At 34.9% G+C, this 70,014-nt stretch overlaps 8 protein-coding genes across 11 annotated transcripts; 3 read left to right on the plus strand and 5 right to left on the minus strand.

Moving 5' to 3' along the window:
- Positions 1-3,527: 3,527 nt before the first annotated feature.
- SRF5 (STRUBBELIG-receptor family 5) lies at positions 3,528-10,929 on the minus strand. Its single transcript, XM_081629256.1, has 16 exons — positions 10,842-10,929; positions 10,518-10,650; positions 10,351-10,422; positions 10,169-10,234; positions 9,772-9,843; positions 9,596-9,667; positions 8,569-8,640; positions 8,436-8,501; positions 7,670-7,735; positions 7,152-7,450; positions 6,686-6,933; positions 5,964-6,235; positions 5,537-5,651; positions 4,920-5,056; positions 4,670-4,826; positions 3,528-3,858 (listed from the first exon to the last, which is right to left on the minus strand). The coding sequence occupies exons 1-16, from the start codon at positions 10,927-10,929 to the stop codon at positions 3,751-3,753; spliced, it is 2,043 nt and encodes a 680-aa protein (XP_081485382.1). The 3' UTR covers positions 3,528-3,750.
- Positions 10,930-11,746: 817 nt separating this feature from the next.
- LOC145570232 (uncharacterized) lies at positions 11,747-19,141 on the minus strand. 2 transcript variants are annotated; one of them, XM_081629260.1, is made up of 6 exons: positions 18,378-18,862; positions 16,952-17,102; positions 15,808-16,068; positions 14,661-14,742; positions 14,215-14,411; positions 11,747-12,492 (listed from the first exon to the last, which is right to left on the minus strand). In XM_081629260.1, exons 1-6 carry the CDS (start codon positions 18,608-18,610, stop codon positions 12,217-12,219), a joined length of 1,200 nt encoding a protein of 399 aa, XP_081485386.1. In that variant the 5' UTR covers positions 18,611-18,862; the 3' UTR covers positions 11,747-12,216. The 2 variants fall into 2 exon arrangements, with proteins under 2 accessions (XP_081485386.1, XP_081485387.1); XM_081629261.1 differs by lacking the exon at positions 11,747-12,492 and adding an exon at positions 12,499-13,807 and having other exon boundaries at positions 18,378-19,141.
- Positions 19,142-19,781: 640 nt separating this feature from the next.
- On the minus strand, positions 19,782-25,396 carry LOC145570231 (organic cation/carnitine transporter 7-like). Of its 2 annotated transcripts, XM_081629259.1 has the most exons (6): positions 24,954-25,396; positions 23,759-24,027; positions 22,765-23,002; positions 21,595-22,132; positions 21,301-21,503; positions 19,782-20,408 (listed from the first exon to the last, which is right to left on the minus strand). In XM_081629259.1, the coding sequence occupies exons 2-6, from the start codon at positions 24,025-24,027 to the stop codon at positions 20,160-20,162; spliced, it is 1,497 nt and encodes a 498-aa protein (XP_081485385.1). In that variant the 5' UTR covers positions 24,954-25,396; the 3' UTR covers positions 19,782-20,159. The 2 variants fall into 2 exon arrangements, with proteins under 2 accessions (XP_081485385.1, XP_081485383.1); XM_081629257.1 differs by lacking the exon at positions 24,954-25,396 and having other exon boundaries at positions 23,759-24,045.
- A 5,968-nt stretch (positions 25,397-31,364) lies between these two features.
- On the plus strand, positions 31,365-35,881 carry LOC145571864 (myb family transcription factor PHL6-like). Of its 2 annotated transcripts, none has more exons than XM_081630898.1 (8): positions 31,365-31,558; positions 32,338-33,432; positions 33,603-33,810; positions 33,958-34,034; positions 34,114-34,153; positions 34,545-34,617; positions 34,712-34,775; positions 35,052-35,881. In XM_081630898.1, exons 2-8 carry the CDS (start codon positions 32,875-32,877, stop codon positions 35,394-35,396), a joined length of 1,365 nt encoding a protein of 454 aa, XP_081487024.1. In that variant the 5' UTR covers positions 31,365-31,558; positions 32,338-32,874; the 3' UTR covers positions 35,397-35,881. The 2 variants fall into 2 exon arrangements, with proteins under 2 accessions (XP_081487024.1, XP_081487023.1); XM_081630897.1 differs by having other exon boundaries at positions 31,368-31,558; positions 34,542-34,617.
- Positions 35,882-41,834: 5,953 nt separating this feature from the next.
- Positions 41,835-48,227, plus strand: LOC145570233 (uncharacterized). The gene is made up of 11 exons (XM_081629262.1): positions 41,835-42,417; positions 42,684-42,780; positions 43,452-43,538; positions 44,684-44,797; positions 45,409-45,579; positions 45,797-46,263; positions 46,605-46,704; positions 46,798-46,857; positions 47,303-47,395; positions 47,494-47,613; positions 47,716-48,227. Exons 1-11 carry the CDS (start codon positions 42,383-42,385, stop codon positions 48,031-48,033), a joined length of 1,662 nt encoding a protein of 553 aa, XP_081485388.1. The 5' UTR covers positions 41,835-42,382; the 3' UTR covers positions 48,034-48,227.
- Positions 48,228-48,313: 86 nt separating this feature from the next.
- LOC145570234 (uncharacterized) lies at positions 48,314-49,397 on the minus strand. Its single transcript, XM_081629263.1, has 3 exons — positions 48,907-49,397; positions 48,743-48,787; positions 48,314-48,556 (listed from the first exon to the last, which is right to left on the minus strand). The coding sequence occupies exons 1-3, from the start codon at positions 49,302-49,304 to the stop codon at positions 48,499-48,501; spliced, it is 501 nt and encodes a 166-aa protein (XP_081485389.1). The 5' UTR covers positions 49,305-49,397; the 3' UTR covers positions 48,314-48,498.
- Positions 49,398-50,257: 860 nt separating this feature from the next.
- Positions 50,258-55,017, minus strand: LOC145570235 (protein HIGH CHLOROPHYLL FLUORESCENCE PHENOTYPE 173, chloroplastic-like). The gene is made up of 13 exons (XM_081629264.1): positions 54,170-55,017; positions 53,448-53,660; positions 52,807-53,011; positions 52,434-52,509; positions 52,177-52,312; positions 51,963-52,067; positions 51,728-51,808; positions 51,529-51,618; positions 51,222-51,287; positions 51,048-51,104; positions 50,882-50,959; positions 50,754-50,801; positions 50,258-50,639 (listed from the first exon to the last, which is right to left on the minus strand). Exons 1-13 carry the CDS (start codon positions 54,737-54,739, stop codon positions 50,568-50,570), a joined length of 1,797 nt encoding a protein of 598 aa, XP_081485390.1. The 5' UTR covers positions 54,740-55,017; the 3' UTR covers positions 50,258-50,567.
- A 1,137-nt stretch (positions 55,018-56,154) lies between these two features.
- On the plus strand, positions 56,155-58,930 carry LOC145570776 (putative auxin efflux carrier component 1b). Its single transcript, XM_081629917.1, has 6 exons — positions 56,155-56,836; positions 57,305-57,515; positions 57,651-57,736; positions 58,357-58,514; positions 58,644-58,720; positions 58,816-58,930. Exons 1-6 carry the CDS (start codon positions 56,155-56,157, stop codon positions 58,889-58,891), a joined length of 1,290 nt encoding a protein of 429 aa, XP_081486043.1. The 3' UTR covers positions 58,892-58,930.
- Positions 58,931-70,014: the final 11,084 nt, after the last annotated feature.

Consider the following 70,014-nt stretch of genomic DNA (forward strand, 5'->3'; position numbering starts at 1 on the left):
AAGCTAAGCAAACAAGCCAACAGCCAACCGCCGATTGCCAAACAACCCCTAAATTATTATAGCTTAATGCTACTATAATGCTAAACCATCAATACTAATATACTAAAATAATCCACATCCCTATCCCCAAAGTACACGTGTCGCGTTTGTATTAAAAAAATTCCTGCCAAAAACCTTTTCTTTTTCTTTTTCTCTTTTTTGTTCATGAAAATTAATAACATAGCTGATAAAAAAAAAATTTAAAAAAAAGAATATGCAACCTAAAAAATAGAGCAACAATAACAACTTAAATAGATAAAATATTTTTTGTATATTCCCTTGAATCTTTAATCGTTAATATATAAAATGTATTGTTCGTTTTCTACTCTAATAAAGGATTTTAACTCAATTTTAAATTCATAAGATGTTAGGAAACTAAAATTAGAGATAAGTACTCTACATTACCGTATCTAATCTATAATAATTTGATAACATAAATAGATACTTCTCAAACTTATAGTAATTTATAAAAATAATTTGTTTTCTTGTGAATAGGGGTGAGCAAAAATTCAGGGTACCCTGATATGGAACCGGAACCTGTTCGGAACCGCAGGTTCCAAACCCGGAACCTGTTGATCAGGTTCCGGTTCCGGGTAATAAAATTAGGAACCTGTTGCAACAGGTTCCGGTTCCGGGTAATAAAATTTTGGATCTAGAACCTGTAGAGTACCCTGTTAGTACAGGTTCCCTATAGGGTACATGAAACCGGAACCTATATGGTATTAAAAATTCTAGACAATTGGTGTTGGTTTGTTATATTTGAAGTACTATACTAAAGTTGTAAGCTTTTATTGTGATCATCTATTTTTAAAAAAAATAAATTTGTCACAATTTATCAAGTAACTATTAAACTTACTTTGACAAACAGGGTACCCTGTTTAGGAACCGGAACCTGCAGGTTCCGGTTCCGGTTCTCAATTCTTAGGAACCTGTTGCAACAGGTTCCGGTCCCGGTTCCTATTTTTAGGAACCTGTTGCAACAGGTTCCGGTTCCGGGTCCTGAAATTTTTACAGGGTACCCTGCTACGCTCACCCCTACTTGTGAATATCCGAGCATTGCTTGGGCAAAGAACTAGTTTAATTATAAAGTAAACATAATTAATAAACAAAATTCTAACACCCAAAAGTTTAGGATTAGAATGATCGACAAAGTTCAATTTTTTATGTAAAGTACTAAAAGTGAGTCAGTGTGTGGGCATGATTTTGATTTGATAAGTCAATGATATGTGCATTTGCTAGAGGATTAGGGTATTTTATGCATTTATTTACAAACCTTAGGAATCATGGTGTATTTGAAAGTTTTTAAGGATAGACGGTGCAATTTTTAAAACTTTAAGGGTACACAGAATAATTCCAAAAAAATAAAAAAATAAAAAATGTGTTGGTGCAAAACTGCAAATTGTGGGTGCGCGTAATAAGACAAAAAATAAAACAAAAAGTTGCATAATTTGACTGGTAGGGTAAGAGAGTAGGCATTACCAAAAATTTAAATAATTAAGTGAAAATACCCTGAAAAAAATACTCCATATTAACACAATAAAACTAAAATGAATTGAGTATTTAAAAAAAAAAAAAAAAAAAAAAAAAATTCTCAGAGAACAGTGTTAGACACCTTTTTTTTTTTTTTTTTTTTTTGAGGTAAATAATTTAATATGGAGGAACCAATTTTTTATGAGGCAATTTTGTTTTTATTGAATTCGGAATAATAAATACTCCTTTTGTTAAAAAATACTCCATATTAACACAATAAAACTAAAATGAATTGAGTATTTAAAAAAAAAAAATCAAAATAGATTTTTTTTTTCTCATAGAACAGTGTTAGACATCATTTTTTTTAAGGTAAATAATTTAATATGGAGGAACCAATTTAAATATGAGGCAATTTTGTTTTTATTGAATTCGGAATAATAAATATTCCTTCCATTTTTAAATACTTGTTCCACTTTCCTTGTTCAGCCGTTTTTAAATACTTGCTCCATTTCCTTATTTGGAAAGATTTTACAATATTTAATCCATTTCTCTCACATAGTGGACCCAACATAAATCATATTTTATTAATTTTATATTCTCTCTCCTCCAATTCTCTTCACTACTTTTGTTTTTCACAATTTTTTATTCTTCCACCTACCCCACTACCTCCATATTTTATTACTTTATCCAATTTCTCCTAAAACACCGCGCATGAATAAATGGAGCAAGTATTTAAAAATGAAGGGAGTAGCAAAGTCCAGGCAGTCATGAAAATTTGATATAATGGTGAAAAAAAACCTTACTACAACTTAAAGGTGTCAAAATTACACCTGACCTGATCCGATGTGAAACCAATACGAAAGATATCCAATTTAAATTTGAATTTATGTGGACATAATAAATTAACACGACTCAACTTTAAAAATTGAGTCAACCTGACCCGACCTCCTCATATCCGATCCGATCATCTAAATTGACACCTTATTTACAAGTTAATGTACTAAAATACTCGGAAACAAGATAAAATGGGCCTGTTTTGATTGACTAAATTGAGCTGAGCTGAGCTGAACCGAACTGAATATTTTATGAGAAAAGGAAATTAAGAACTAAAATGAAGTGAAGTGAAATGAAAATAATGTGAAAAGAAGAGACCCTAATATTCGTATAATATAATAGCACCTCAGCAACCCCACCGGATATTGGAGATACGAGACGACACCCTCGTTTACCTCGAGCGCCAATGTTTGACATAAAGAATTTTCATTTAATTATTTTGCTGCGACGCTCCCATCAATTATCAGTGTTTACTCTACATGATTTCTTCTCTTTCTATTTAGATCTCTTCACTTATCTCCAGGTGTTCAAAGTGTGCAACTTGTAAGCTAATTATTCATTTCTTTTATTATTATTCAACGTAACCTATTTCAAAGGGTTTTGTTCATTTTTTCAATTCCTTTTAAAGGTGCAACCTTTAAAGTTTATGTTTGTCAATCCATCACTAAAATTATTAATAATTTTATATATCAATAAATAAATCAATAAATAAATTCATGTTAATAGCCGTCATTTACTGATTTACCACATTTTAAATAAATAAATAAAGTAAACTAAATAAGTTCATTGGTAATGTGAAAATGTAATATGAAGTATGTTATTCCGTAATAACTTAATATATTATTTTAAAAAAAAAAATTAAAAATAGATGGTTGTAAAGGTGGTCATGACCAATGAACTCAAGGGCTGCAAGCCTACAATAATGTTACTACTCTCTCTACGAGTATTTCATATCGTTTTTCCTACTTTAACCAATTATGTCTCGCTAAAAAAATTTAAGTTGGAATGACAATACAATAACAGAGTACAATATATACGTAGTATATGAACTTCACCAATGATCCAGCCAACAACATCAGATATTCAGATAACATAACACGAGGGTGATGTCTTAAAAAAAAAAAAAAAAAAAAAAAAAAAAAAAAAAAAAAAAAAAACACGAGGGATACATATATATAGTGCAAGTGACCTTTACATTCAATTCACTACCAAAACAAGGCCTAAACGCATAATCATCGTGTGAAGAAGAAATTAAGACAATATTCAGAAAAATCCAATGTACTAGCATCTTAAATCTTAAATCAAAAGCAGAAACTAAAATAAAAACAGATCAAGGAAAAAAAAAGAACAATTTGTACACTTGATATAGTCTAAAACTGTTAATAAAAAAGAAAAAAAAAAGAGCAGCTAGTAATCAAAGTCATCTATCCCTCGATTGCTCATGCTGGGGCGTCTAACTAACCGGTGTAACGATTGCACCACCTCTGACATTGGTGGCCGAAATTCTGGCTCCGTCTACAAAATACCAAGATAAATTATGAAGTTAATGGAAGTTGGCTATGATTTATGTTACATGGACTCGGGTACTCATGTCCGACACGGGTATGTGTCCAAGCATCCGACTCGGCCATTTTTTGGAGGAAAAAAAAAACATGTTTTTAAACAAGTGTGGTGTACAAGTGTCATATCCACGTCCGAGTGTCAAGGGTCCGACATGGGTACTTGAGGTGAAATGAAGAGTCCATGTAAACTATGAATGCAATGCCACTGCAATTAAAGCTTTAAGTTAGGAGGCACAGGTAGGGACAAGTATAAATTGAGATTGTATCTGCCCCAATGCCCCATACCCAATCACCTCGCCTCATACTTAAATTTCTTAACATTATTTGGAGTGCATTATTATGTCAATTAAATATTGGTCTATCGATATTAAACAAGTTTATTATGATTTTGATGGTGGCAAATTGATTTAGGTTATTGAGGCAGGTAGCAGAGGTGGGTAATGGATTTTCAAATATTTGGTAGGAATGTATGGTTAAGGCATGTATGGTGGTTGAGTTTTAATTCGTTCCTACTGCGGGTTAGTGGGTATGGAGGTATTAGGCGGGTATGGGGGCATAAGGGAATGGTCTCGTGCCCACATTGCCCCTAAACTTGTCAATTATCGGATAATACACAAAAGTTAATTATTAATTACGCATAGTTATTAGTGCAGGTATGATCGCACCTAGGTATAGGGTATGGGTGTATGGCCGCCTAGGTATTGGTTTTAGTAATAGGCCTTACCCACAATTGTTAAATTTTGAAAAGGACATATAGTGCTCACCTGTACACAGAGCGCGACAATATCAGCAAACCGAGAAATTGACTTGGGAGGGTAGAGGCCACGTAGTGCTGGATCAACCATGCTTTCAAGAGCGTCGATATCATGAAGCTGTGATAAGGCCCATTGGACAAGATATTGTTCTGCTTTTGGCTTTGTACTGTGAAGAAATGAAAATAAAAATCAGCAAAGAGGATACAGTCTGTGAAATCGAGGGTGGTATGGTTGAAGTACAATAACAAAAACAGCAAACCTGTCACAAGGCATTCGACCAGTTAACAGCTCAAGCATGACAACTCCAAAGCTATAAACATCGCTCTTAAATGTATAAGCTGCACCATTTGTGCATTCTGGAGCACACCAGCCACCTCCAAGGTTTCCAGTTGCATCCTGGAGTAATCAATTAAGAGGAAAAGGATCAAAGGATTTTCAGAAAGGATATTAACAAAGAAAAGGAGAAAACATGGAAACAAATGGACCTAAAAACTTGAACTTTATCACGGCTGTATTCAGTTTAAAGGTTACAAAAGTTGCTTGATAAATGCTCACACCTATACAAGTTAACTGAAAACTCACAACTCGCAATAATAACGAACAAATCACAGATGAAACAAATCCGACACCTAAAAATTTTGAATTCTCTTACAAGAAAACCCACTTTGTGCAACTACAATATCAGCCACAGATCAGAAATAATGAAAAATATCAGTTATATCTACAGAGCAGATCAAGGTTCATCAATGATGGAAACAATGCAATCCTAGCAGAAAAACCTAGAAGCAACGACTAATATGAACATATATAGTTGAAAAACATTAGACTAGAATATAGCACCACCACCACAATTGCCAACCAGTAGCTGCTTCTGACCTGATAAAAAATTGCCAAACCACACTCCGTTAAACGAGGATTCAAATCCATATCAAGTAAAATGTTGGATGACTTGATACTCCTGTGAACCAGGGAGCAAGTTTCATGCAGGTACCTGTAGACAAAGAGGTGTGAAATAACTTGAAAAAATACACATTACACGAGGATGTACATGGCAACAGTGGAATGAATCTCCCTTTATAAGAATGTCAAATTTAAATAATTAGAAGGAATAAAGAATTGCATGCAACTCCCTCAACAGTGTAATAATGAATCAATTAGCATTCACTATTTAATTTATCACAAAATTTTGAACTACTGTAATCAGTAAGCATTTATCAAATACGAGCATGCATGTATATTAACAATACTTCGTATATTTCCAACTAAATATTCATTCCAAGTAGCATGCAGCGAAGTAACATACTCAACAGCTCGTGCAGTTCCTAAAGCAATCTTCACCCTAGTATTCCAAGTAAGCGGTTTGCTGAATTCATCAGACAAGTGGAGATACTCATGAATCGAACCATTTCTAAAATACTCATACACCAGCATGTTATGTTTCTGCTCTGAACAATGTCCGGCAAGCTCGACAATATTTGGATGGTAAATCTTGGAGAGGCTTGAAATAATATCAGAAAACTTTTCATCTTGGCCATCTTGAAAGAATGCAGAGCTAATTTTTTTCACAACTATTACCTGGAAAACAAATCAAGACATAATCTGTAAGTCAACACACAGTATGATCCTATAATGCTCATGATCATATAATGCTGAAGTCAAAGCACCATAAAAAATACTACAGATAAGTAAAAAAAATGTTGTTTAAAGTTTAAACATCAACACAAAAGAAAACTTAGCACCAAGTACTATACAGGGGCTCAATTATCATCAACAATGGAAAATTATTATGAGAACATTGAGATGTCTTATCCTTTGTAAATACTACCTCCGTTTCATATTATTTGCAACGATTAGACATTTTCCCTCTCTACTTTATGTCAAATCGTTGCAAATAATATGAAACGGATGTAGTAAATGAAATAATATTAGTAGGATTTCAGGCTATCTGATTGACAAGCATTAAACGCATGCTGAATTCTATGAGACATATTTACAGTGAGTATAAAGTATTCAAGCGACCGATACCTTGCCATCTGGACGTTTGGCTTTATAAACACGTCCAATGGATCCTTCTCCAAGCAATCGACTCATAGCAAAGTTGCTAGTAGCAGTCTGCAACTCTGACAATGCATAAGGGGTGATTTCAAAAGACACCTTTCTTTGAGAAGCAGCATTATTCGCAGGCTCATTGTTTCTAAACGACTTCATGCGATATGAAAGTGAAGGCTTAAGACCAATTGGACCAGAAGATTGTAAAGCCTTTATGTCGTGGTCTGCCAAGTATGAAACAAAAGATGAGCAAAGAAGTGATCAGAACAAGGGAGGAAGTATCAACAGAAACACTATGACTGCTCACACAGAATAATAAGGCTGTAGGCATTGAACAACAAATTATAAGGTAAAAACAATTCAAAATGACAGGACCAGCATCGAGAATTTCACGACAACTATGAAAATCTTTCAAAACAAACTGTAAAGAACAAGGGATTACCTTTATAGCCTTTATCTTTATCTATTACCAGTTCAGTTGAGTATCTATTGGACCCAAAGTAATTAAATGATTTGCGACCACTTTGAATATCTTGTTCATCATACAAACTTGAAGAGAAAGAAGATCTTTTTCTTGAAAGTATTGCTAGAAATGTTGCAATTACCACCAAAACACCCATAATAATCGCAGCAATCATTGCCCCGCTTAACCCACCTTTGCTCATATGGGTAGACTTAATATTGCCACTCGAAGTCATTCCAGGAGGAGGTTGCCCAGAAGACCAAGAATTTCCTTCAATGCTTCAAAATTATTACTAAATGTTAGTGATGTTACTATGACAAGCTCAAGAAACTTAGATTGATTTGTTAGTTCCCAGTAATCTAAGGCAACATCAACAATAATATCCCAATGAACCCAAAGAGGCTCTTAAGAAGGCGAGGAAAGCTTTGATGAGAGAGGTCCAATAATCTAAAGCGAGACAAAACTAGACAAGAGTTTATGCATATGCAGATACTTACTCTATTTTTTTCACTTTCGTCAACTCATTAGGGATCCACCCACTGAATTTGTTGTTCGCTATATTGCTGCAAGCATGACATATATACTATTATCATATATCTCCAGAGAACAGTAGGCATGCCAATCTTCAACATTATAATAATGCTTAACATAAGCATATTAGAAGAGATAAAATAACATTTATTAATCAAAAATGAAACTAGGGAAACTATAGAACTTGAGCTCTGTTGAGATAGAACTTATTTTGTTTCTGAATCATTCACTATAACATATTTCTGCAAACTCTGCATGCAACCTCACCTCACCATAACTATAGTCCTCCTTTTCCTTTGTTATGTGTTCCCATCCATTATGTAATAAACGCACTCTCAAAATTGTCTTTCCCTCTTCCAACATAAGTAGCCAACATTACATTCGATTTCATTAATAATTGTATTGGTTCTCTTTAAATACAGGAGATATGGGAGCAGTATGCAGTGCATATTCTCACCTATATTTGCAAAAAGACTTAAAGAGGGTCCTTGATTCAAATGCAAGAATAGAGTGTAGCAATATATGTATTCAGAGAAGAAAAATATATCGAATCAAGACTCAATAAGAGCTGTTTTTGAGTAAGAAAAGTTGATGAGAAGATTGTATAGCAGAAATTATGCATGTTATGTAGGATATATAGTAGAATGAGGTAAATGCATAGCATAGCTCCATCAGAAAAATAAATAAAATTCTAGTCAATATCATACAAAGTACTACAAGTAACCAACTTACAGCTCGTCAAGTTTTATCTTTCCAAGCACATTTATCTGGCCATTAAGTTGATTGTTCTGAAGATACCTGTGATACAAACAGGTTCAGCTTCATGAATTCTTAAGGCACAAAGGTATATGCAATTATTTCTTACAGTGTAGAGAGGCTTGAAAGAGATTCAAAACTCAGAGGCAAGCTGCCAGATAGTTTGTTAAATGAAAGATCCCTGCATCATTCAGCAATTTGAACACTGATCAACACATCCACCAGAGTGACAGAATTAAACAAAAACAGGCTGTATCCATCTGATAACAATGCATGGTAAACAAGTCTCTACATAACCTAAGAAAGATGCAAATATCACAATCCATCCTTCATCAAACCATGCTCCGTCCAAAAAGGCTATAAATTCAGATGTGCATTATTTGGATGGAATATAAAATCCATACAGAGCCACATCAAGTTATTATTTAAGATTAGAAATTTTCAAAATTAGAATGGAGTTCCAGGCTTAACTGTTTTCATATTGTCGAATTATGGTTAAATGGCTTGAATTTGAACTCATATCTTCTAAAAAATTGTATTTGAGATTTGGGACTAGCAAATTTATAAGGAAAATTAGCTCAGAGCCCAAAATCCAATAATGGTTCAGGTGTGGACCATTTCATATAAGTTATCAAACAAGAATGTACAGTCTTCATATATTGCAAGTTTGCAACAAATAAACTTCTGACCCCACTGAGCCACCTCCCTTTGCTCTGTAGGTACAAATTTTTTTTTATCAGTTTAAAACATTAAAGAGCATCATATGTCCAGCCTCCAATATACTTTGCATCCAATAATTCATGAACTTAAGTTCAAAAGTCCTATCATCTGCGGTGTTATATTATCATTAGCTCTAGCTGTCTTATGCTTACCATTATAACTAAATGAGATTCCATTCATTTATAAAGCACTTGCAACTTCAGTCCCTTTAACTTTTATTTTCTCAACCTGAACTTTCAAAATTAAAAGAGAGGATACCAAAAGCTCAACTCACTGCGTTTCTGCTTCAACTTTCTTATAATGCACCGCTAATCTATATTATGTATCATGAGATGTAACAAAGAAAAGGAAGCACCGGTTGAAAGGTATGAACCAACAAAAGTTCAGAGTTAAACAAGTTTGACGAAAGCACTTACAAGAGATCAAGATTTGAAAGTGAGCTAAACATGTCGGTTATCTGACCATTCAGCTGATTATGACTTAGGTCACTGCAGTGCACAAAAATACACAAACTTAATAATGAAGCAAATGTCTCAACCAGGGCACAGATATGTTTCTGAGAAGAATAAATAATATGTCAAACATCACTTACAGGTCCTTAAGGCTTTTCATTAGCGAAACAGAATAAGGAACAGTACCGGTAAAGCCGTTGTTGGACAGATCACTGATAATCACAGCAGTATTAAGAAGTCAGTCGACTAATAGAATCAAGTTCGGAACAAAAAATCTGGCGAACCGTGCAATAAACACATTGAATAATGATTAATTGATGCCTTTCAAGACTAGATTAGTAAGCCAAAGCAACCAAAATGAATAGGATAATTATACACCAAAATCTTGAAAAACAGCAATAATCTTTACAGCCTCGCTATGAATACCTCTCTCAAAAGATATGGGGTGACAATCACGTTTATGCAACTAAAAATTAATATCATAAGCAACTCAGGCAGCACACTGAAATAGAAAGTTCGAAAATGTCTCACACTCACAGATGTTTCACATTGGGAGGAAGTTGATAAGGTATGTCACCACTGAGTTTGTTGTTGCTCACATCGCTGTTCCATGACAAACAGATGCATAATTAATAGCTTAACAGGTTAATTCCTTAATATCGTGAATAGTAAATCAATTACGAAACTAAGACCAAGCAAATACGAGTAAATAAGCTCACAAGTAGGTGACTGATGCAAGGTTTGATAACTGATAACCCAGTGATCCTGTCAATCCTAAACCAGATAAATTTCTACAAAAATTGATCAAAGAAAAACAAAACTGTCAAAATTGATTCAGTAATTAAGGAAAATATTGCCAAAAACTGCAAAAATTTAGAGAATATACATTTCAGTGACTGATGATTTAGAACATTCAATGCCTTTCCATCCATCACCACAAGGATCACCACCATCTGATTCCCAATCTTTCAACTTTTTAGGAGAATTCAAGCTTGTGAACATCACATTAAGAGCAGTGACTATATACAACAAATAAAAACAAAGATTCCATCAAAATATAATCATATAATAACAAAAAATTCCTGAAAGTTATGTTAATATCCGACATTGATCAATCTCACACACACGAACAGTAAAACAGCTAACACAGACTTCCTTGAATAACCCACATCATAAAGGGAAGAAATAAGAAAATCTAAGAAAGAATTACCATCTTTAGAATCAGTTTTGGAGTGCACTAATGTAAGAACCCCACAAAAGAAGAACCATAATGATAATCCTATGAAATTGGGGGACATTTCTGAAAACCCAATTCCCAAAAAGGACAGATAGGATCAAAGACAGACATACAAATCAAAGCAGCAAATTCTTCAACAAAAATTAGGGATTTTGCAGATGAACACCATGAATGTTGCAGGAAAAAAATTGAGAAAATGGAGAATTTCCCAGAACTACCCAGAAATTCTATGTTTCTAAATTTGGATTGTTGAGGCATCATTTCTGCACTCTCTTTCAATCTACCAGGGTGCAAATTTGATGCATGCCAAATTTAGGAAAATCCTAATATGTTGGGTGAGAGAAAATAAAGGAATTGAAACTGATGACAGATAAACCGTTGAGTTCGCCCCATCTCTTGGAAAATTTAACATCTTGTTTAAATCTTCTTCTTCATTGCCCCTTTTCATTTGATCTATTCCCGCTCTCTTCGACTACTCCCTCCGTTTTCAAAAGATTGTCGTTCATTTTCAAAAGATTGTCGTTTATTTTATTTTTATGGTATGACCAGGGTTGTGTAGCATTCCTAAATTGATACAGTATTAATATAGACATGTATGTCAATATCATACAGTTATCAACGTAATTATTGTTATATGCAGCGCTAAAGGCTTTTAGAATTCTTTCACGAAATTTTTGCATATATAAAAGTAAGGATACTAATAGTACTAACATATGAGTCTTCTCTTCGGAAGGAAGAAATGATACAAGCAATCTTGAACAACACTAGTATGAAGAATTCTACAACAACTAAGCTGAATATCACACATATAAACATATGATGAAAACTTTAGGCACCGCCACCGGAGAGCTTGAGAAGACGAGAACTTCCCAAGAAAATAAATCAGAAGTGTAATTCTATTCAATTGATTCAGAATTATTCAGAGCCAGCTTTGTTAGAAATATTACATCAATTTCAATTAACAAAAACAACAATATATCAACTTGTGTATCATCTCTCTTACATATCTAAAAGAAACAATGACAGAAGACACTCTGTATGCCATCGGATCTATAATCAACAGTTAAGACTTTTAAGGATTTTGTGGTTTTTGCTCATAAATTAAGCACAAGGAAAGTGCAATTATACACAAGTCACATGTGAGTCGATTTGCAATCGATAAACTTGTATAATATACGTACTCACATATATACAATTCCAAGCTTAGAATGAGCACTATCTTTCTGCTATCTTCTTCCAATTCCCTCAGGAATATGAGGTACAGCCGAGATATGAGTCAATGAGGAGCCAACAGCTGCATATCTGGATTCCCGACAGATGAAATGATGTATAAACTTTTTTATTAGCCCTACTGCTTCTGACCAGATGATGAGCCCCGCTTACTTAACTTCTTCAAAACACAAGCGATGGCAACTTTGGCACCTAGACCCGGATTGCCGTGGGATAAACAGATTAAGCCTCCAAGAAGAAGCAAGCCATTAGCTATCAATTTCTTTGAAGGCTTCCTCTTACACTTTTGAGAATTAGGTCTATTTTCCTGACCACTGACGCCATTGCTAGAACCAGAACCAGAAGCTATATCCGAAGGTGCTGCTCTGATAATGACATCTAGTTCACGGGGAACCTACATCCAAGATAAATCACCACTACAATCATGCTGTATTATAGATGAAATCCAAGTAGATAAAGCATCTGTAAAATCTTACATCACCACTAAACTAGCACACAGTAGAGATTGTGGTCTACAACCAGAAGTTCCAGAGTATCCAGTTATCCCTACCACCACAAATGCAGAGGAATGCTTCCTACTTATATAAACAACTTTACTAGAATGTTTTTACAGAGGTCCCACACAGGGTGGAGCAAGCATCGATCAAATGTATGCAGTCTAAGTCTCAACCCTGCAAATACAGAGGAAGTCTCCTGTTGACCTATGATCTAGATCACCATTTACAATAATACGACAAATTAGGCGCATGGCTGCATAGATAGTAAATGAGCCCTTAGCTGATTTATATAAACCAAAAGCCAGCAAAATGTAAACCTTCACATTTTTAAGCTTTGATTGCTGTATTAATTACACTTAATTCTTTGAGAAATTACATCCTAAATTTCAGTTCAATGAAAATTAGTTTATTGACCCTGCAACTTGGAAACTTCAATGTAATAGTAATATAGTATTGCTTTAAGCAACCTTGCTAATCATATAGATTACCACTCCAAGTTTTAATTGCTGCATTAATCACTTCTTCATTCTGTGCTAAAAAACATCTTAAATTTCAGTGCAATGAACATGTGAAGGCAAACGACAGAACACTACCACAACAGGCAGCACAGCTGCCTATACTCTGTCAGTGTTGTATGCGATTAAAATAAATACACTTAATGTTAAGTCTTTGTTGATTATGATCTGGCTTTTAAAAATACTTTAGATAACCTTTTTTAATAATTCAAGCGTGCAACCGCAAATCATATAACATTCCTAGGCAGCATGCAGCAAAAGTCGATACTTCTGCCCAAAGTGCCCATAAAAATAATGTTACTGCAGCATAAGACATCAGAAATTGCCCATGATCACAGTATAAGCAACATCCAAATTTGCGTATCTTATGAAAGAATTACCAACATAACAAGATGCCTATGAAACCAAAATATTATTCACAGGTCACTACAGCATCAAAGAGTCAAACACCCAACAGACTTCTCCAACTTTCTCAAAAGAGTAAGGTACTCATTCCGCCCTGTCCCAAATTACATACCCACTTTCTTTATACAATGTTCCAAAAAGAGGTACCCAATTCTTTCCCATCAAGCTCTCTCAATTTCAATACTTTCTCTGACTACTTATTTTCTAGCTATCCAATTTTTCATTATACAATAAAGCCCCCACTGTAGTAGCTTTAGGACAGCATTAGTTCTAGTCTCCATGCCCTGATTCCCTACATAAGTGGGAACTGCAAAGTTAAAAAAAAAAAAAAAAAAAAAAAAGGGATGGGGGTAATAGGGTAATTCACATCTTCACATGACTAACAGTCATCAGAATGCTGACCTACTCTATGTACAGAAACAATTGTTACTTTGAGCCAACCCTTCATAAAACGATAAGAAGGTGGCAACAAGGTTTCCCTACAGACCCGCTATAATAGTTATATCATTCCACACATTCCTTATCACTCATTCTAAGTTGGGATTTTTTTTTTTTAACATTCAATGTAAAAAACATGACAATTTTTGCGGATATCCCAAATAGTAAACATGGCAGATATTTCCAAAGGAAGCTTTAGCTTGCTGACACGGTTTAAAGTGGTTACAAGGAAAAACAGGACAAAAAATAACAGAGCCTAACCTTCTGAATGACAGAAACAGCAGTCATCGTTGAACTTGACTGCCGGTGAGAGATTGAAGAATACTTGCGTAAAGCATCATCCATTTTACAAACATAACCCCATATCCCTTTTGCAAATGCCAACTTTGCAAATTCCACATTCAAACCAGCATCTTCTTGATGCACCATTCTGATTTCACTTGCATTTCTTCCAGGTACTGAAGCAATACAAACTCACCATCAACTCATCAAGTTTGTGATATACAACCACTCCTAGTTTCTTCATCATAATAGCAGTTCTACATCCTCAATTACTAAACAAGAGAGCACTAATACCTCAGATGATTTTTCACAGAAGACAATGCATTTTAGAAATACTAAAAAGAATCACCATCAGAAAGATGAAATATACATTTAGCAAATGTAGGCACTCAAAGCACAAGAAAACAATATATATATTTACTTGCCTTGCCGTATTCTCCACCCAGATCTGAAAAATGCAACACGTACATACTTCTTTTGAATAGGTGCCAAAGGATGCTCACACTCCTAACGAAGGTCATCAGCAATAGGCAAAACGTCTCAGGAAAAACACAATCGCAAAATAGCTAGAAAAGTATAACTCAAAAGCTCAAAACACTCGGGCCAGTAAAAAAATTTAATATTGACAAAGAAGCTCTGTGTTTAATACAATGACTCGGTAAAAAAAAGCATGCAACATATGAAATTATTAGAGCCACTTGTGAGGATTTGAAGATAACCTAGCCTGCAAAAAGGGGGGAAAGGACAAGTTGATGAAATGAATATCTAGCTAAAATAATTTGAAATCCTTAACATGATTTCTCAAAAATCTCTTGCATAAAACCTCCTAATGTTTTTGCAACAACAGCATTCATTGCCCCTTCTCTAACAAGAAAAAAAAAAAACAACCAAGCCAAGCACCAGTATACTATATAAGGAATGTAAACAGAACAGGAACCAAACATCCTAAACAACTCTTAAGTAGTTAATGATAACAAAATCCCTCCGAAGTCATAACAACCACTAGCCACCAAAATGCAGCCCCAACGACTCTTTTTTTCTAATATTAATTATAATAAATTGATCAAGAAGATTTGAATTCACTAACGAAAACTAAATAAAATAATTGTCCCAGCTGACATGTTACTTGTCGAACATTAAGCTGTTATGATGTACTCATGTACAGCAAGGTAAATCAAGCATATCAACAAATACAGATTATGATACCTCAGAATTTTAACTTCCACATCGCAAACAGTATGTCAACCCAGACTTTCTACAATGTTTCAGGAATCAGGAAAATCAGTTGACCTGCTCTTTGAATATTTATTCCAGTCTATTTTGTTTTGTGAAGTAGTTAATCATAATTCACATCAATCAAATTTTTTGTAAGAAAAAGAGCATAATAGAACTTCAAAATTCAACATTGTTGATAGAAATTCTATAAGGCCACAAGGACTATGCAATATCTTTTTTCTGAATGTGGAGTATACAATACTATATGTCACACACCAAACTTTGTCAAACAAAACTTTGAAGAAGCTCTGGTAATATTTTAGGTTAAGATGAAAGGTTAAAAGTCTAAGAACTCGCCTTTGAATAGCAATAATACGTCTTATTGTTGCCTTCCCAAATCTTCCATGCCAAAACATATTCTCTGGGCGTCAAAAGAGGAAACTTCTTAATGGTCCTCCCAATCTCAGTTCCATTTTCTTTGTCAATCTGCAATTGCTCATGAGCAACCACTGTTTTGTCCCACTGCGTCCTATAGTCACAATCCATATAGAAGTCTCTTAGGGCTTCAGGGGTGCAATTCTCAAAAACAGTCACACTCAAGTATTTGATAGGCCCATCCTACATAAAATAACAAAGAAACATACATCAGTAACACTATCGCTGATTATCAAAGCAACCTAAGTCTTGCTTTAAAACAAGAATAGGGATCGAGAAATGACAGAGGTGTCAGTTAGGGATGAGCAATGGGGCTAAACGTTGAGCAGAAGATGCACAAAAAAAGTGGTTCTACAACCTACTCATTCATACAGGCCCATTATACAGGAAAGCCTTATATAACTCAAATCTCTTTCAAAGGTTGATGTATCACAAGATGCAAATTCAAATGGTCACTCTGAAATAGAGGTGCAAAAACCATTGCATTAATCTCTGCTTCATAAACTAGCTAGAAGAAAGACAAACAGTCACCCGCCAGAAAGCAATTTAACATCTACACCATAAGGCAGTCAAACACACTTTACTAGGAAAAGAGTTCCACAACTAAAACTCAATTGGAACGTAATGATTGTGTCCTTTGCAAGTAATGAAGGGATTGATGAGCCATTAGCATATTCTCCAAAAGTGTTCAGACTCTACTCACAAGGTATTTGACATATCCAAAGCCTAAAAGAAAGAGAGAAAGGAGCAATTGGAAAGTAAATTATTCAACTCTATATCCATGCACAATATATAAACAATTTGATAAAGATGGTTACCAGTGTACCAGTAGTGAAACTCTATGTCAACAAGCAAAGAACATCAGTAGAAACTGGCTAGAAAGAAAATTTAACCAGATGCCAACATAAGCTAAAAAAGTACACAGAAATGTCTAATAATTTCATCACTTGGTCAAAATAGACAAATACGCGCACGAAATAGAGACTAAAGATCTAAGGAAACACCTACGTGGTAACATCCCTCCAATTAAATCAGTAACCAGAAATGGTGCAATGTTAATAATTACCTTTGGTTTACAGCATTTTGCCTGGTAGGACATAGAAGTCCTGCTTTTGGCAATGACGTTTTCCCATCTTACATTTTCAGTCTCATCGTCTTTCTCATCCAAATTGTCAATCAAACTTTTCAAATCACCATCTGATACTAGCTCTGATATTCTGCAGATGAAGCGCAGAATTTTTAATATGAGAAGTTGAAAAGGATATATAATTATATATAAGTATGTATAATATAAATATAAAAACTTTGCACTCATAGCACACAATCAGCCCATGAAGATCAAAAAGTTCAGTACAATAAACATCTATGCTATTTGGTGCAGATCAAATCCAGCGCAAATTAAAAATCAGAATATAAAGGCAATAGAAAGATATTGATATTTGGAAATGACAATTGTATAGCAGATCAACATATACAGTAAGTCTGATAGTAATATAGTACTGCACTGTGATTCACGATGCCCAAGCATATACTCAAGAGAGGCAAACTATTTCTACGAGTACAAGCTACACTTGATAAAAATATATAATGATACATGTAACAACCATCACCCCCCAAAGAATGGGGTTTGCTATGCGAACCAAAGGTAATACCTCCGGTGATCATCAAAGTGTCTTACCTGTTTTACTGGTGTCCAAAAATGTATTCCATTTATGAAGGATAATTACAACACATATGAAGTACAGTACTATCTTGAGATGCTTCCAAAAGATTTTCCGGTTTATAAGAGTTATTCGTGATTAGAATTTCATATACACCCCAACTAAAATGAAAGGCAAAGCTAGCAGACCCACAATTGTAAAGAATCTTTCAGTGAATTCATATCGACTCTTTAGTAATATGAGGTTAGTTTAATGCAGAAACTATTACAAAACGGAGAAAGGGCATTGGAAGTACCTGTAAGTCAGTAACTGACTGTAACTCAATTCTTAAAAATGATTCATTCAACACAAGTACACATCATTACCTATTTCGAGCATAGCACTTCATTCATTTAACTTCGAAAACTACACATAGCTTATTGCGTTTTCAGTTTCGAGCTTTATTTCTTTTTCTTTTTTTACAGCTTTAGATTTAGTTTGCCCATTACAAGTAACACACTCCATAATAATAGTTCTAGTGTAACTCATACCTTCGAACTTCTATATTTTTATTATCTTTAAACTATATACGAGTATGTTCGTAAATCGTAACCTTTAAGCTATATGTTCGTTATGTTTAAACTATTTTGTTCATTCGGGACCACGATGCAACATACTCATATAAATATGAAGTATTCAATTTATACAACAAATCATCAAATCACGTTTTTAAAATTATCAAAAACTGGAAATTCAAACTAAAAAATAGAAACAATTACAAAATTCCAATAAAAACTACAGGATTAACAAAACAAAATATCCAATCAAAAATAGCATAGAATGAGAGATTACCGAAGAGAGGAGACAGAAGCATCATCAGAGGAGAGAGAAAGAGGAGGAGACGAATTGCGTCTAAATCGAGCGATTAAATCTCGAAAAACTGGGAAAATAAACTTGAAAATTTGCCATACAAAGATGAAAGAGATAGCAGCAATTGCAGCCCGACCTCCTCCTTTGTTTTCCTTCCATAATTCTCTGACTTCTGAAAATGTTGACGAAGATGACGATACCAAAACTTCCGCCATTTTTGATGTTCCTGATTACTTTGCTGAAACCCTAATTTGATTGCAAGCATCAATCAATGAAAAAGAAAGATGATTTTGATGGTTTATAGTGGTAAGAATGAAGAAATTTGATTGAATTTAGGGAAGCTAATTTGAATTGAATTGATTCGAAATTGATGGAAACTGAAAATCCGCCATTGATGAGGTTTTGGGAAGTGAGGAAAGAGAAGAAAAAGGATAGAGTGTTTTATAACGACTGTCGAATAAGTATAAACCAATCTCTCTTCTAGTGATGTTGACCTGTCTTGGATTGACAAATGGGCAATTCTTCCATCTTTAATTAGAGGGTACTACATCGTTGAAAATAATATGAAGCGGAGTTAGTAATTACATCATTAGAATTTTACGAATACCAAAATATACTCGCCCAGTTTTGTAGGTCGACGCTTGAGAATAGAGGAGAAGGTAAGAAAATCCGTCTTCTTCCAAGCATTTTGTAGTTAGTGAGGCTCGAACTTGTAACCACAAAATCTTAGCTTAGTGTGTATCTTGCTCTAATATTCATTTAATTTAGTTAGAGTATGTACCAAGAAACCCCAACTCTAATGTGAAAACTTATTGAACATTTTGTTGCCTATTTGAAAAGTCCTCCAAATATTGCCATCAAAGAAAAACTAATTGTCCAACATATGAACAAAACTAGAAAAGGGAAAATTAGCTAAAATAAAAATAAAAAAATAAAAAATGGGAAAATTAGAACAAGATATGTGTACACAGATGCACATTAGAGGTAATCGACAAATCAAATTCAATTGGATTACAACCAAAACAAAGAAAAATCAAAAGAGATTATTTTACTTTTTGTATTATCATGTGTTTTTATTAACACCTCAAAATTTGTGTGTTTTTTTGCAACCAAATAATAATTCTCTCTTTTTTGCAACCAAAAAAAATTTGTGGTTTCCTTCTAATTGGGGTAGGAAGTATATGTCAGCATGTATTGTGACAAAAGTTTACTGATAAACTCCAAAAATTATTTATTAAATTGGGCTTTTTGCCTTTCATAATGGATTTATCATCACTAATACATTATCCATGATACTTATTTAGGAATTACTCACCCTTAAAAATATAAGCTTTCAATTTTCTCTTTCCTGTCAAATTCCATACAATTTATGAAATAAAACAAATTGAAATGAAGGTTTAATCAACTTCTACTCTTGCCACTCAATGACTCAGATTTTATCAAAAAAAGGTAAGCAAAATTGTATAAGTGTTCTATCAATCCTATAACGAAATTTTATGGTACATCTCAAATCAACTGATCAGTTACAAGTTACAAAGCTAGATATGCAAGAACTTCTAGGCCCCAACTAACCCAAATTCTAAACCCCAAAGCTAATATGAACGCTGATCAATCTAGCTAGCTCTCAGATCATTTACAAGAAAGTAACAATTATAGTTGGGTTATTGCCTGTAGTTATGAATTCTTCGAATTTGCTTCTATCTGCAATAGCTGTTCTGATCCACAGCATGTCAAGCCTACAAGTGTATGAATTACTGCTGGTGTTCAGGTTAATTCAACTTCCTGATTTATGTCAGATACTTCATCACTTAAGTCACGACCTGATGTTTCGATAGGGAACAACAAGACAGATACCCCAGAAACAAAGATAATGACCTCAAACAGAAGAATGGCTGCGGTTCGGTGACAACCATGAATAAGACTCACTGCCACAAGGGGGCAGGTCATTCCACCAATTCTTCCCATAGAGCTGGCAACTCCTACTCCCGTTGTTCGAACTGAGGTTGGGTATATCTAGACAAACATTTATAGACAGAAGATTAATATTGCAAATTAGAAAGTCCAAAAAAATACTACCTCCGATTTTTTTTAGTTGCAATTTTGGGGTATTATTTGAGAGAGATAAAATATTCCAAATTGCAACTAAAAAAAATCAGAGGTAGTAGATAAAATGAATAATATGCATCTGTTAGTAGATCAGTAAGCTCCTGTTAGTCCTGTAGAATGGCATAGTACAGATGCTAATTGTCAACATCATGGACATTTACAGATTCCACACATTCCACGTAAATTCAAATACAAACTCGTTAACACGCCTTCAATTAATGTCTTTGATCAAAAGAGCTTTATGAGTAAGTTATACGCAGCAACTCATATTGACATACTCATTTTACATTAGTCAGCAAACAGCTGAACATGAATTTGGGACATCAATGTCGTCAAGGCATTAAAAGTAATTAAGAAAAAGTTGTGTTTCTTATCTTATGAAATTGCTCTTATAAACTGACAAATATCACTTTATTCAATTCTCATTCCTCGATCATCCAAAAGACAGATAAAACCTCAAATGCTTGGTTCCTCGCAGTTTAGAAACTATGCTCTAAATAGAATATATATAGCATTTATGAGATGTTCTAGACTATCTCAATCACATTGGCTACAACTACCACCAAAGGTAGTATAGAATGGTAAAATATACAGAAATTATTGATTTTTGAGGTTTTGCATTCACAATTCACAGCAACAGATAAGGAATACAGGGATACTAAAATGCATTGAAGTTTGAAAGCCACAAGTCAACCAATATATAGATTACTGATAATGGGATATGTCCAGCCTTTTGGAATTTTTTTACAGTATGAAGATATAAAAGTTCAAATTTGGCAAATTTAGTACTGTAAGTTACCTCTGGGGCATATATGTATATAATGTTGAATGTTGATGTGATACATATGCGGGCACCAAATAGAAGGGGTGTTACTAAGCCCCCGGACTGATAGAAGGCCAATGGTAGTAGGAAAAGGCAGCAAAGGAAAAACATAGATGCCATAGAAACCTTGCGACCAACATTGTCCACCATTGCTGCAGACAGAAGCAGCCCCGGAAACTCTAGAATATAGCAAATCAGCTGACATTAATTAGTCCCTATTACAAGAAGTAACAGGATAGTCATTCCTAATCTGAAGTACAAAAGTAATACCTGCAAAACTGGTTATGAAAACATTTTTGTAGTTTACATCCACAGATTTTCCCGACTCTGATGGAGAACGATTTGGAGTACACTTATTATCACTGCTGCTCAGAGCAGTCGTCAACAACACAAGTCCATAATATGCAAATGCATTTCCAATGAACACTACCCATAAGAGCAGGGTTGACCTTAGTAATTGTGGTGAAAGAAGGGTGAAGACAGAAGTTCCTTTTTGTGGACTACTTGTAGAATCCAAGCTATCAACTATTTCAGTTTCTCCTTTATTTGGTGATAGCAAACGTGCATCTTCTGAAGGAAGATCAACTACTTTGGCAACTTGGTGTTCAGAAACAAGAATACCAGGTGGAAGTTCTGCTTGGTTCAATCTTGCTATCCTCTCTAAAATTTCTACTGCTTCATCTGTCCTACCTGTCCTGCACAGATATCTGGGTGATTCGGGTGCGGTTCGGTAGAAGACGAGAAGTACTGCAGAGGGGACTGCAGAAAATGCCAGTAGCCATCTCCAACCCAATGAAGGCATAACAATCTACAAAAAGGCGATTTTTAACTGAGTAAACAAATGGCAATTCCATAGCTGAAGCAGCTAACCATAACAAATTAAATCATAACCCCAAGTCCTAAGTCCTAACACAACCCCCCCCCCCCCCGGCGCGCGGCCACCCTTTGATAATCAAACCATGGAAACATACCCCTTCTAATTCCTGTTCCTACATGACAAACATGGGATATATACTCCCGTGTCCCAAATCCCACTGAAAAGAAGCCCAAAACAGAATTAAAAACATAAAATGGGTTACTGCTATTGTTTTATTGCTACTGTAAGCGTGCATTGACTGATGCAGGCCACAATCAAAGAAAACAATTCATCAAATGGTACAAATGTGTTCCAAGAAAGAACAAAAGGCAAACATTATAGGATGGAGGGAGTATCTATGATCATTTTCTAAACTTTGACGCTCAAGTATCAATGATGGCATAGTCTTATCAATGAATTTTTCTATTTAAAATTACATCTGCACATATTTCCTTCTAAAGTCTGCTTTTCATTTGCTAATGGCAGATTGATGTATTCTTTTTGAAGACAGTACCATCACAACACACAAATTCGTAAAGACTAATAACGATATAGGAGGGATAATGCCGTTTATAGAATAATACCCAAGCTAGTGAAGCCTCCAACAAAGTCCCAACAGTCCAAAAGGCTGAAAACAGAGACATCCAGGTACCTCTTCTGGGAGCAGGAATAAATTCCAAAAGCCAGGATGACAGTACCGGCCCTCCTCCCAAACCAAGACCAACAAAGAAACGAAAGAAGATCAATGTTGCATAGTTTGGAGCAAGAGCACTAGAAATTCCAGCTGTTGATGTAAAAATTGCAGTTATGAAAAATCCATTCCTGGGAGATAAGATAGATGTGATAAAAGTGACAAGCCTGTGTGAATATAGGATAAAAGGTATGGGAGCAGCTTTATTTTTATCAGACCATTATCATATTTTACATGAAACACAAGCTAAACTATACAGGCAAATCATTAGCATCGGAGCAAGGAGTCAAAGACTCAATGAAGTAGAACAGAAACTGGCAAAAATGACAAATAGGAGAAATGCAAATAATTGATAATCTTATTCCTGTGGAAAAACACAAGCCTGTCTACCCTAAATCTTATGATACATGCGTATAAATAGAACGAGGCATGACTACTTTATACAGACAGAATAATTTTTAAACCATTAAATGATTCTGCTAGAGCATGACATCAGATTACATTACAGTTTTTTAAAAAGTTCTTACACAAACAAGTTCTTTAAGAGGCATAGAGAAAGTCTACATAATTTCTGCTTCAGGCAATATGGCCTCTCCATAGTTTTAAACATAACTTCAAGATTAAGGCTAAATAAACACTAAGAGAAAAGGGGTGGAGGGGTCCAATGTCGATTTGTAAAAGTCAAGAGAAGTAAATTGTAAATATGCAGAGATAATTGTTATGAGATATTTGCAAATGATGATAACAATACAAATGGATGAGAAAGGCTAAATCAAAAAGATATCTGCACTCACTATACATTTTAGCTTGTACGAGATAGCATCATTAACTACATCAAATACTTCCTAGCTTCCAAGAATATGGAATCAACTGACAGAAAAGCTCACCTCCGTCCATACTTATCTGAAACAATGCCCCATGAATATGAACCAATCAGCATGCCAGCAAAAACCACACTGGTTATCATACTTTCTTTATTTGGAGAAAGGCCCCATTCTGCCTGAACAGCTGGTCCAACAAAGGAGAGAAGCATCATCTCCATTGCTTCTGCAATCCATCCCATTCCAGCATATGCAAGGAGATAAATCTGAAATTTTCCAGAGCCCATGGCAATGAGGGCATCATCAACCGTGTACTTTTGCACTTCTTCTTCCATCTGCAAAACATTAAACATTAGAGTTATTCTGCTCACGATGTAACAATTGTAAAGCTCAATAAGCAGCACAACACCCACTCCATCAGCCTGTATAAAATCACTAACATTGTAAATGATTTAAGAAAACTAGATGAACAACTAAAGAGTCTGCCACAGAGATTCGGCTAGTCAGCTTCCCTCCTCAAACATAGAATTAGCAGTTTCACTATATAATAGCCGATGTTTCCAAGGAAAAAAAAAAAAAAAAAAAAGTCAAATTCTCATCATCAGCAACCACTTTTTTTCAACCATTTCTCAGAAAAAGAAAAATATGTTTAAACAACTCCATTAAAAGGAGTACTTTCTATTACTCATGTCAAGACTCAAGAGTCAAGACCATAATCTACAATGCATTGAGTACTCAACACACACACATAATCTACAATGCATTAAGTAGTCAACACACACACACTTACTCATAATACACACACATCATACATTTACTAATTAGAGAAACTGATACATAACACCCAAAATTTAACCCTTTACTGAACCTACACAATGGCATTATACCAAAAACCAAAATCAGCAATCAGAAACTGGAACTCGACTCGAACCGATGAATGTTCCCTGAATCACCAACATTTAACCTTAATCATTTGCAATTTTCAAGCTCCCACATTCTTAAAATATACCATAACATTGCACATTACCCATATCAACTAACCATTGTCTCAAAATGCAGATCTCTATATTTCCACTGACTTACAAACTTACACTAACACAAATAATAGGTTAAATCTACAAACAATTCTAACAGCAACCCAGATTATCTAGTCAACAATCATATAAACTACAAATCAAATCTACCCATTATACCATCAATCAACAATAACACTAAATCACCCAATTAACAAATAATTATACAAACAAAAACTCAAACTAACCTCAATGTATCAGCTCGAATCCCAAAACTAAGAAAAGGGAAACCAATCAAAGATGGGTAAAACAGAAATTTGTCCTAGAAACTGCCATAAACAATAAATTAATTTCTGTTTCGTCCCCAACAACAATGGCGGAATTGAAATTGAAATTCTTTCTCTTTTGATTCAGATTCAGGGTTGAAGATGACGAAGATAGTAATAAGAAGATGAAGAATTGACTGACGCATTTTTGACTTTTCGACGTTTTATATTTTTCGTCAAACAATAAAACAGTGTAATGTCATCGACTTCGCCAAGTTTGCACATGCCGGATTTAAAATTCAGAGAATATTACAACTTGCGACATTTTTTTAAGCACAATCTCTGAATTCGACGCTTTAGTTGAGTAATGTGTAAAGACGATTTTGCCCTTTGGCACTTTCTGTCTCCAAACTCCAACACCATAGTTCTTACATTCTTAGCAACAAGCCTACTATGTCTATGTTCTATAGTACTCTGTACTATTATGGGATGGATGAATGGATCCATCATGGCACGTGAGGCCCGCTAGTGGGGTGCAATATAGATTATGGAGCTATTGGAAAAGACAATTTTGCCCTTTTATATATTTTGGTTCGTTTCCAAGTTTGACATAAGCGCTAGTGTACCACGAGCGAATTTTTTTTTTTCGTTTTTTCGGTACAAGCAAACAAATAGTCTTAAAACTTTTATGAAGCTATGGGGCATGGGCACGATACGTTAAGTTGAGTTTTTGTCCACCGATACCATCATTTTCAACACCTTTCGTCCCCACCAACAAGTTCACCTCCATTCCTAGCTATTTCGCCACCAAATCAAACGAAAATTCTAAGATCAAAGAAATGAATGGCATGGTTGACCCTAAAGGGTAATTATGTTATGTTCCTCCATTGAAGCATCCCTTGAACCTATAAAATCTCTATATTCTTCTTTTATTTGTATTTTCTCTACAAACTCAAGGTTCCCAATCTCAACTTCCTATTTCTTCTTTATAACAATCAATCAATAATCAATTATCAATCAATAACTATATACTAAAAGACAAACCAGCAATGATACGTGTCATTTACTGGTGTGTCCTTAGTATATAATTTTATTATTTTTTTTTAAAAAAAAAAAACACTATTAAAAAATTGATAGAGAATATAAGCAAAATATTTTCTTCCAAATTTTAGAAAAAGAAGTCGTAACATAATATATTTACCAATTTAGATATCTAACCATATCTTTATATAAATTCCTATATAAGTAATTAATTTTTTTAATGTATAATTATTATTTTTTATAGTAAAAAAATCAATAACTATATACTAAAAGACAAACCAGCAATGATACGTGTCATTTACTGGTGTGTCCTTAGTATATAATTTTATTATTTTTTTTTAAAAAAAAAAAACACTATTAAAAAATTGATAGAGAATATAAGCAAAATATTTTCTTCCAAATTTTAGAAAAAGAAGTCGTAACATAATATATTTACCAATTTAGATATCTAACCATATCTTTATATAAATTCCTATATAAGTAATTAATTTTTTTAATGTATAATTATTATTTTTTATAGTAAAAAAATCATGAATATATATATTTCAACCTAACATAATTGGTGAATGAAAAATGATCAAATGTAAAAAAAGAAAAAAAAAAGAAAAAAAAAATGTCATCGGCAAAATTGACCGCAACACCCTGAAATATGACTTAGGTGCACTGAGCACCCTGAACTTTGCTTAATAGCCAAAACACCACCAACTATGGTGTAATGTGCGACGTGTCTCTTAAATGAAAAATTTCAACCACTTATTTCATCGAAGGAGGCAAATCCGAGATTGCCAAGTGGACAAGAATTGTTCACCATTTCTTTAAATTGTTCTGAAGAGTGAAAATTCACCTAATTCGATGAAAATAAGTGGCAAGAACTTTTCATTTAAGGCATGTATCGCACCTTACACCATAGTTGGTGGTGTTTTGGCTACTACGAGAAGTTCAGAGTGCTCAGAACACCTAAGCCATACTTCAAGGGTGTTACGGCCAATTTTGCCAAAATATAATTGTGAACCATAAAAATTCAAACCTGCAATATATAATTAAAGAGGTAAAAAAATATACGGGAACAATTATTTCATTGATAATTTGTGGGTTACAAGTCTCGTAGATCTTTTGATTCCTCTCTCTCTCTTCAAAGGGTTAAGGTTTTGATATTTGTTTATAGTACGGGGCCTTGTCGGCTTATTCCATATTATGGACCTACGACAATGTTTGGTAGTAAGGAGGAGATGAGGTTTTTGTGACTTATTCCATTTGAGCCTAATTAAACCCTAGATTCGACTCTCTTTATATAGAGAGTCGTAGAGTAAAAGATAATAATCTATGAGATTTTGAAGATAGATATCTTATATTTTTTTATACTATCTCCTTATTTACATATATCTGACACCTAATAATTAACAAAATTTCGTTGTCAACAATAATGAGTAACTTTTGTATATATCCAGTGTACAGTAAATAAATTGTACATGGGTCACTTTTATCATATTTAAGGTCACTTTTATAATTTTTTGGGTAACTTTTATCAATAAAGTATAAATATTTTGTAACTTTTATTTATGTCAAGGTAACTTTTATTCATATTAGTGTAACTTTTGCTCATTTTAGGGTAACTTTATAACGGATGTATAATAATATTTTATTGTACATCCGATTTATTTAAAAGTTTGTCAAATATAATACAGTATGTAGCCATAAAAAATTAAAAAAAAAACATTTTAAGTTGCCTGATTTAGAATAAAATAATAAATAGATTTTAGACCAAATTATTTTTTATATGTAAATATAGTTTTAAATTGATAATCCGTAACAAAAACTGAAAAACCAGCACGAGATCTAATCTAGTATAAATATACTATTCTTCTCCTACTATAATGAGTATCCAATTGCTTATTTTGTTATTACAATACAAGTATAAGATAAATCAAATAAGATCTCACGTATCTATATATGTTTTTCTAATCTAATTTGGAAGTATGTGATACTATTACACAATAAACTATTTTGTGATCATTTTATGCATCACCTTACTGCAATGACATGAGATCATCAAATCAAAGAAGATGCTTTGATACAATAATAATAACATTCAATAATATTTTAGATGTTTGAAAGAAAACGAAACATTTAAAAAACTTTAACTTTACATAATTTATGTGAGAGAGCTTTGTTGTTTTTTATCCTCTAAATGTAAAATGGTATTTTTTTTTTCACGTAAAATAATCCATATATGGATGACAACACTTGTATATAATCTATTAATTTATTCTATATCATTTGCTTCTAAGACCTTTAGTCTCTATATTTTAAATTATCTTGGTATCCTTATAACTTTGATTTTATACTGTTCAAACTTAAAAAAGAATTCATTTCACATCAGTTTTGTGAGAAGTTTATATGAATTCTCTCACTTCTTATCTACTTTCTTAACTTTTACGTCTCTCATCATACATCAAATTAGCAATATTTTTAGATCGAAGCAAATATTGTTTTGAAAAACAAATTCATATTCAACAATCATGAAATAACTCAAGAAAACTTTACTATGACAATTATTATACCAAATTAGAAAATGTAATTTGTTTCCAACTTGCTTAATTGTACTTGTGGGATTGTGATTTGTGGCGACTAGCAAGTGATTGTGAATTGTGATTGTAACCTAGTAGGGACACAAAAAGCAGTGAATATGATATCAAACATAAAAGTAGAAGGTTTCCCATCCATAAATAATTTCATTTTAAATAATCTTAAAGAAGATGATGATGTCAGCAGAAGTACCGTATCATGGGTACCAAAGGCCAGCCAACTACCACCATCAAATTCCTTAATGATCTCACCAATCTTTAATTCATACACTAATTATAGTTTAATACATACTTTTGTTTTTTTTGAAGGCAATTATAGTTTACTACTTGTACTTTATATGTATTCATAGTACTTGTCCAAGAAAACTTATGACCAAATGACTCTTTTTAATTAATGTTTTCGTTGTTTTGTGACGTAGGAAACTGATAATCAATTATTTAATAAGATGTGTTATTATCTTACGAGATAAGATTGTGCTACTTTTTCCGTTATACAATTATTGACACACTCTTCTTTTGATCGTATTTAAATAATTGACACATTATTATAAATGAGAATGAATGTTATAAACTTATATTCACTGTACTACTAATCATGAATTCATGATCCACTATTTTTTCTCATTTTTTTAAACTAAGTGTCTAATGAAACATGTCATATATTTTGATACATATAAAATGTTACTTGAATATGAGTAATTAATTACCTTTATTTGTAATTTATTACGAATACAACACTCCGTATTATTTATAGATGCGAGTGTGCTTAAACATTTCCATATCACATCCAAAATTAAAATATCTCATGTAAAATTACATTTTACAAATTGTACCCATTTGCCTAATAATAGGAAGAATACAATTGAACTTAAATCACTTTCGAAATTATTTAGTGATTGGCTAATTGTAGCCATCAACTTGGCAAATAATTAGGGCACTTGGGCAGGTAAAGTTTTTGGATAATTTTGACAGCAGCAAATTATTAATTTGACTAATTAAGGCCCCATTCTTTAGAGCTGTTCTGCTCTGCTTTGCTCTGCTGAAATCTGCTCTGCTTTGCTCTGCTCTGCTTTGCTTTGCTCTGCTTCAATCTGCTCTGCTCTGCTCTGCCCTGCCCTGCCCTGCTCTGCTTAAAATTAATACTTAATATTGAATTATTATAATAATAATGTATATTTAATAAAAATAATAATAAATAATTAATACTTAATGATAATAATTAATATTTAATAATAATAAATAAATAAATAATATTTATTAATAATAATTAATATTTATTAATAATAATACTTCCTCCGTTTTCTTTTACTTGCAACACAGCCTTGTGGCACGTGTTTTGAGCTTTGGTTTATGTAATGTAAATGAACAAATTTTTCATTATAATTTTTACAAATGATACTTAACTCTATTCTAATTTTCGTGTAAAAATTATATTGATAAAATCGCTCGTTTACCCTCACTAATCATCTCCTAAAACTGCGTGCTTAAAAGGTGTGTTGCAAGTAAAAGAAAACGGAGGAAGTATATAATTAATATTTAATAATAATAATATAATTAATATTTAATAATAATATAATTAATATTTAATAATAATATAATTAATATTTAATAATAATAATATAATTAATATTTAATAATAATATAATTAATATTTAATAATAATAATATTAATAATATTAATAATAATATAATTAATATTTAATAATAATAATATTAATAATAATATAATTAATATTTAATAATAATATAATTAATAATAATATAATTAATATTTAATAATATTAATATTATTAATAATAATTAATTTTTAATAATAAAATTTAATGATTATAATAATAGTAATAATAGTAGTAGTAGTAGTTGTAGTAGTAGTAATAATAATAATAATAATAATAATAATAATAATAATCATAATAATAATAATATTTAATATTTAATAACAATAATAAAGCATTACAATTATTATTATAGTATTAGTAGTAGTAGTAGTAATAATAATAATAATAATAATAATAATAATAATAATAATAACAATATTAGTAATAATAATAATAATAATAATAATAATAATGATAATAATAATAATAATAATAATAATAATAATGAAATCTGCTCGGCTCTGCTTTGCTCTGTTTCAATCTGCTCTGCTCTGCTTTGCTGAAATCTGCTCTGCTTTGCTCTGCTCTGCCCAGAAGCTCAAAAGAACAGGGCCTAACTTGCAAGTGGAAGAGTGAAAATTTGGAAAGTGGCTAAAGTCCAAGAAAGAGGGGGATTGTAAAGAGTAATAAAGAATCAATCAAGGTTTTATAATAGACAGATTAATTGAATAATATAAAGCATAATAATCTTGATCATGATACAATATTGCGTTATTAAGGCATTTACTTAAGGATAAACGGCTATTTTATTGCTTTTTATCATCATAGTTTCAAAATAATTAAACTCAATCTCATTCAAATTCATATTAGTCAGAATCTAATGGAATTTAAATTATCAGAAATAATTTACTTAAAAAAGAAACAATAGATAGATCCATTTAACTGAGTAGTTACCATTTCACCCTGATTGTTCACAAACGATTAACTCCGTAATTAAAAAAAAATCTCGCACCTTCTCTTCCTTATTAAGACGACAACTCTCGGAATCAACCAAACATTTCCCTCATAAACCCCACACATTAGCAAATTAACGATTCAAAGTAAAATGACAATGATGATGACTAAGACTGCACAAATTGTCCCATTCACAATAACTAGGTCCCAAATAATTTTTCCACCATCATCTTTCGTGTTCTTTGTGGTTGTGTGAGCTCTTCTCTCTCTTCAACTCTTGGCTCATTCTCTCTGCTGAATTCATCTGAAATCTTCACCCTGTAACTTTAACCCACCAATTTTTTTTTTTTTTTTTCCTGATCTGTTACTTTGCCACTTGTAAAGTTCAAATTTTTCTCTGGGTTTTCAGGTATGCTTAAATTCTTGTAAATTCTACGTTCTGATTATGCAATAACACTAATTTATATCCCATTTTTATGGGTTTTTTGTTGCTGTATTTTTGCTCATTTCTTGTTAATTTGTGTGGTTTTTTTGTGTAGAAAGATTTTGCATTTAACTGGGTTTTTGTTTATCCAGGAAACTGGTGTATGTGTAAATTGTGTACTAATTCAGTTGCAATTGGAGAAAACATTTCTTAAAAAAGAGAAAATAATGAGTTGATTTAAGCATGAACTTGATTTTTCCCCCATTTTTTTTTTTTTTTTTTTACTTCTGATTTATTAGTTGAATTGTTTGAGTATGAACAAAGCATTTTTTTTTTTTTTTGTCTTTGGGGTTATTTATTTATTTGAACAGGAGGATAATCTTGTTAGAGAATCTGGGATTTATGTTCTACGTTTATACTTTTGAAGAACAGTTGTTTTTGCCTTTTTTTTTTTGGATAAAAAGAACTTACATTTTGCAAAGGTCTTTTTCTGTGTACTTTATTTAAGTAATAACTGGATAGATAGATATGCAATCATAAATCTGTATATACTTGTATATTTTAGGCTGGTACACTTTAAATTTCCTGAATCCTGATTATTTATTTCTTCTAATGTTGGTACATTACATAACATACTCCTTAACATTTACCAGCTTTCTACATAGATCGAATTCGGATTTTTCTTTTTTATTTTGGATTGTCATCATATATTTGTTTGATTTAATCAGCTGTATAAGAGTCTCATTAAGATTGCTTGTCTGCAGGAGAGATGCTGTATAGGTACCGAGGTTTTAGGGAAAATGTTGCGCGTTAGAGTGAGTGATTTAAGTAGAAGCAGAACAGTTATCATACAATAGCATTTTGTTTATTGTTGCTGCTGATAAACTCGAGTGAGTGGAATGGAAGAAAGCTTCGAGAATAATGCTGATTCAGAAGCAATTTGGAATATATTGCATAATAGGATTTCCTCTTGGTGTTGATTGCTAATAACATGAGTAGATTCCTCTCTTAGGAAATCAAAGTGTGCGCTATTGGTTCAGTTATCGACGTACTGCTGATTAAGTTTTCGACTTTCTACAGACTTTTATTTTATCTTTGTCTAGTTGACAATCATATGTAGCTAATAGCTCCTGAATACTACACTGCTCACTCCTCCCTTTCTGTCTACCAAGCCCGTAATTAGGCGCTTGCAAGCCTTTTTTGCACGGTACAGTTACAACATAAGAAATATTCTGCAGACTTGCAGAGTAATTAGCATCCTGCATCTTTCAATTCTGGTGAAATATAACAGAATCTGCATCATGAATCATCCCAGTAGAACATGCTTGACTGCAAGTGAGTCTAGCAAAGGGACTACTGCTTTTGACTTCTCAAGTGTTGAAACCTACCAAGGTTCAGTGTCAAGTGAATCTTCATATCCTTTTTTGAAGCAATCAGGAAAACTGAGACTCCCTTCTGGACCAAGTGATGTCTTCTCATCTAGCTGTGACAACCATCTTAAGAGTGCACCTTCCCGTTCTTCTATGTTCTGCACGAACTTGTATTTATCATCTTCAACGAGTTCAGAAGCTCAACGACAGCTTGGGAATCTTCCATTTCTTCCAAGCCCCTCTGCACCTCGATCAACAAAGACTCAGTTAGTTCTGAATGAAGTTGCGGATAGTCAATGTGAGCAAAGGCACTCAGAGGATACATATAGGGATTTTTTTAATTATTCTGGAAGCTTTTCTGATGGTGAATTTGATGATGTTACTTGCGGAAGTGACTGTTTGGCCTTTTCAGAGCGTTTGGAGCTACAGTTATTGTCTGATGAACTACAATTAGCTATAACTGATAATGGAGAAAATCCTGGAATTGATGTAAGTGCCCAAATAAATAATCGTGCTCTACGAGAATTGCCTGGTCATATGTAAAGAAGATTCCACAGCCCAGTCTCTATATATCTGACTATCTTAACTTTTTGAATAGCTGTTTGAACATTTTCAGGCTTTTTAAAAAATATGATTCTGTTTGTACTTTTGGTTATTAGGAACTATATGAAGCATCTCCTGTGGCGTTGAGGCCAGGCGTCCCATCAACAGTACAAAACAATGCTCAGCCTGTTTCACCATCCTTAAGTGTTATTTCTTGTAACAAGACACTTGAGGCTGGTGCTTCGCATAAGCCAAGGATGAGATGGACACCAGAGCTCCATGAACGTTTTGTCGAAGCTGTCAAAAAACTTGATGGTCCTGAAAGTATGTTTCTGATTTATATTTCTTTGAATATGTTTTTAGTATTAATAATAACTGAGACTATAATTGTTTGGGATGGAGGGAGTATAATGCAGATGGCGGATCTTTATTGAATTTTATGAAGTTTGCTTATTGTTTATTAAATTGCAGAGGCAACTCCTAAAGGTGTATTAAAGCTTATGAATGTTGAAGGGATCACCATCTATCATGTTAAAAGCCACCTGCAGGTAAGTAAATAACTTTGGTTAATGCTTCTATGTTGTTGTTTTTGTCATTCGGCTGAATGCATTCTTTCTTCTTCTGTAGAAATACCGACTTGCAAAGTATATACCAGAAAGAAAGGAAGGTGAGACAAGTTCGAATTATGATTGTCATTAGTGAAATTAGAAATTTCAGGAGCATGAGATGTTTAAATTGACTATGTAAGCATTAAGATTTTCTCTTCAAATCAAATTCATGGGCTCTTTTGAAAGGTTGAATTATTATAATTGTTTTCTTTTATGCATTATTGCTTCTCACGAAGAAAAATAGATCAATAATTATCAAGTTATTGAAAATGTATCAAATGTCAATAACGGCTTCTTAAACTGTAATATATATATATATATATATATATATATATATATATGTATTTTTAACGGGACTGAAGCTATATTATATGTGCCTGAGAAAAAGTAGTGCTTTTATGCCATCTAAAACTTGAATTTTAATTCCTTTCTTTTTTGTTATTTCAGTAGAGAAGAAGACTTCTAGTTCAGAAGAGAAAAAATCAGATTCAAGTACCAAAGAATCTGATGCATCAAAGAAAGGGTTTGTGACCCAACTACTGGTGGTTTTTTCCAGCTGTTTGCTGTCATTGTTAATTTTAAAGTGTTTTTTTTTTCTTTTTCTTTTACAACTTCAGGAGTATAAACGAGGCTCTCCGAATGCAAATTGAAGTGCAGAAACAGCTGCATGAACAACTTGAGGTTGGTCTAGTTATCCTTAGAACTTTGCTCTACTAGCACTATCATCTTGTCAGACTGTACTGCACCCCCCCCCCCCCCTCCCTCCAGGCCATTTACATCTATGTATTGACTTCGCTTCTGTTAATTACGTTGGTAACCTTTATACTCGTACAAAGTATGATAAGTATAGTAGTCATAATTTTGTCTTCAGAAAAAAAGATGGATATATCTATTATAACTTCTATTGTAAATTAATAGTATCCAAGGTGTTTTGTTCTGAATTTTTTCTGTGCACAGGTGCAAAGAGCACTTCAGGTACGCATAGAGGAACACGCACGCTACTTGCAGAAAATCTTAGAAGAACAGCAAAAGGCTCAAACTGCCTTGGTCTCATCACAGTCCTTGTCATCAGTTACAAGTGAAGAGCCAGAGATGGAACCGTGTCCTACATCACCCTATGTCAGCCCTGAATCGCTACCTAAGCCTGCTGAATCCAAAACTGATCTATCCTTTATGTTGTCATCAGAGCGCACAAATGAGGAATCTGAGCATGAACCATGCCAGAAAAAGCCTCGACTGGAAGATGAATCTAAACCCGAGCCTGTTTCAGATGTGCCACCAGTTGTCGACATTTCTCTATGATTGAGTGGTATCTAAGACTTCTACCCGTCAGTCTTTTTCTCTACATTGTAAATATAGTCTCTACGAGCCATAGCTAGTATCAGTATTCACCAAGTTCCGAGCTGGTGTGAATTTTTTTTCCTTTCAACTTCCTTAAGTACTCTAGGTCATATTTTCGCACTTAATCAGTGATTCCTTTTCTTTTTTGGCACTCCCCTTTCCTCCAACTCCACAAGATTCATACCAAAGAGGGAAAAAACAAGTTATTGTTTCACATTATTGTGCTTGAATTTTGATATCTGAAGACTTAAGCTCTTGTCAATCTTTTAAACAGGAACAGTTGGTGTCATTAGTCAAAGCAATAATATAAGCAACTTTAAAGCTCTTGTTAAACCTACTTTCCTACCAAGTTAATTTAGTTTGCTAATTCAAATTAAAAAAACCGTTTATTTTTACTGTTTTAGATTTTAAACTTTTATCTTAAATGTATTTGTCAATGTTTTAGACTGGTGCAGTTGGTATTGTCAAAGCATTAGCATATGCAATTAAGCATTTGTAAATGTAGAGTTTTTATTTTATTTTATTTTATTTTTTTATTTTTTATTTATTTTAAGGTAAGATGAAAGACCCTACTAAACCGACTAATCTCACAGGTTTAAATCTAGCTCCACGGGTCATCGCTTGATTGTAGAGGGGAGAGGTAAGGGAATCCCTCCACTTCCAAGCATTTTGTAGTTAGTGCCTTTGTGGGGCCTGAACTTGTAATTTCAAAGTCACAAGATGAGTTCCTTATCATTTCCATCAAGCTTTGCTTGATAGTGTAAAGTTAAATTTGCTAACTATATTTGTTTATATGTGAAAAAAATGAAGTATACTCCGTATATAACAATGTAGGAGACAAAATATTTTTTTGTCAGGTTCAATTTAGGGTCTATTCTCTTTGACTTAATTTTAGTTCATTTCAGTTCCTAATTTCCTTTTTCTTATAACAATTCATTTTATCTCAATTCAGCTCAGCTCCAATCAGTTCAGTAAATCAGAACAGGCCCTTAGTTAATTATATTGATGATGTGCTTTTTGATCCAGCTAAATTCTTTTACTCCCTCCGTTTTTTTTTATTTGCATCACTTGGATTGCACAAAGTTTTAGGAGAGTAATATTATATTGTGAGTGGGTGAATAAATTATTATAAAAAAAAAAAAGTAAGATGAGGACTATAAAAGAGAAAGTATGTGAGAGATGATAGATATTTTAATTATTTTAGTAGGGACCATGGAAGCGAGAGAAATAATAAAGTAAGAGAGAGAAATGATAAAATATAGTATAAAGTTACCAAATATAAAAGTGATGCAATTAAAAAAAACACCCCAAAAGAAAAGTGATGCAAATAAAAAAAAAACGAATAAAGTAAATTCTACATGACTATATGTTCTAGCCATATTATATTAATAAAATTTTGTTCTATAAAATATTTTAAAGTAAAGGTTATGTAGCATGTATGAATTAATAAATTATTTTAGCTTTGGGGCCATTATACATTAAAGTACAACTTTCAAGTATGTGGTGCCTTTGAGTCTTTGACCCTTTGTGAGTGAGTGGGGTTGAGTGTACGGTGTAACCTCTATGTAGGGATGTTAATGGGGCGGGGTAGGGCGGATGTTGGCCTTTCTATTTCCATCTCCACGTAACATTTTCATCCTCTTCCCCATTCCTGTGGCGGGTCTAAAATTCATCCCCATCCCGCCCCGGCGGATATAATTCCAAAACCATCCCCGTCCTACCCCTCACTTGGATATCCACCCCCACCTAATCCCCACCCAAGACCCACCTAGTCTCCGCATCCCAAATACACAATCCTACGTAATTAATATGAATTACAATTAAAAAAAAAATTATTCTTAATATTACACACGTTTTTGTTTATAATATAAGTGTAATACAAAGTATTATAATTAATATTTTATTTCACGTTATTATTTTATAAAATAATATAAAAATATTTAACTAGCTTTTTAAAGATATAGAGATGTGGGAATGGACGGGTACGAAGTGGGGCGGGGCTGGTACAGCTTAAAATCCACCCCTGCCCCATCACCCATGGCTGGTATAATTTTTATCCCAATCCCCGCTCCACAACCCACCTAACCGAGACCCATCTTCGCCCCACTGGGGTGGGGATGAGGTGGGTCTCTTACTTGACCCGCTCCACTGACATCCCTACCTCTATGTACTGTCAAAACTTAAGAAAGACAATTATATGTGTAATACCCCGTATTTTTATACGTATTTTATTTTAAATAAATATTTGTGAGGTATTTAAATAATTTGAAATGAATTATTTATGGCATTTTAATTATTTATTTTAAATAAGTTTGGAAATATTTTATAAAAGGAAAGTTTTATTTAATTAATTATTTTATTAAGTTGAGATTTAATTTAGGAAAGTTTTATTAGGAAAGAGATTAGAAAAGATTAAAAAAGGAAACTTTAGGTAAGAAGGGTTTCTAGAGAAAGGGGTATAAATATTCTAACACTTGGGCAAATTAAACTTTGCCTAGAGTGGAGAATATCCAAGGTAAACTTTCTCTCCCTTCTCCTTTATTTCTTTTTCTTTCTTTTCCCCTTCCCCTTTTCGGCACTCACCATCGCCGGCCACCAGCAGCCGGCTGTGGTGCCGTGGCAGCTGTCTGGCCACCCTTTCGAAAAAAAAATTATTCTTTTTATTTTATTTTTTTTCTTTTGTTTAATACTAGATCTAATTATAAATTATGAGTTTTGTGATGATTTTATAATGATTGATTTTAAGTATGATGTAAATTAATTTTCAGATTTTAATTTTAATTAAAAAGCTCCAATTTTTGAAACCCTAGATTTATAAATTATTGATTATTGAAGGAATATTATTTAGGGTGGTTCAAACCTTTAATTTCAGGGTTTTAAAGCATAATTATAGCAAGATTTCATGAATTAATATTGCTGGAATTTTTGTTAGTAAGCTAAAAATCGAGTTTTTTGAAGGAATTTTGACTGCCCATTAATTGGGATTAAAGTATGAGATTTTAGATTAATTTTCAGCTTGTTTAATTAAATTATGAGTGGTTTAATAAGAGTATATATTACTGGAAATTTGTGTGGAATAGATTTTAATGTCATATTATGATTTTGGATTGTAGGAGACTTTAAAGTAAGTGATTTCTGTTAGTCGTGGCGATTTTAAGATCGTATTCAAGATACGTTCGCATACTTGGTATTTATTTGGTGATGTAGGATCATGCTAGGCTTTGAATAATTGTTTCCAAATAGAGTTATGATTGTTTTGGTTGGAATTTATTATTTGGTTGATGTTGGTAATTGAATTATGAAGTATGGATTATTTGTGATAGATTATTGAATGGAAATAATTATTTTGGCATGTTATATATGAACCACACTTTTATTATTGGCATGATAGATAACATGTTTAATTAAACTGAATGTTTAATTTGGTTTGGAATATTAAAAGGGAATTTTATTATGGTTCATATAATTTTTATTGATGCTATAAGCATGAGAAATGAGCTATGTAAGTGTCTATGTACACGAGGAATAAATTATATGTTGGTGCCTTAGTGCACTTAAGGTGTTTCTAACACCGAGGGATAGGAATTGTGGCGCATTACGCGTTTAAGGTGTCTTTGACACCGAGGTAGATTTAAAAAGGGTTCAACATTAAATATTATGTGGTCACTAATTATTCAAAAATTAAATTGGAATGTTTAATTGTTTGGATAATTATAATGCTTGATGATGTTATGGTTTGAGAGTTATCATCAAATTTAATAATATGTAAACAACGTAAAGTGAAAGAGATTACGCACCAAAACTCTTGGAACGTATATACTTTGAGTATGAACATATGGGGGAAGTTATGCGACTTTATATTTGACCATAACTTCTACTTACAAGTGATTCTTTTATACTAGCACGGTTAGCTCCGGTGCTAGTACCCCTTTATTGGGGCAGGTTAGGGGGAAACCTGTTCGATGCGTAATCAATACTAAATAAGTTATTTAGTTACTTAGTTGAGAAGTCTTGTTGTATGTTGTGTGCTTGTAAACAGGTGCAACGAGATAAGTTATGTGTTGATAGGTGAAATATGTACTCAGCTTTACTGATTGTGTGTTGTTGTGTTTGTTGGCCTTGTCTTTATCTTGGCCCTATGATGACCCATTTTTAATGGAGAGTAATGGAAACAAGTAGAGAGAAGCTTTTCAAGTGATGAAGCATATTCATGATAGGCATGAGTGAAGAGCAAATCATGCTAGATTCCATAAGTTTATGATATGTTTATTGCTTTTATTATTTTATTATATTATGTTTGTGAGACTAACGCAAAAGTTTTGAATTGGTTCAGTCTTGTTAAGGGCCTACAATGATTCCAAGTTGTAGGTTGACTTTGTTTTACTTTGGTTTGACTTTACTTTCGTTGGTTGACTTTTCAAGTTGAGTCGTTTTGAATATTTTTAAAAGTAGTCTTCCGTTGTGTGTCTTTGATAGTTGCCTTAGCCGTTTTTACGGTGGCGGTAATGTCTTAGATTTTCCTATTTTGAGTTTTAAATAGAGCAGGTATTTTAAAAGAAAGGAATTTCTAGGGTGTTACAATATGAGGTTGAGGTGGTGGAGTAATGATATCGCTACTCACCTCATTTTCCCGTCTAACAATCAAATCAACTTAGGGCATGTTCTCATTGACTGAATTGAGCAGAACTAAACTGAACTTATTAGAGCAGAATTGAACTGAACTGAATATTTTATGAGAGAAGGAAATTGGGAGCTGAACTGAACTGAGCTGAACTTATTAGAGCTGAACTGAACTGAATTGAAAATAATCTGATGAGAACAGGGCCTTAGATTTGAGAGATTTTACTTACCTTCCCCTTGAACATGTGGAATTCAAATGTAAAATTTTCTAAAGTACTTTGTATTTTTTTTTATTTAAATAATTACGGAAATTATGACTCATCGGGGGGTTGATAAGTAAATTCCCATGTTTTATGGGAATTGAAACTTCCCATGTTTTAAGTAAATTTTCATTTCCCCTACTTCGATATATTTGTGCCAACTAAACAACATATGCTATATCCATATCATAGGAAATGGTATATCCATTTCATAGGAAATAGAATTTCCCATGTTTTTTTTTACCTTATTAGTCACAACTCACAAATTCTATGGTTTTCACAAGTGATATCCTTTTTTTTTAAATTTATTATTATTATTATTATTATTTTTTAATACGAGTACTCACTCCGTTCTCAAAACTTCGATCATTTTGGCCTAATTTTAGTCCCAAAATGATGGACCCATTTGCATTAAAATACCCACCAATTTATAGCAATATTTTTGCAAAATTAGCTTTCCATATAAAATTTTGTTTTTTTTCATGTATTTTTAATATTTTATCTCTTCATTTTTTATAAACCCTATGTAAATTTATATTTCCAATATATATATATATATATATATATATATATATATATATATATATATATATATATTTATTTATTTAAGTTTCTTACTAACCGCGAAATCAACCCAAAAGGGTCAAAGTTTTGGGGACGGAGGGAGTACTATTTATTTTATACATAATCATTAATAATTACAGTATTTAAAAGCTTAAATGATTTTATTACAAATCTGTAAACCATTCTTAATCAAAATTGGATCATTAAACTGATTGTTGTGCATTTACCAAGAAGAACACAATTTGTGTTATTTTATTTTACTGAGAAGTATACAATTCATGTTATTTAATTTTTGTAAATATACATTGAGAATATTCTCAATCCCAATAGAGGTGCACTCCATTTTGCTCTTCTTTATATACTGGTACGTTATATACTATGTATCTTTATATTTACAAAGCATTGGTAATTAACTTTGTTGGAGTCAAAATAGTAATGGTAATTTCTAAATCAACCACATGACTAGCTAACTACTAATAACTGAATTTATTTTTAGGAGCTAATAATTGATCTTAAACCTAAACCTACTTTTCAATGGCTTTTTAGGTGGATTATTTGCTAGTCAAATTTTTCATCAAAGAGTCATTGAACTTATGTTAACTTACGATTATCTACCACTTTGAAAATTTAAAGTTTACACTTGTGACATTGATTATCACTCTCATATTAACACGCGTTATCTTTCGTTTACATTTACAAAATAAACCGACAACATGCTCAAATAAATGACTAATTCTGTATACTCCGTATATACAAAACTTTAACATAATTATTACAGTACTTGGAAAAGAAAGGTAAACCTAAGAGGCATTTGTAGTAGACATAATATACGAAATATTATACTCGTAGAATAACATACTTCGTATAAGGTAATATATGCATGAATGTGTGGTTAACTTATTATAAACCCGATACACACGAGAGACTCGATTGATAATACGGAAATACTGTATTCCTAATTCTTTATTGGAAAACAATGAGAAAAGCTACCTGTTTTGGTTAACACTATAGCAGGTTGATAAACAACAACGATAATGAGTTTATTGTGGAATTGTTGGAATAATGAAAAAGACTTCCAACTGTTCACTCAATTCATGTAATTAATGTCGTGGTTTTTGGCCCTTTTCTCAAATTAAGTTCACATGAGCCATAGTATTGTCACCCTCTCCATCTCTCATTTCTTGTCTTCCCCTGTCAATTCATTATTTGCATTTTACATGAAACTTCTTCTTCAATATTACAGGTTTTAAATCCCTATTTTAAGCATTTTTTCTTCTTTAATCTTCTTGTTTCGTCTTTTTGAATTTCTGGGTTTTAAGGGTTTTGCTGTGAATTTTTCAGTTTTTTGTGGGTTTTATTTTTCTTTTTTTTTTTTTTTTTTTTTTTTTTTTTTTTTTTTGTTGGTGGGGTTTTTTTTTTTCAGTTTCTGAAATTAATACCCAGTTGCAGAATTCCGCCATTGTTGAAAAGCTTTGATTTTTAAGGGGTCCCATTAAAGTATGCATGATTGAAGATATGGCTGCAACTTCAGTGGTTCTGTAAGTGTTTCTCTGTCCTCCTCTTGTCTTTTCTCTTTCTATGAGTATTTACTACAAGTATTTAGGTTAATGGGTATGTTTGAAATTGAATTTTCCCTCCTTTTTTGAGTAAATTATTGTTTGGTTTAATGTGGGTTGCAACTGGGTACTGTTGAATTGATTAATATCTGTATGAATTGAATTAATTTCGAGAAATTTACTTTACTGCTATAATTCAACATATTTCTGTGTCTTACATTGTTTAATTTTCATTCGAATGTCTGTAGAAATGATACAGCACTTGAGTATGCTTCTAGTGGTTCAGTTGATAATGGTTCCAATTCTCGGTTGGATGAGGGTCAGTGCCATTGGTTTTCTCCCAAGGTGAGGTCTCTAGTCTTCAGAATGTGAAATAAGGAAAGATAATGGTGATTTAACGAGTTGTTATCGGTCTGTTGTAAGGTTTTTGACAATTAATTTGAAGGAGAAGTTCAATTTAATGAATTATAGTCGTGGGATTTTCGCAGCCGGATTGAAGGCCAGAAACTTGTTTATAAATTAGTGATGTAGCAATTAGCGAAGTTGGTTGCAATTTCTTTGATTTATTTTTGATGTTTTCAGTTAGGAGTTAGGACTTCTCAATCCTAATCTAGTTAGGATTTAGGAGCCATTATAAGTATAGTGGCAAGGCATCTCTACTGTAGTACTGTGCATTTTTAGCTAAATTATTGAATTATGCATTTTTGCCATCACGGCCTATAATGTGCTACACACAGAAGTGTGAAATGTAGGTCTATGCTTGGTGAAAATGTGAGATTTAGTGGAGGCAGTAGATGGTACATGGTAGGAAGTTGAAATGTACGAGGATTGTTTTCTGTTTCCTTTAGTTTTAGATACATGATTGATTCACTTTCGACTTAGAATCAATAAGGGTGAAGCTTTGTCTATGCTAAAGTTTTTTCTTTCTATTAAAAACATGGCTATATAAGTTTCTAACATATGACTGATCTTGCTTTCTTGTCTTTTGGGAGCTAATTATTTGTGATTTATGCTAGGCAAGCAATTATATTGAAGCCGAAAATGGGGGATACTATGGCAGAGGTGATGGTGTTTTTGATTACAAATTTCAGCTTGAGAAAGATGTAAGTCTTTTAATTTATGCTATTGTTATAATTATCTTCAAAGAAGGCCTTTTGTTTCTTCACCCAGCAATGTGCCAAATAATGTACTTGGGATATCTCTCTGCAATATTAGAAGTTGAACTTAAACTAAGAATTAGAAAGAACAAGGCATGCTTAATTTGCAATCCGCAAACAAAAGTACCTGTCTATATTCTGGTTAAACAAAATAGACTCGGTAGCCTCTGTTTCCAACATAATTTAATACAGACTCTCACTTTAATGTCTGAACTCATGCTGCAAATGTTACACAAAAGATTGCTGGTTGTGGACTAAAGTGAAGGGTTGAGACCAAATCAAGGGATTGCAAAGTGTTTTGCCTTGGTCTTTTTCTTATTGCCACTCTCTAGTGTGGTTCTGTAGAAGTCTGGTTTAGTACGATTGTTACCTGTGTTTCCTTTTAGTAAAACTCTAGTTATTTACTTAATTTGGACTTGGCCTCTGGGAACTCTGTGAGAAGTCTGGCATTGGATTATCATGGATGTTCAGTTACTCTTGGAGTGAAAGTTGATGTCCAACTCTGAAGTATTGGCTCATCTTGTTAAATAATTTGGAACTTTCAGAAAGTTGATATACTGGGGCTGATGATAGTTTCAAACTTAGGGTAACAGGGGTAGTACATAATAGCGTTAACCCTAGAGATGTGATTTGTCCCCTTGTTGCTACAGGACTGCTCTTATTGGCAGTTTGCACTGACAGAAGCAACCAAGAAGATAGACACAAGGGATGCATACAAAAAAGATTTCCCACTACATCTGGCAACACATGATCCCTACCCATAGATTAATAGAATTTGATTAATTAATTTGGGTTAGTCTTTTAATTTCCCTTGGATATACATCCAATTTTTCCCCCTATATACCACTTCTCTTATCTGACTTAATGAGATTTATATTTAGTCCATGCCGATAGTTGTGTACATGTGTTGTGAGGCGGCTAATATTGTCCTAAACAGAAAGGAAAACCCTGTGTACTCTTACACAGTAAAATTTATACTATGACTTCACTGATAGCCTGGCTCATATAATGTAGCTCTCAGATATAGTTAGATACCATTTTTTAAAGTAATTGATAATAGATCATAGTTCTAATATAAATTCTCTATTCAGGTTCGAAGTTTGCATCAACAGCTGCAGGAGGAAAAGGAGTTGCATGTGACTCTGGAACATGCTGTCGAAAAGAACGTCATGGAGCTTTCTACTCCATCTCACTTTCCTCAGCGTGTATGTCATGTTTAAAGTTTTGTTTTTCAATCGTCTTTTGGTTTTGGCTCATTCTGAATCTGTATCATTCATCAAAAATGATCCGAGCATTCCAGGACACCAGGCAAATTAAGCAATGTGTAAATCATTTTCTGATACTCCCTATGTTCTTTTAAATGGAACAATTGACTGGCACATTGCCAAGGTATATGACCATAATATCTTTGATTGTATACTAATAAAAAAAAAAAAAAAAAAAGAAAAGAAAGTTACTAGTATGAAGAGGGAGTATATATCTAGGGAATGTGGAAGTGAAATTCTGGTGAGGTTAAAGCCTCTGGAATGTGAAATGTTTTATAATATATGATGGTATGTTGGTATAGGCATCCTCCCCCCCCCCCCCCCCCCCCCCAAAAAAAAAAAAAAAAAAATATTCGAGATGGGAGTACTTACAATTGTCTTTTCAAAGGTAGTTATTTGGGGGGGGGGGGGTGTTTCTGTTGTAGTTGTATATGTACTGTGTACCTTTTTGTGTACAAAACTATATTTGGACTGGCTAAGCATTACTATTGATTGGTGACAGATTCTGTGTTCTTTCTGAACTGATAACAGTTATTATGATAACTATGTAGACAGTGGAGCTTTTGTCCAGTATTGCAGCACTAGAGGCCTCGATTTCAGAACTTGAAGAAGAGATGGTTTCTCTCCATTATCAACTCAGTCAAGAAAGAAATGAAAGGAAACTTGCCGAATATCGTTTGCAACGTTCTTATTCTAAGAAGACATCTTCACCTTCCTGGCAGGTATCTTCGAAAATATAGGATGGGGTGTTAAATTGTTAATTACTCCCTTTGCATCAGTATTCCTTGTCATTAATGGCATGCCTGCATAATCATCCACAACACTTGGTACTTGCCTACTCGGATATTGGTTGTATGCAGTTATGTTTATGATGTTAGCAATTTAAATAATTTATGACGTCATGTTGCTCACCTGAATAAATAATTTATGCTTTTTCAGGGGAGCCAATTGTCTCCAAAAATGTATCCCAAGGATAGTGGGGCTGTGAATGTTGGAAAGCTCACTAAGGAGCTTTCTTCTAAGGGTCTATGGAATCATCCTAATCGATTATCAGAGGAGATGGTGCGATGCATGAGAAGTATTTTTATCTCTTTGGCAGAATCTTCTCCTTCGTCAAACGATACCGCAATGGATACCCCGAGTTTACCTCATGCTCATCCTTCGAATGCACCATCATGGTCACTATCTGAACACTTGATGGTTCCCATGTGGGCGAAAAGCCCACAGATTGATTTGCCACGTGATTCTGAGGTGCTAGGAACAGAAGGTACTTTTGACCCTTATAAAGTCACTGGAAAATTAAGTTGGATGGAGATTGGGAGATATGGAGTGGCAACAGAAGTTTCTTGGATGTCAGTAGGGAAAAGCCAGCTGGAATATGCTGCAGGATCTCTGCGGAGATTCAGGTAAATATTTATCTTTTTTGCTTTGGTTCTTAGATAGCCACATTGGGTACTGATGGAGACATAATTTGATCTTGTTTTCTACTCCCAAAGTCTACCTACTAGGCTACTAACAAGTTGGCATCCACAATTTTCGTTTTATTTTTAATACATTTGACATAGAATTGATGGTATGATCTTGAACATGGTATCAAGGAAATTTTAGGTTGCTCAGAATAGTGAATAGTTTAATTTTTATACAACTTGCATTATCAATCTTTTCAAATGAGGCTAAGAGGTCAAGGCCTGATCATGGAATTATTGCTGATTAATGCATTATGGTTTCTCATTTTTTCTGAGGACAGGATACTTGTTGAGCAATTGGCCAAAGTGAATCCTATCCTCTTGAGCAGTGATGAAAAGCTGGCTTTCTGGATCAACTTATATAATGCCTTGATTATGCATGTGAGTTTCCTACATTCTGTTACTTTGAGTAATAATGCATTTTGGCTGTTAAGATGCCAACCTAATGTTTTGTACTGTTGCACCTTACTACAGGCTTATCTAGCATATGGGGTCCCACGAAGTGAAGCGAAGTTTTTTTCGCTGCTACAAAAGGTTTGAGCACTGTTATCCACTTTATCTTCTTTACCATTTTGGGCCTTTTTGGCTGATAAAACCATTTTACTTCCCTAAAGTGTTTATTTTAGAAACAATAGAAACCTAGAAACCAGGACAAATTAGCAACAAATGTCAAATGACTTTCTCAAAACTAGATGATAAGAGAATGCTTTGGGTTAAGTAATTTATTACTCAATGTTAGAAAAGAGATGCTTTGTAAATAGAGGATAAATTTAAGGAAGCAAGCAATGCACATATACAAAATTAGATACAACTTTAAGCTCCTGAACAACAGAGCTGATCAGTTGCTCCTCCTGCAAACTTCATTCAAACATAATGTTTTTTCATTCAGTCTTTGTAAAAAAATATTTGTGACTGTAGTGCTTTTTTGGAAGATAAGAAAAAAAAAAAAAGGGCTTACATCAAGTGTCCTTGTTCTCAGGCAGCATATACCGTTGGAGGCCATTTATTCAGTGCTGCTGTCATTGAGTATGTGATTCTGAAGATGAGACCACCTATTCACCGTCCCCAAATTGTACGGATCTGCCTTCTGATGCCTGTTAATCTGATTATTTTATTTCCTGATCGATTTTTCACTCTGTGATGCTTCTTTTTTACTATTTCCACCGTTAGGCTCTGCTGCTCCCTCTTAATAAGCTAAAGGTATCAGAGGAGCAAAAGAAATTCGCAATTGATTCTTATGAACCAAATATCGCATTTGCCCTCAGTTGTGGGATGTACTCATCGCCTGCGGTAATTCTCAACAAACGCTAGAAATCCTTTTTTCTTGTGTTAGGGTGCTTTTGTATTATCACTCTGATATCTGAAGTTTCTTGTTTCTCCTGTTAAATGTAGGTTCAGGTGTTCACAGCAAAGAATGTTAGAGATGAACTTGAAGCAGCACAACGTGATTTTATTCGGGCTTCAGTTGGTGTGAGTAGCAAAGGGAAGTTGCTGGTGCCAAAGATGCTGCACTGCTTTACCAGAAATAACGTAGATGATTCAAAACTCGCTCAATGGATATCGCGTTATCTGCCTCAGGACCAAGCTGCTTTCATTGACCAACACATAACTCAAAAGCGTCAGAAACTCTTTGGTTCGCGAAATTGTGGCGTCCTTCCTTTTGATTCTCGGTTTCGCTACCTTTTCATGCCTGAAATGGTTTACCAGTAATGGCATGCCTGTTCTGTGTAGTTCAGCATCAACTCTGCTTGAGTACATGGCGGCTTAAATGCTACCCAAACCTGCAGTGTAAATCAGGAATAGGAGGGTATAGTGTGGGACAATGGGTGCTTTTTTTTATCCCAAGGAGCAAAATTTAGTTCAAATTTCTGGTACATATAAATGTAAATACATATCAGTGTAATCATAAATTTGTCAGTGCAAATAAATTTAGTTTCTCCAATTTGAATGATATTGAATCATTACATTACTTAAGTGAGTACAACAGTAGTCAGTGTATAATTACCACACACCAATTCTGGTTAAAATTCCACAAAATTCATGATTTTCATCAAAATTCACATAAATATCGACAGTAACACAGGAATGACCATTATCCTTTCCCTATTTGAGAGTAAAATCACAATCAAATGCATAGATGTAGATACTGAGTGAAATATGATGACCGAGATTAAATCAACGTCTCTTATCTGCATCGTCGAGCAAGTTGCATATATCCGAACATTCCACCAAGCTGCACAACAGATAAAACCATGAAAGCATACAAACAAGAGTTAGAAACAGGTCTAAATATGAGAGTACAAATTTCTCTCACAATTTAAAATACTACAGGCACAGAAAAACCTCATTACAGAGGAATTATGCAGAGCTCAGCTATAGTGATCTTTCATAATATGAGTAGAAAAAGAAAACATCTTACCAATATTGTCGACTTCGAAATCCCTGCTTAAATACAATTATAGGCCTGCAATCAAATACACCAGTATCAAAAAATTTGAATTCTTTTAATTTACCCATGAAAATGAACATCTTGGTATTCTATACTGGTGTTAGTTAATAAGGCCACTCTGTCACTTATAATACCTTCGAACATTAAGAGGACCTTCATCGCCACCACGAATACAAGTGCCAACACACTTAGTAGTACAAGACTCAGCATTCCTAGACTTTGGACGTTGGATTCTGTTCTTCTTCATATTACTCTTATCACACTCTTTGTCCATAGGATCACAAGACTTCCCTGAAAGCTCTTGTGGTATATTGGACAACGTTTCTTCGGAAGGCGGAGGCGTCGAAAGCACCACCGCAGCTGCTAGCATGCCAATCCCACTGATGGCATGACAGTTCCCCACATTTGCATTCCCATTTACACTTATGATCTTCCATACTGAAGATGAGGAGTTAGAATGGGAATAATGATGGTATAGTTTTTTGTTCAAAGTTAAGGATTTGAGAGTTTGGGTGTGTAAAGTTAGCATCATTTCAATGGTGGAATGAAAGGAAGTTGGGATTTGTGGATGAGATTTTCTACCCTTTTTTCTGTTTTGTTTGGATGGGAGGATTTCCAATTTGGATTCCTGGACCCTGGTTAGTTTGATAGGTTGTGTTTTGAGGTTATTAGAGGTTTCGAGTTCGAGGACCGTATCAGACAGTTCCAAGTGGAGTTTATAATATCTTTATGAGGTTCTAAAGAATTTTTTAGACAATTTCCAAGTTGAGTTTATAATATCTTAGTCAAATGATGGACTCAAATCTGCCTCCAGCATGGATTATAACCCTATAAGGTCAATACAAATATTGGATTTTTAATGTGATAGCAATTTAAATGGTAAAAAGTCAACCTATCTCAGAGAGTGGATTCAAGAGTCTACTCTCGAACTTTTTTCTTCTTAAAAACAACTTTTGTCTAGCTTAAAAATTCCAAAAAGACGTTATATTATAGAGTATTTCTTGGATCTTGAGATTGAATAGTGTAAATTTTAATTTAATATAAGCTAAATTCATTTAGACTAACTTTTAGGTTAGTTTGATTTCACTAACATATGCCATATTTTCGATAGGAACCTTTAATGGAGCCTTTTAATTGATTAATTTTGTAACTTAAAGCTTATGCACACAAGTTAGAAATTAATGATAATGAGCAATCTAATGAAAAATTCTGAAACGAGAGAGTTCAACGTTGTTAGAACAACTAATATAGATTTTTTGGCTTAGCAAATTGTTCAAATCCTTACCTCCAATCACTCTATGTATGCAACATATATACGTGGCATACCTATATTGACCTTTCACTCAAACTTTTCATTTTACCTCATATACCCTAGTCACATCTTCGAAACTCCCAATATGGGTATGGACATTTAACACTTCATTTTGGATACGTTCGAACACTTGGAATTGTACTGACAACACACAAGTCTGAATAGCTCTGTACTTAACAAGATTCAAGTCTCTTATGGGAAGCAAATAAAAAGCTCGTTGTTCTTGATAATAATCTGCAACTTTTTTCACACAATACAATGTCTACATTTTCTATTTGCAGCAAGAGATACAGGGTTGGTATTGATATAATATCTGTTTTCATCCCAAGAAAAAAGATATACACGCAGTCTTTATATCCTATATATATGCTATACACAATTATATCACCAAGTAACAAAGGGAAAAATGCTCATCAGATTAATCTCAGTTCTGAAGCAAACGCCAATGAGACGATCAAAATCTTTACATTAAGATATACTCCATTAGGTGTTCTTCTCAAGAACTGAGAGTGCCGGTGCCAAATAGTTATTCGCCTTATCAGGCAGATGTGCCACCTGCAAAACACCCAAACAACATAAGTTGCATAAAAACTAACTGTAAAGAGCGAAAAAGTGCAAAACCTGTAAGCTAGAGATTTGATAGAGTTATGTAAGAGAATCAGTTATTACCAGTTCATACAGCTCCTGACCTTGCTCAGCCACATACTCATAGCACACCTGAAATTTTGCAGTAAGATAAAAAAAAATCAGGAATGTTTGAAATGCTCTAATTGATCATGACTTAAGTATTAACTCACATCAAAGCTCTTATTTCTGGCTGTCGAATCATGCAATGCCTTCACACAGATATCGGCAACATCAGCACAACTTATTCCCTGCAACCAGTTTTGATTCAAAGACGGAATCAGAAAAACCAACAAATATAGCCTTGCAGTATGGTTAGCTCTTTCCTATTATGTTCACCTGAGAAATTCGGTTTCCCTGGTCAAAGATCAAAGCACGTTGCCCCCCGGGTTCTTCCTGTGAAACAAGTTAAACATACACTTTTAAGTCATTTATAATCCTTCTTCCACTTTATTTAAATTACAAGTGTGTGATTTGAACACAGGTGATATATGCAGAAGACGTTGAACATACCATCAAAGGACCAGGACGGACTATTGTATAACCAAGTCCTGATTTTCTCAACGAATCTTCACCAGCCTAAAACGGAGATCAAATGTAAATATAACACAAATTTGCAGTTCCTATAATATATACACAATACACCCTTCACCTGATCTTTAGTGAGCTCCATTGATGTTTACAAAACTAACTTTTACTGATCAAATCTGATGATTTCAGAATATCTAACTTTTACCGAACCTTATCTTTACAAGATGAAGAGTGAAAGGCTAAGGGTATGGAGAGTTTTAAACACTGCTGTTAAAGGTAAAAGTCATACCTTCTTAGCTCTCAAAACCTGTTCCCTTCTCGAGGTCTCTATTCCTGATCCTGTACACGATACCAGGATGAAATCTGTTTCCTGACCACTCTGCACATATAGATAGATCATATCAGATGTTATGAAACCTGTAAGAACTTGCTATCATATAGTTTTCTGTGTTCTTAAGGCACTGTAATGAAAACAATGCTGAACTCACGGGCAAGGCTTTTATGTATTCCAAGATTAGCTCGAAATTTCTCGGGTCTTGCTTCATCCCATTAGGCCCTTCAACAGGTCTCTGCATCAAAATTTATATGAGCAAATTAGCAGGACTCAAAGAACATGTGATACAATGTACATGTTTCTGTGCCGTGTTAGATGTTTGGCAGATGATTTTTGCATCAAAAACACAATAAAGATCAATGTGTGTTAAAGGAAGATGTTATAGTTACCTGTCTTCTAGGCTCAAAGCGAATGGTCAAAGTGTGCGCAAGAAACGGATCCAAAGGTGGATCACTTGGATTCACTGGGCGAAAGGCTGAAAATGGAACTCTGACCTTCCAAACAGTAAGGAGAGAAATACAGGTTTCAGATACAGTACACATTAGCCCTTACAAAAGGAATTTTAAGAAGCTAACATATCAACGTTACTTATAGATTCTGTACCCTGCAAAAGCCTGCTTTTGTATTAATTCTTGCAAAATACAATTTGCTTTGGGTTGAATCCGCAAGAGGACCAGTTTCAAGGATTACAACATAAGAACGACCGTTGCCTCCAACAGAAAGAACAAGACCTTCATACCTAATCATCACACATTCTCCAAAATTAATGCCCAAGTATCCATCACATAACGTAAGGTGGAAAAAAATAAGAAAAATGTGTGCAATATTACAATACTTGGTAGGACTTCGGAGAAGCATACCTGTCTAGAGTAGAACCCAAGGGGAGTGAAAGCTTTCGTGATAGTTCCACATATCCTCCTCTGGTGAAAACATATCCTTAAATGAAAATGGTAAATTAGAGATACAGAAACCTTAGAACCCCTTCCATAAGTTTTTTTTTTAATGATCAGTAAATGTCAGCTGCATATTTTGCTTATTGTTCGGTATCAGGATCATTAACTGAACTAGTTGTTATAGTACTGAATCACCCAACAGTTTCCAACCAGGTCGTGGTTTTCAGGCCTAATTTTACATGAATTTGCTTCAGTAAGATTATTTTTAGAACAAACATGTATATAAGTCTTTCTTTAAGCACACATGACATAACCAATAACCAAATACAAAAGTATATACCAGAGAAAATGGCAAGGCCGTTCTCATTGAACTCAAACTTGGCTTCCATTCCTCCATCATATTTGCTGGCCACCACATCCTGGAAATAAGTCCCTTGGCGTACTTCCCATCCCTCTAGTGAATCTTTCGATTTGAATTTTGCAATTAGAAGTTTGCTTTTGCTGCTTTTACCTGCTCTTAACTGTGCCAATTTGTTGTTGTAGTCCTGCAATGTACACCATTACATCAATTCCTCCTAATTACTTCCATAACTCCATATGCATTGTGATTTAAGTACTCGTTATTAACGTATAAAAACCAAACAGCAATGCACACTATGGGAAGAACTCTACCATTACACTATCTTCTAGTGACAAATAGCATCAGACCAACACTAGGAAGGATAACATCTAAAGGAAGGCACTGATTTAACACTAATACAACTCATCCTAGTATCCTACAACCAAACACCAGTTTTACTAAGCCCTACTTTCTTTCTGATATATGCTTCACAGTACACAACTACATATATCAAAGCTATCAATGAATATTCTCACAGAAATTACCATCACTACTATCAATCAATCAAAGCCTTAATCCCATAAGTGGGATCGGCTACATGAAATCAAAAATTACCATCACTACTATAGACAAGGTAATACCTGAAAGGCTTTCGCAGCATTATATACTCCACGGTTGTCAACTCTGTTGAGATCCCCAGTAATGGCAGAACGAGCAGTGGCACAATAAATGATTTTACTGCAACCTTCCACCGCATTTTGGAGACTAACAGGATCTCCTACATCCCCAACCACTAGTTCAACTGATCTCGGCATCATATCCATCACTCCTTGATCAATTCTCCTCACCAAGCCCTAGCATTCAATCATACATATCTTTCAACTTAAGAGTAAGCTTAACTGAATGTAATAAAATGAAAAATACAATTTCCTTAGACTAGTAAATAGCACTCACTAAATTCAATCTTGGTAATTTTAAAGCTTGTTTCACACCTTAATCAACAATAATGTTATAAGGCAATATTATGAACTACACTATTTTTACACAAAATCACATCTAACTCAATTTCAAATTGCAATACTCCCTTAAATAAAAAGCATCACATTCATTTTGTAAAATGACTTGCATTGAAGTAAAAATTCAATATCAAAAGTTATATACCCTACATTATAAAACAATTTTTAATAGACTAATTCAAATTGCTCAATACTTCTAAGTATTCCTCTACTTCTAATAACAAATTCTACCATGAAGTACTAAGGTAGCATACACATTTCAATTTGTAAGGATAAGACTGCATACATCTAATCAAACCGCGACATAAAAAAAACAATAACACATTTGTAACAAATTAAAATTGTACCTTAACAGCATAGCCTCGAAGCATGAGCTTACGAACTACGAGGCGTCCAATACGACTAGTAGCACCAACAACAAGAACAGTAGTATTCTGAGCACCAGGAATAGGTGCACCATCACCATACACCAACAAATTATTGCTACTACCATCATCATATTCAGTCCTAGAAATCTGTCCCAAGTTCGAAAACTTTTTCCAAACCTCGTCGAATATCTGCCTCGACTTCCTCCCTAACCCAACCGGATTAACCGCCTCATCAAGCCTTTTAATCACATCATTATTACTCTCACTATTGCTATTCTTCCCACTCTTCCCTGTTTCAACTTTACTAACAATTTGCTCCTTTTTACTACCATCAATAACATTATTATCTTCTTCCTTAAATTTCTTGTTCTTTTTTGTCATCTTGTTGTCTTTCTTCCCTGTACTGCTGTTTTCTGTACTTGCAGATGCTCTGACAATCTGGGTTTTTCTGAAATTGTCAGTTGATATGAAATTTACCCTCTTTCTGCTGTTGCTGTTTTTTGTTGCAGCTAGCAGATGAATTGCTGTTGCTGCTGCTGCTGCTGCCATTTTTAATTTTTACACAAAATTCAAAGATTTGGGTTAGTTTGTATATTAAATTTGATGATAATGATCAAGAATTCATTGAAAAAATGGTTGAAAATTAGTGTAGTATGTAAGAAAACAAGGAAGGAAGAAAGAATTTGTGATGATAAAGATTTGAACTTGTTTTTGTGATTTTCACAATTTTATTTTTCTAGAATCTAGATTACAAGTGGATAAAGAATTTGTGATGATAAAAATTTGGATTTTGTGTAGGTTCCCAGAATCTGAAACTGTGAATGGCCACCATCAGAGAGTGTTGATGCAAAACTAATCTGAAAAGTGCACTTATCCACCACATAAAAATGGTGTGGCCCCCACCCATTTTGTGGCTACAGAAAAACGATACGTAATTTTATACTCCCATTGACCGGCTTATCACATCAGTTACCGCAAAATTTTGACAAATAATATCTTTAATCATCGATCAGTATAAATTCAGCTTAATTTCAGTTTAGTTCAGCTTAATTTAGTTTAGTTTAGTTCAGTTCCTAATTTCCTTATCTCATAAACAATTCATTTCATTTTTGTTCACTTCAATTCAGCTCCAATCAGTTCAGTTTAGTTGTTTTCAGTAAATCGAAACCGGCCCACCGTATGTTTGATCTTATTTACAAGTATAAAGTACAATCTTGTCTTTGTGAACTTCCTTATTGGAATTGGACTCTTAATTCAATTAAAGATCAAATTTTGAAAAAAAATATTTGCCTTATTAATTTCTCATCTTGGATATAAAGATTGTTCAACATGGATCTTTCAAATTAAGATTAGCTTCGATCAATTCTATTTAGGTCATGTTAAGATAATGAGCCATCGTAACCATATAACACGGGTTGGGTCAAAATTGGGCTGGATTTATTGGATGAGTTATTGATACTACTTAAATCATCTTGTTGGGCCAAGTTCACTGATAAAAATATACAATGTGATATTGTAGATTTCACATCTTTTGCCAAATGTTACGTTGTTTTGTCCATAAAATGATTTTCAAAGATCCGTATTAAATGCCATTCACCTAGCTAGTTATTATTAGAATTTAAACAATAATTATATTTTCCTTATATGTATTTCAGTCAAAAAAGTTTCTAATACACCTAATACTTAGCTGTCAGTTCAATTATACTTCTCTCAGTCCATCTTGAGGCAGTTTTTTTTTTTCCCTAAAAAAAACTCGTATATATAATACATTAACACGTTACATACTCCATAAAAACCTTATTAGAAACCTTGCTTTTTTTTCTTCCCAAATAGAATTCTCCCATTTCTACTACTTTTACAAGAAATCTTAAAGTAACTGGACGCGGTCTAATCACGCGTCCAGTTACTAGAAATAATTCTAATAATTTTTTTGTCATTTCAAAGACAAAATTATTAGAAATCGGATGATTTCTTGGGAAATTCTATACCATGTATTGTCCAACGTGGTACCACTATATGTCGTAATGATCTTAGCTTATAGTTCAGTAAAATGGTGGAAAATATTTACCCCAGATGAATGTCTAGGGGTTAACAGATTTGTAGCCCTATTCGCGGCTCCATTTTTATCTATCAAGTTTATCTCAAACAACAATCCTTACGCGATGAACTACCGTTTCATAGCAGCAGATACGCTACAAAAAGTCGTAGTCATGTTTATCCTATTTTTATGGTGTAAGCTAAGTTCAAGAGGCTCTCTTGAGTGGTGCATCACACTATTTTCTCTTGCGACTTTAACAAACACACTTGTTATGGGCATCCCTTTGTTAGAAGGAATGTACGGCGAAAATCCATCTAAATCTTTGATGGTGCAATTATCTGTGATACAATTTATTGTATGGTTTCCTTGTTTGTTGTTCTTGTTTGAATATAGAAGAGCAACGTTATTAGTCCCACAAAAATGTTGTGAGAATGAAATTGTTGTGAACGGTAATGGTTTAGGGTTTGATGAGGAGATACGAATTGGTGTTGGTGAAGCTTCTCTTCCTATTGAATCAAGTGAGATTGATGAGGCTAATCGAAGAGGTAACGAAAATCTGACTAATGATGGTCGCGATCATGATCATAGAGGGGTTACTAACCCTAAAGGTTAGCGTCCAACTTCGATTAATCTTTTTTAGATTTATATTTCATACATGCTGCTGCGAGAAATAATATGGTCCCTCCCTTAGTGGCAAAAACAAAAGAAAAAATATTTAACAGGTCAAAACGCATTTGATAAATTTTAATGCGGTTGTTTGAAACTAATTTAAGCAATTTTATTGGAAAAATAAATAAATTTATGAGATTTTATTTTTCATGTTCAGGTGGGGTCAAGGGACCCACTTAAACACCATGCTTACGCCACCTCCCTCCATCTCTAAATAATGTTACGGGTTACGTTTGGCTAATTGGAATGGTGAGATTATTTAAGATGTATGTTTCTTAGCGAACTTTACTAGTTAGAGGGAGCATCCTCCATCTAGAATTAATCGGCACAATGTCTCAATATTTTTATATTTAAGAATGCATTATTAAATTTTGATCTTGATAATATGATTGTACTATTGATGCCAGGCTCAACTTTGCAAGAATTGGGTACTAGATCGACGATGGTTGATCAGGTCCATCCTGAAACTGTGGCTCAAGTCCAACCCAAACCCAAGGAAACAATCCCTGCTGGTGCGGCAACCAAGCTGATTTTGATCATGGTTTGTAAGAAACTAACGAGGAACCCTAACTTTTACTCTAGTGTTATAGCCCTTATTTGGTCCTTAATCTCATTCAGGTGAATCACACAGAACTAACACTGTTTATTTGTTTCAAATGTAGTTTCATTCTCTAATGTTAATACATAATTATAAGTTGATTATATACATATACTAGCTTGATCTTAGTAAGTTTTTTTTCCAAATTTTTGTAGGTGGCATGTTCAAATTCCTGCAATTGTGGACAACTCAATTAAAATTCTCTCTGATGCAGGATTAGGGATGGCAATGTTTAGTCTTGGTAATCTTAATGTTTATTTTTCTCTTTGAAATATGCTAATCATTTTGCTTTGCTTAGGGTTCGTTTGACATCACTGTAGTTTTCTGTTTTTTGATTTTTTGTTTTTTAAAACCATATGATATATGTCATATAATGAATAAAAAATTAGTCAAATTTATTTAACTCATGGAAAATTTGAAAACTGACCACAAAAAAGTGAAAACACCTTTTTCTTATTTCGTAGTTTTGGTTTTTTATTTTAATAAAAATAATAAAACTTAAAACAGAAAACGATGCCAAACAAGCCCCTAGTAATTAGAAATTGAACAAATGTTCGTGTTCAAGTTTCAGACTCAACTACTTTATAACGACAATTTTGTTTTCCAAAAGTTCTGACCTCCGCACAAGGGGAATTCCTCATGATGCGTAATTAGTAGTCTTGTATGTGATAACATTACTAACTCATTACTTGAATACAACCATAACAAAATTAACTTTGTTCAAACATCTCATTTACCACATTTGTCTAATAGGGAGTATGGAGTATAATGTAAATTAAGAGAGATGACAAAAAGTTGAAGTAGGTTGTAGAATTGTTGGTTAAACTGAGCACATTTCTTGTTTCATGTCAAAATGGGTAGGTTTGTTCATGGCTTCACAACCAAGGATCATTGCCGGTGGGAATGCATCAGCTGCCCTTGCTGCCGCGATGAGGTTCCTTGTCGGCCCCGGTATTACGGTAGCTACTTCATATATTGTGGGGTTAAGAGGAACCCTGTTACAAATCACCATCATGCAGGTAAATAATATATTAGTTAACCCAGTAAATTGTAGAAGAAACTAGTGAAAATGACTATGAATTCTACTTTGTTGTTGAATTAATTAATACAAATTTTCTAACCATTTACTAATTTAATTTGATTTATAGGCAGCTCTGCCACAAGCAATTGTCCCTTTCATCTTTGCTCGAGAATACAATGTTCATCCTGGCATTCTTAGCACTGCGTATGTTCCTTTTAAACTCCAATTATTATTCAATTAACACGATTAATTAATACCTTTTTTCTTTGTGTTAATTAGTTTATGATTGTTTGGTGCAGGGTTAGCTTTGGCATGTTGATATCTTTACCAATTACATTGGTTTATTACATCTTATTGGGGCTTATTATAAAGTGACAAAATTAGCAATACCATGTTGATATCAGAGAGTGATGCATGGTTATGTATTATGACTTTGTTTGTGTTGGGGTTTGGTGAGTCCGACTCACCGCGGAAAACAAACCCAAAACCAAGACCGCACTCGCAATAAATAAAACCATAAACATAATTAAATTAATCACAAGATTAAGATAAGCTAATTACCCTTGACGCGTGCTTCGCTCCAAATGAGCTCTTACTTGAAAGCTTCAAGTCCCGCTCGCACGGAGACCTCCAACGAAGTCCACCCGCACCAACAAAACCGACTAGGTCCAATGTCTTGGAGTTAGCAAGACCCGACCAACAAAACCCGAGTAATAATATTGAGTTCAAAGGTTTTCACTAAATGTGATGCCTTTTCCAACTCTTACTCAAGCATCTTTCCCAATGCCCATACTTGGGTATTTATAGGAAATGATGGGAGTATCATTTGCTCTCCCATCAATGTGGGATACTTTGATTTTTCCATTTTATTTTAAAGCTAAAATAAAATTAATATTCAAGCTAGTAATAAATCAACAAGTGGCAAGCTCATGTGAGTGGTTAGGTGAGGACCATTTGGAGAAGGGGGGGGACCAAACTTGCTCCCCACTCCCTCTCCCATAGCCGGCCAACACACTCAACACACACACATGGACCACAAGCCACATGGCACCCACCCTTGGGCACCAAGGCAGCCAAGGTGGGCTGCCATGTGGTGCTTGTCCTCGGCAGCCACGCACAGCAGGCCCAGCAAGCATGCGGGCTGCTGCTGCTGGCCTTGTGCCTCGGCCAGCACTGCTAGGCAGCAAGCAATGGCCTAGCCATGCTGCTGCTAGCTGTTGCGGGCTGGCGCGCCTAGCGTGCTAGCTCCAGCAGCTTGTTGCGGCATGGCTTGCTAGCCATTGCGCGCACAAGCCTAGCATGCTAGCCATTGCGCGCACAAGCTTAGCATGCTAGCACGCACTAGGCAGCGCCTAGCCTTGCGATGCTAGCATGGGTGCGCTAGCACGCACCAGCCAGCCTAGGCTCGGCTTGGTGCGCATGCTAGCCACCATGCTAGGCCATACGCCCTTAGCACTCGGTTTGCTAGGGCATTCCGATGCTAGGGGTATTTTGGTCTTTTGTTGATTTATTACTATTTCTCGTCTCGTCTTTCACTATTTTTCGACTCGACTTCCGACGCTCGGTTTCGACGCTCTAAGCTCGAATTTCCGACGTCTAAATAAATATTACTCGGTTGACTCATTAATTCCTTCCGAATTAATTCGTCGATTCGGTTTGTTGAATGCTTGGGTGTGACCCGAAGGGTTCAGTCAAGATTAAGCTGTAACATTAATTATCCATTAATATTACTGATCGGAAGCGGCCTCCACCCAGGCATTCCGATCACTTGACCTTACTGAATATATTAGCTTTCTAATAATTCTGAACCCGCTAACGGAATAATACACTTGTTCGAAGGACACCATTCCTTTCAATCTCCCACTTGTCCTTCCGGACAAGTGCTCATTTTGTGTACAGCCCTTTCCTATGTCGCTTAATGTCTCTTCATGAACTATAAGGTAAGATTTATCTTGTCATCCTTATTACGTCCAGAAGTGTTTCCCGATTCCGAGTCCGACTGCCAATAAACAGATGATTTCTAAAATCCATCCGAGCACGGCCATGCATTTTACAGTCTCGCTCTACGAGAGGCCTTGAATACAACAAAGACATCTTCCCTATTTTACTAGGGGGACATTCCCAGTCTTGTAATGTAGCTCCTCTTACTGAGAGGACCTAGCCGCCCGAGTGTTGCCGTTATAATCCCCTATTACGGCAGACGTTTGACAACATCAAAGAGAACTAGTACTCAAACAAGAGAACTCCCACTACTCATGGTCGAGGAAATAGGTTCCGATAGCCATAATGAGAAGTATACTTATGACAAATTTTTAATTTCTTAAAGTATTCTCATAGGTCGATCCAGTATGGTTCTAAACCAATACCTGTGCAAATGATTTATGACAATCATGTCCTCGTAGCACATGAAACGGTGCTATAAATCAGACTACACACTAATCTCAAACGGTCATTAATCGTCCATCGTTTAAATGACCTTGATTAGGGATAATTTTCGATTATAATATTCAATGTTCACTTAATAGGTGTTTCCTTACCAAGACTGGTCTTGATACCCTATTTTGAATATTCTCAGAATCGAATGGACTCATTATTTAATCCTAAACCACAATTAAATAGCATAACGGAGTAATAAAATGTTGCATGAAATTTTATATTACTCCAAAACATGAATGGTTTTCCTTAGTGTCTTACATTAACTTTTTCTCAAAATTAACTAAAACACTAAACAAGGAAATCAAAGCCAGTCTCCTACATGCTTGATTCCCATTGCCTCAACGTGCTTGTTGTTCTTCACTTGAGGCAAAGGTTTAGTAAGTGGATCGGCTACATTGTCATCCGTTCCAACTTTGCAAATTCTGATTTCACCCTCTGATTTCCATTCTCGAATCATGTGAAATCGCCGCTTGACATGTTTGACCTTCTGATGTTCTCTAGGCTCTCTGGCCTGAGCAATAGCTCCATTGTTGTCACAATAGAGGGCTATTGGACCCTTTATAGAGGGTACAACATCAAGTTCGCCAACGAACTTACGAATCCAAACAGCCTCCTTAGCTGCTTCAGCAGCTGCCAAGTATTCGGCTTCAGTTGTAGAATCTGCAGTTGTACTCTGCTTTGCGCTCTTCCAACTAAACGCCCCTCCATTTAGACAGAACACATATCCAGATTGCGATTTGAAATCGTCTCTGTCTGTCTGGAAGCTTGCGTCGGTATAACCTTCCACAACCAAATCTTTTGTGCCACCATACACCAGGAATTTATCCTTGTTCCTTTTCAGGTACTTTAGGATATTTTTGGCCGCAGTCCAATGCGCCTCTCCTGGGTCTGATTGGTAACGGCTCGTAGCACTCAAGGCATACGACACATCTGGCCTAGTACATATCATGGCATACATGATAGATCCAATAAGCGAAGCATATGGAATCTGATTCATTCTTACCCGCTCATCAGGTGTCTGTGGACACTGCTTCTTGCTTAGGGTTATGCCATGTGACATTGGCAGGTGACCTCTTTTGGCCTCCTCCATGCCAAATCGAGCAAGTACCTTATCAATATAAGTACTCTGACTCAATCCAATCATCCTTTTCGATCTATCCCTATAGATCTTGATGCCTAGTATGTACTGAGCCTCTCCCAAGTCTTTCATTGAGAAGCACTTTCCAAGCCAGGCCTTTACAGACTCTAACAACGGAATGCTGTTTCCAATGAGCAATATGTCATCGACATATAAGACTAGGAAGGCGATGTCACTCCCACTGACCTTCTTGTAAACACAAGATTCATCTGGATTCTTGATAAAACCAAACCTACTGATGGTTTCATCGAAACGCAGATTCCAACTTCTGCTTGCTTGCTTTAATCCATAAATGGACTTCTTAAGCTTACAAACTTTCCTAGCATTGTTTTGGTCGACAAAACCTTCAGGCTGTGTCATATACACAGTTTCTTCCAAATAACCATTAAGGAAGGCGGTTTTGACGTCCATCTGCCATATTTCATAGTCGTAATATGCAGCAATCGCTAGGAGGATCCGAACGGATTTAAGCATTGCAACTGGTGAAAAGGTTTCATCGTAATCAATACCATGAACTTGTCTGTAACCTTTTGCCACCAATCTAGCTTTGTAAATGAATACATTTCCATCTTTGTCGGTTTTCATCTTGAAAATCCACTTACATCCGATCGGTGTATAACCTTCGGGTAAGTCAACCAAGTCCCAGACTTGATTATCAAACATGGAATCCATTTCAGATCTCATGGCCTCTTGCCATTTAGCAGAGTCGGTGCTTGCCATCGCTTGCTTGTAGGTTGCCGGTTCATCTCCATCCATAATCAGGATGTCCTGATTCTCGGTTAATACTAAACCAAGATATCTATCAGGTTGAGATCTCGGCCTCAGAGACCTACGTAGGGTAATGGATTGAGCATTTGCATTGTCGGTTCGACTTTGCACATTTTGATCATTTTGACCTGCGTCAACAGATGCTGTTTGAGCACTTTGACTGTCATTATGATTTTGTTGCTCATCCTCACGAACTTCGTCGAGTTCGATTTTCCTCCCACTTGTCATTTTGGAAAGGTGCTCCTTCTCCAAAAAGACACCATCGCGAGCAACAAACACTTTGTTCTCCGATTTGTTGTAGAAGTAATACCCTTTGGTTTCTTTTGGGTAGCCCACAAAGTAAACCTTATCAGATTTGGGATGAAGTTTGTCAGAGATCAATTTCTTGACATATGCTTCGCATCCCCATATCTTTAGAAAAGATAACCTAGGAGGTTTCTTCGTCCATAATTCATATGGAGTCTTTTCTACAGCTTTTGATGGAGCACGGTTCAGTGTTAGTGCCGCAGTTAGAAGTGCGTGTCCCCAGAAAGAGATAGGAAGATCACTAAGACCCATTGTTGATCGTACCATGTCTAACAAGGTCCGATTTCTCCTTTCGGATACTCCGTTCCATTGTGGAGTTCCTGGAGGTGTCAATTCTGAAAGTATACCCTTTTCTTTCAGATGGTCATCGAATTCTTGGCTCAAGTATTCACCACCTCGATCCGATCGAAGGGCTTTGATTTTCTTGCCAAGCTGATTTTCAACTTCACTCTGAAATTCTTTGAACTTTTCAAATGATTCAGATTTGTGCGACATGAGGTAGACATAGCCATATCTACTATAGTCGTCTGTGAAAGTGATGAAATATCGATGTCCATTTCTTGTGGTTGAGCTCATTGGTCCACATACATCGGTATGTATAAGACCCAATAAGTCACTTGCCCTTTCTCCCAACTTGGAGAATGGCTGTTTAATCATCTTGCCTAATAGACATCCTTCGCAATTCTCAAACGATTCTAAACCGAAAGAGTCAAGAACACCTTCTTGTAGAAGTTTCTTGATGCGTTTGATGTTAATGTGGCCAAGACGACAATGCCACAAGTAAGTCTGATTTGACTCCATGGTCTTAGCTCTTTTGGTATCATTATAAACATTATAAACTTGTTTGTCTAAAGAAAGCACATAAAGACCATTTTCAGAATGTGCAATACCATATAAAACATTATCGAGATAAAATGAACATTCTTTGTTCTTTACTCGAAATTCAAAACCTTTGGCGTCCAACGCCGAAATTGAAATAATGTTTTTGGTAATGTTAGGAACATAATAAACATTATCGAGTTCCAAAACTAGCCCAGTGGGCAAAGACAAACTGAGAGTTCCTACGGATACGGCACCAATTCTGGCTCCATTGCCGACCCGGAGTTCAATCTCTCCCTTCTCTAGCCTTCTAGCGTTCCTTAGTCCCTGAGAATTGGAACAAAGGTGTGAGCCACATCCGGTATCTAATACCCATGATGTTAAGCTAGTGAAGTTAAAGTCTATAACGAATATACCTGATTCAGAAGCAACGGTTCCGTTCTTCTTATCTTCCTTGAACTTGAGGCAATCTCTCTTCCAATGTCCCTTCTTCTTACAGTAGAAACATTCGGAATCAGATTTAGAAGACGCTACCCTCTTATCCTTGGTAGCTTTAGACTTAGGCGGAAAAGTTTTTTTCTTACCTTTCCCCTTAAAGCCTTTCTTCTTCTTGCCCGAAAATTTGAACGGCTTGCCCTTTTTAATCATGAGCATGTCATGCTTTCCCTCATCCTTGAGCGTTTGCTCAGCTTGCTTCAACATACCATGAAGCTCGGTGAGGGTTTTCTCCATGCTGTGCATATTATAGTTCATCTTGAACTGATCATAGCCTTTGTGCAGCGAGTGGAGAATGATGTCAATTGCCATCTCAGTTGAATACCCCGCATCAAGCCTTCCCATGTTTTCAAACAATCCAATCATTTTGAGTACATGTGGGCTGACTGGCTCTCCTTTCTTGAGCTTGCTCTCAAGGATCTGCCTGTGGGTTTCAAACCTTTCAGTTCGGGCCTGCTCTTGGAACATATTCTGCAATTCAGAAATGATCTCAAAAGCCGTCTCCTTTTCAAAGAAAGTCTTTTGAAGTTCAGGAGACATTGTGGCCAACATGATACATTTGACATCTCGATTGGCACTTTGCCATCGATTTAGGGCAGCTTGAGTCACCTCCTCATTGGGAGTCTCGGGCATTTCCTCATCAAGGACATATTCCTTTTGCTCTTGCATGAGAACAATTCGCAAATTTCTTTGCCAATCAAGAAAATTTGGCCCACTCAGTTTCTCCTTGTCGAGAATTGAGCGTAACGAGAATTGGTTGTTTGAGTTATTTGAAGACATGATTCTACAATTGAAAGAATTTAAAATGAAAAACCATTCATTATACTTAAATAAGATTGAAATCATGCGTTTTAATCAAACTTATTTAAAACGTCTTATTCACACATTAAAGATTGTCCCCAATTTTGGTGAGAATAAGTCGATTCCAAGATCCAAAGAAACAAAGAGTGGTTAAGCATGCTTTGGCTTGTCTTAACACTCAATCTCCTAAGGTAAGCAACGCTTTGCTAATGGCTCCAAGCCACTCTTGGTTGAATAAATCGTCGCATCCCATGCTCTCTAAACAATTTATTCACTTTGCCACGACATGTTAGGACTCCATCACTCATATCGTTGAGTATAACCAAAACCACTTGCATACCTAGTATGCCTTACGTTCCTTGGAGAAGTAGTGATGCCTCGCTTTGGCGTAGCCCACCACTACCCTCGTTCGGTTGGTAAGTGTGTTTTGGAATGGCAAGTTTTACTCAATTTTAAGGGACCTAGGGTTTCTATGTTGGTTGATTTAAGTGAACTTAATTAATCATCTCAACATTCGAAATCCTAACCATGCATCTAACATATAATTCATATATATATAAACATAAATATATATCGAAAACATAAATAGAGATGCATTTGGCAACTAGCATGACCCCTTGAGATCTTCAAGTCTTCAAAAGGTCTTCTTTTGTGACTTCATGGCTTCGTCTTCTAAGAACCCCGTCTTCAAGACTTGACCAAATAATATAATTGCTAGTTACTACGATTAGGACTAATCTAAATATTAAGGTACAAAAATACTCAACGGTTCGCAGACCGTATTTAGATTTACAAAAATACATCACGGATCACAGTCCGTATTTTCTATCCTAATCGGGCCCCACTAGTTGCCATTTTATAAAACCTGTGAGAGAATTTTACATTCCATTCATCCATTCACTATCTGTGAATGGCCCATGCATTTTACAACGATCAAACAAGTAACAATGCATAAAACCGCGCGCGAACTAGTAATTAATCTAGGTGGTTAATCCAATTAACACGCCTAATTAAACTAGTCAAAGTTGTTTTATCCGGTTAAGGTAATGACTAAGATACGCTCCCACTAAATTCCGCATCCAAACTTAACTAATCCAATTAATTAAGTCGGTGAACCCAAATATTTGTCAAAATTAATTTTGCAAATGTCGCTCATAAACCCGAGGCCTAGCCTCCAAAATTTTAATTAAATAAACAAAATAATTAAAAATAATTAAAACGACAAGTTAAGCAAAATTACGTATTCCATAATGTCTAAGTGCCTAGCACTAAGACTTGGAACCCAAAATTGCCCTTATTTACATATTAAGCAATGCTAAAATTAACTTTAAAATAGCATCGCCTTAATGACCCGGGGTTATTATGCTAATTATTGAATCGTACATACCGTACAACAAGCTCGTAGCATAACCATCGGCACCCCGCAACACCAAGCATGCCCATGGGCTGCTTGTGCTCGCCCACGCCACGCCCAGCCAAGCCAAGCGTAGCAGCAAGCACAGCGCGCACAGCACTATGCTGCTGCTGCGCCATGCTGCTGCTCGTTGCTGGCTGGTGCGGTAAGTGGCTGGCAGCGAGCAGCAGCCCACGCCCTTCCTCGCACACACAGTCGCACGCACCAAGGCACGAGGCACCCAGCAGCCTCGGCAGCCACATATGGGTTGCGTGAGCAACCCAGCTGGCCGAGAGCTAGCTCGGGGCTCTTAGGCCTCGTGTTGCGTGCTAATGCTTCGAAAATTATCGAATTTTATGTGTGACATTATAAATTAATTCTAAATTAATTTTAGAATCAATTTTTGAGGAAAAATGAAAAATAACAAGTCCAACTTAAATAATTCATCCAAAGCAATTAACCAAATTTATTACCAAGAATCATTCTTTAATAAAATTGGTCTAACTTGGTGTAACAAAAATAAATAGGGCATTTCTCACTATTAATTTAATCACTTTAAATTAATCTTGAGATTTTGACAAAATAAAAGGGAGTTGGAAAAATGAACATAAGTTCAATAAAGACTCCAACTTTAATACTTGTGACTTCATGAAAAATTATATCTTCCAATATGAAGATAAACTAATTTTTTTATCACAAGTTTTAAACTTTATGATTCCAATCAACTAAAAAATGATTAAATCAACAAAGTTTAACCAAAATTCATGGAATTTAGTAACTCAAAGTTTCAATCACTTATCATAAGTAAAGATTGAATCTTTAATACTTGGAAGCATCAAAGAACAACTATTTCACACTCAATGCAATTAATTTGCAATTATGTGAAAAATAAAACCAAACTTTCAAGCACCAATTACTACCAAGTAATCATGCTTAAAGTGGTCTAAAATTGCATATAAAATAAGGAAAGAACCATTTACATAACCACCATAAATATGCAACCAAATTTCAAGGTTAGAAAGACTTAAAATTTTTCGTCAAAACGAAAAATCCCTCGAAAAATGCATTTCTGGTCGTTTTTTGGCTAAAAACCGAGCCCTAGGAGGGTAAAACCATTTCCAGAACACGTTTTCCACCCAAAATTCACTATTTTTGGGTCGAAATCTGAGTTCGGGGCTGAAGATAGCTCAAATACGAGGTAAAGTTTGAAAAACGAGTTACTAATATAATTAGCAACTTAAAACCAGAAAAATAAGCCATAATAACACCTTGAAAATATTATGATTTTAAAAATAAACGAGCGAGGCTCCGATACCGCTGTTGGGGTTTGGTGAGTCCGACTCACCGCGGAAAACAAACCCAAAACCAAGACCGCACTCGCAATAAATAAAACCATAAACATAATTAAATTAATCACAAGATTAAGATAAGCTAATTACCCTTGACGCGTGCTTCGCTCCAAATGAGCTCTTACTTGAAAGCTTCAAGTCCCGCTCGCACGGAGACCTCCAACGAAGTCCACCCGCACCAACAAAACCGACTAGGTCCAATGTCTTGGAGTTAGCAAGACCCGACCAACAAAACCCGAGTAATAATATTGAGTTCAAAGGTTTTCACTAAATGTGATGCCTTTTCCAACTCTTACTCAAGCATCTTTCCCAATGCCCATACTTGGGTATTTATAGGAAATGATGGGAGTATCATTTGCTCTCCCATCAATGTGGGATACTTTGATTTTTCCATTTTATTTTAAAGCTAAAATAAAATTAATAATCAAGCTAGTAATAAATCAACAAGTGGCAAGCTCATGTGAGTGGTTAGGTGAGGACCATTTGGAGAAGGGGGGGGACCAAACTTGCTCCCCACTCCCTCTCCCATAGCCGGCCAACACACTCAACACACACACATGGACCACAAGCCACATGGCACCCACCCTTGGGCACCAAGGCAGCCAAGGTGGGCTGCCATGTGGTGCTTGTCCTCGGCAGCCACGCACAGCAGGCCCAGCAAGCATGCGGGCTGCTGCTGCTGGCCTTGTGCCTCGGCCAGCACTGCTAGGCAGCAAGCAATGGCCTAGCCATGCTGCTGCTAGCTGTTGCGGGTTGGCGCGCCTAGCGTGCTAGCTCCAGCAGCTTGTTGCGGCATGGCTTGCTAGCCATTGCGCGCACAAGCCTAGCATGCTAGCACGCACTAGGCAGCGCCTAGCCTTGCGATGCTAGCATGGGTGCGCTAGCACGCACCAGCCAGCCTAGGCTCGGCTTGGTGCGCATGCTAGCCACCATGCTAGGCCATACGCCCTTAGCACTCGGTTTGCTAGGGCATTCCGATGCTAGGGGTATTTTGGTCTTTTGTTGATTTATTACTATTTCTCGTCTCGTCTTTCACTATTTTTCGACTCGACTTCCGACGCTCGGTTTCGACGCTCTAAGCTCGAATTTCCGACGTCTAAATAAATATTACTCGGTTGACTCATTAATTCCTTCCGAATTAATTCGTCGATTCGGTTTGTTGAATGCTTGGGTGTGACCCGAAGGGTTCAGTCAAGATTAAGCTGTAACATTAATTATCCATTAATATTACTGATCGGAAGCGGCCTCCACCCAGGCATTCCGATCACTTGACCTTACTGAATATATTAGCTTTCTAATAATTCTGAACCCGCTAACGGAATAATACACTTGTTCGAAGGACACCATTCCTTTCAGTTTGTTTTTATGGTATGTAAGTTGGAGGGTCGGGACCCTTCATGGATTAATTTTGCCCAAATTAGTAGGCTGGACAATTTGGGAGAATGGAGAAAAATTAAGGTAAGGGAATCTTCTCCCCAAGTTGTCGTCCCTAGTGGAAATTGAACCTCAAATCTCATGGTTAGAAGGTGTTCGTTCTCCTATCCACTAGATCAAGCTTAGTTTGGTGATTATGAATTGAGAATTGTTGAGCGGAGAATATCAAAGAAGAGAGATATATTGATAAATGCCCCAGATTGTACCTTGTATGTAAGACATATTAGCTGCCAAATTCAAGATATCGATCCTTTTATGGACATGTTTCTTATTTTTTACTCTTTGATAAATCAAGCCATGGCCTTGTGAGAAAACGGTCCTGATTTTTTCCCGTGTATTAAAAAAATATATATTAGCTGCCAAAATTAACATTCCGATGTTGGTGAAGTTTTGGCCTAAGAAGCTGCAAGAAGGAAATTTAAATTTGATAGTTATTTAGCTATAAGCTATTGATTTAGTTTGTGAAAAGCTATTAACATTCCGATGCTTGTGAAAAGTTCTTAAGCTCTTAGTAGTTAGTAGTAGGGTATTATTTGAGTGGTTGGTTTAGTTTTGTCAT

The sequence above is a fragment of the Chenopodium album genome, chromosome 12, assembly GCF_948465745.1.
Source record: "Chenopodium album chromosome 12, dcCheAlbu1.1, whole genome shotgun sequence".
In the NCBI taxonomy this organism is placed as follows: Eukaryota; Viridiplantae; Streptophyta; class Magnoliopsida; order Caryophyllales; family Amaranthaceae; genus Chenopodium; species Chenopodium album.

Excerpts from the sequence above, each read along its gene's own strand:
- LOC145571864 (XM_081630897.1), top strand. The coding sequence starts at position 32,875 with ATGAATCATCCCAGTAGAACATGCTTGACTGCAAGTGAGTCTAGCAAA. Across the intron at positions 34,154-34,541 it reads TATACCAGAAAGAAAGGAAG|TAGAGAAGAAGACTTCTAGT; the intron begins GTGAGACAAGTT and ends TTGTTATTTCAG. Across the intron at positions 34,776-35,051 it reads AGCTGCATGAACAACTTGAG|GTGCAAAGAGCACTTCAGGT; the intron begins GTTGGTCTAGTT and ends TTCTGTGCACAG.
- LOC145570233 (XM_081629262.1), top strand. The coding sequence starts at position 42,383 with ATGATTGAAGATATGGCTGCAACTTCAGTGGTTCT. Across the intron at positions 43,539-44,683 it reads AATTTCAGCTTGAGAAAGAT|GTTCGAAGTTTGCATCAACA; the intron begins GTAAGTCTTTTA and ends TTCTCTATTCAG. Across the intron at positions 46,858-47,302 it reads TTTTTTCGCTGCTACAAAAG|GCAGCATATACCGTTGGAGG; the intron begins GTTTGAGCACTG and ends CCTTGTTCTCAG.
- LOC145570234 (XM_081629263.1), bottom strand. The coding sequence starts at position 49,304 with ATGATGCTAACTTTACACACCCAAACTCTCAAATCCTTAACTTTGAAC. Across the intron at positions 48,788-48,906 it reads GGTCCTCTTAATGTTCGAAG|GCCTATAATTGTATTTAAGC; the intron begins GTATTATAAGTG and ends ATTTGATTGCAG. Across the intron at positions 48,557-48,742 it reads TTTCGAAGTCGACAATATTG|CTTGGTGGAATGTTCGGATA; the intron begins GTAAGATGTTTT and ends TCTGTTGTGCAG.
- LOC145570235 (XM_081629264.1), bottom strand. The coding sequence starts at position 54,739 with ATGGCAGCAGCAGCAGCAGCAACAGCAATTCATCTGCTAGCTGCAACA. Across the intron at positions 52,510-52,806 it reads CGGCCTTGCCATTTTCTCTG|GATATGTTTTCACCAGAGGA; the intron begins GTATATACTTTT and ends TTTTCATTTAAG. Across the intron at positions 51,105-51,221 it reads TCCGTCCTGGTCCTTTGATG|GAAGAACCCGGGGGGCAACG; the intron begins GTATGTTCAACG and ends CTTGTTTCACAG.
- LOC145570231 (XM_081629257.1), bottom strand. The coding sequence starts at position 24,045 with ATGTTTAATGTTTTGCAGATGGAAGAAGAAGTGCAAAAGTACACGGTT. Across the intron at positions 23,003-23,758 it reads TCAGATAAGTATGGACGGAG|GAATGGATTTTTCATAACTG; the intron begins GTGAGCTTTTCT and ends CTTATCTCCCAG. Across the intron at positions 21,504-21,594 it reads TTTCATAACCAGTTTTGCAG|AGTTTCCGGGGCTGCTTCTG; the intron begins GTATTACTTTTG and ends GCTATATTCTAG.
- SRF5 (XM_081629256.1), bottom strand. The coding sequence starts at position 10,929 with ATGTCCCCCAATTTCATAGGATTATCATTATGGTTCTTCTTTTGTGGG. Across the intron at positions 10,423-10,517 it reads AAATCATCAGTCACTGAAAT|AAATTTATCTGGTTTAGGAT; the intron begins GTATATTCTCTA and ends CAATTTTTGTAG. Across the intron at positions 6,236-6,685 it reads CCAAACGTCCAGATGGCAAG|GTAATAGTTGTGAAAAAAAT; the intron begins GTATCGGTCGCT and ends TTTGTTTTCCAG.
- LOC145570232 (XM_081629260.1), bottom strand. The coding sequence starts at position 18,610 with ATGGCGGAAGTTTTGGTATCGTCATCTTCGTCAACATTTTCAGAAGTC. Across the intron at positions 16,069-16,951 it reads CAAAATGCTGTAAACCAAAG|GATGGGCCTATCAAATACTT; the intron begins GTAATTATTAAC and ends TATTTTATGTAG. Across the intron at positions 12,493-14,214 it reads CTGTTTCTGTCATTCAGAAG|GTTCCCCGTGAACTAGATGT; the intron begins GTTAGGCTCTGT and ends TCTTGGATGTAG.
- LOC145570776 (XM_081629917.1), top strand. The coding sequence starts at position 56,155 with ATGATTTCTTGGGAAATTCTATACCATGTATTGTCCAACGTGGTACCA. Across the intron at positions 58,515-58,643 it reads TACAAATCACCATCATGCAG|GCAGCTCTGCCACAAGCAAT; the intron begins GTAAATAATATA and ends TTTGATTTATAG. Across the intron at positions 58,721-58,815 it reads CCTGGCATTCTTAGCACTGC|GGTTAGCTTTGGCATGTTGA; the intron begins GTATGTTCCTTT and ends TGTTTGGTGCAG.